Source organism: Bidens hawaiensis, unplaced genomic scaffold, assembly GCF_021521415.1.
Source record: "Bidens hawaiensis isolate Kalapana, Puna unplaced genomic scaffold, B.hawaiensis_p1.1 tig00043105_1, whole genome shotgun sequence".
NCBI classification, from domain to species: Eukaryota; Viridiplantae; Streptophyta; class Magnoliopsida; order Asterales; family Asteraceae; genus Bidens; species Bidens hawaiensis.
The window spans coordinates 76150-148238 of NW_027497662.1; the positions used below are offsets into that span (position 1 = coordinate 76150).

Below are 72089 nucleotides of genomic sequence, written 5' to 3' on the forward strand. Positions count from 1 at the left end.
GAATTTGTGTCGTTAGGATAATATCTTGTACGTTTACTGATACTGTTGTGGGCTTTTATAAAGATTTGTTTATTGAATTTAGTAACGGAGTCGTAACAAGATTAACCGATACCAACTAGATTCGCTTTAGTGCGTGACTACAACGGTACAAGTTTGTTACCTATCTAATTGTAGTTTAATGAATATGGGTGGTGACTAGTGATAAAATATGCCAAGTGTGCGTTCTTCTAACTTAAGTAACAATTTAAACCCAACTTGTCAAAATAACCCGGTGACCAGCCAATATTGTGGGCAGTTGATGGTGTACGAAAAGATTACATCTCATTAGAGAGAATTCGAATGCAACAAATATTGGGTTGTTAAAGTTCACATGCTATGGCTTTGAAGAATTTTTGTAGTACCAAAAGAATTACACTATATACCGTATTGTCTTGGAATAAAACTAGTTTTGTTACAACAACGAGTAAAAGACAAGTATGCATGTGTAAGTTTAATAATCGAAAGGTAACCACGAGTTTATGGCACGTATAATAGTTTCGGGTAAAATGTTACCATATTTTGTTAATGTGTACTAAAACTTATTTCGGAAATTGGACACAACCACACTGTATAACTTTGTTAGACGTACATCTGCACAACGTAAAATCAAGACAAAATGACAAAACTAGTCTTTTATGTTTGTACGTTTTTTAACGGTTGTCCTTTAGTAAACTTAATGAGAAAAAACATCCGTTATGCTTTAAATTCATTGCACATTTCGTCCTTCCACTAACAAACGTTAAATTTGTCAGTTAAGTCACCTCATGTGCACTGCACAGGAGGGTATTTTAGTCTTTTTACTCCTACTGATAAATAAAATATTAAACAATATTATAAAATCTAATATATATTACATACTCTCTCTCTCTCTCTCTCAATCTCTCTCTATCCACTCTGGTTCTCTGGTTTGATTCCCGTCAGCCCATAATCACCGTCGCTAGTGATTATATTCTTTGTCAACGACGAAAACAACCATCGTCCACAACACTATGGACTGTCTTCACCGAAACAACCACCACCAATTAAACCGGTGTTAGTTACCGATCGATCCCCGGACGCTACCAGATCTTATGTTTGTGATCAATTTCTCCATGGTCGTCATCCTTAATCGACGTTTAAGAATATGAATTTCATGATTAAAATTAATCGGATCTAAGGTAATAAACCCTAGACTAAGATGATGGGCTAATATTTGAATATTAAACAAGTCACATACAACTACACAATGAAGCACAGTTCAGTATAGGAAGTTGCCTTAATCGATTGGATGCTTTTTCAGATATGAGATTAGCCCCTAGTTGATTGGATTAGGCTTAAAGTGGTGGTTTGTGCCAGTGGTTCGGTGGTGGTGCGGTGCGGGTGCGGTTGTGTGTATAGAGAGAGAGAGATAGATAGATAGAAAGAGATTGACATGGATGTTTTTGTATACAGTGGTGGTGTGGTGTTCGGTGGTCGTCGGTTCCGAGCTACCGGCCGGAACTTGTTTTAGTTAATGTTAGGAATAGGGTGAGAAGTGTGTGTGTGAGAGATAGAGAGAGAAACAAGAGTTTTTGGGTTGTGAAGGTGGCGTTGGTTGTTTGGTTGGTGAAGGTATGGTGGTGGCTTTGGGGTGTAGAGAGGGACTAGTTTGACCGGGATTCGGTCCACCGACCGGTCCGGTTACCATAGACCGACTGGTCTGACCAGTGACCGGTTCAACTGGTTTTTCTACGATTTTTTTTGAAAAAAATCTTTTTCGTCCTAACCGCCATTTTTAGGAAAATTGTTCGGCCGGTCCGACCGGTTCACCCGGTTAAACTAGTTGCCCATCCTATTCGCTGTCTGATCCGGTTATTAAAACATTGGTTTGTATAGACAAGTCAAATAAAATTGATCATTATAATGGGTGAATCTCTCTCTCACTCTCTCTCACACACACATTATATATATATATATATATTATGAGTGTGTAAGCAACTTTAATGATTAGGATTAAGGGAAAATTCCTAAAATGGACCAAATGAGGAAAGAGAAAAAAGAAATAGCCCTTAAATCATCAAGTTTCCCAAAATGTCCCAAAGAATTTGTACTGGGTCGACGCAATTTCTTTAAAGAACTAAAACTAGTAACTTAACAAATTATGAATTATTACTTGATTTTTTTAATAACCATGAACATACAAGCCATAAATTAGAAATGCAAACCCTGAATTAAAAATACAAACCATATATTAAAAATACAAATAAACCTTAAAATACAAGTTGACCATGAGGAAGTACTCAATACAAATCCAACTTCTAGCCTTATTAGTAATATATTTTTCTCTTTAGAAGGACAAACCAACATCTTCATGATGCAATATGCTATGAAGAATTAGAATTTAAACACTCATAGCATTTACGAAACAAGACTTGATATTATCTTGCATTTCTTTTCCAACATTCTTTAAAGTATCATCATATTTATAAATTACTTCAATTACGCGTCCAAGGTTGATCACACGCATTTTAAGAGCCATAGAAATGTCTTTACACATAAGCAATTCGCGGTTCATATCTTTCCATGCATCTTCAACTCTTTGCTTGAACAAATCATAGACATATTCCTCTTTCACATCATGTTCCTTCATGTAGCATTCAATAGTCGATACAACATGCTTTCTTTTCCCTTCCTCCTACGGTTTATAAACTTTACTAATTACTGACGTTATCAAAACTACATTAATATAAAAATCAAATTATAGATGTTAAATACAGAGTTGATTGATTACTCAAGGTTGTCTTACAAAATGAAGAGAATACAAAAAACCTTGTAATCAAAAACCGTCCTCTAGGCTAATATTAATAAAAAGCTATATGTTTGGTCATTCACACGCTAATCCACACAAAAAATTTTAAATTAGTGTTACATTAATTAGATACATATAAATTTAGTAACTGTTAATTTATTCTATTTTATTTTAACTTTCCAGTCTAATTCCTAATTTAGTAAAATTACAACCACAATTTAACAACATACTAAAATAAAAAACAATCAGATTAGAAATAATTACTGTCTATCGTATAAATTATATTTTCCATTTTTTATAACTAAATAATCTTATATCGTGTTTTTTTTCTAGACAATTTTCAAAATATTAAAATGTTATTTTTACTATAGTTTTTATTAATTTTAATCAATCCATTATTAACACAATAAATAATTACCTAATTTTAAGAATTTTAATTTAACTTTTAATTAAAAAGTATATTGGCTTTACTTAGTTGGTCGATTAAAAATAAGAATAAAAAAATCTCAAATTAGTTTATATCACAAAATATATAATGCTTAAGGAATCTCACTGATTTGAGTTTCCTTATTTGTTCTATTAACATTATATATATAACGGTTTTTTTTGTTTATATGTTACGTTCTTAGAAAATCAGTGTCGTTTCAAAACAAAACAACAACAAATAATCTCAGTTAAAATCAACTAGTTGTTTATTTTTTATTATTGTAACTATGTTGTACAATGACTTTGTATTAATAATGTATGATAAGTATATTGCTAAATTGTATTTTAATCATTTTTAAATTAATTAGTTACACGTGCAATGCACGGGTCTCAAGCTATTAATAATATACGTTCAAATACAAATTTGTATGTACCTTGTGCCCGATAATATCATCCATAATCCTACTAATTACAGATGCGGCTACTACAAGAGGAGGAAATTTAAGAGCCCATTTGAAAGCTTCTTCTATGGCTGTCTCACCCATGCTCATAAAACACGACGTTGCAAGCATTTTGTAGCCACCGGTTTCGATTGAAACAGATTCATGCTCTTCTAGCGTTGGTACATATCCCTCATTCAACCATTTTGCTTCATTCATGTAATTTCTACTCAAGTCTTTCATCTACATAAGAGATATGATACATTTACTTCAGTTCAATCAATATTTGTATACAAAGAACATTACAAACATAAAGAAACTAAAAACCAACCGCCTCTTTCGCATAGTCTACTTGATATGCCTTTCCTTCACTTGCCATGATTTCCTCCATTTCACCATAAGTATCTAAGAGCATTTTGTATATCATCTTCATGTAATCGGGAAGTTCATCGATGCAAGTAAGTGACCACCTATAATTAATGTGTAAGGCCAAAGGGTTATGACTTGCGATATCAAATTAAGAAACCCGTTATATTTAATGGTCAAGTGATAATTTAAAGCCGACATGGTTTCCAGATCCGAGACGAGAGCTGCAACACACGTTTAACTTCAATGGGAGGAGATCTTCTAGTTTATTTGTATTAGTTAGACTATAAATAGGGACTTGTTGTCTTTGTTTATGTGTGTTTTTTTGTAAGATGTAAATCACCACCCAAGGGGAGCTCACCTTGGGTGGGTCGGTTCGTTCTTAATATATTCAATCTTTTAACCGACAATGAGATCGTTCATATTTTATCATTATGTTTATTATTATGTTCGGTCGTTTGATTTACCGCACCCGTCTCGAAAACCGTGTAAAGAGCAAATCCGTTCGAGTGGTCGTTTTGGGCCCTACATAATGTATGCATAAACAATAATTTTGATAAATTATTTTGATTTATGTCCGGATTATACATGTTTGACACTAAGGGCATATTGTTGGTGTAGGCATGTGTTTACATACCTTTGAATTGCTTCTGTGAAAATCTCAAGTTCTTCATAAGTACCATAATTATCATAAGTGTCATCTAAAACTGTTGCCATTTTTATCACTTTTGTTAAGAAGATCCTAGAACGAGAATATTGAGGTTCAAAGTAGACACCAACTACCCAAAAATAGAGTTCAACTAGTCTGTCTCTTACAAAATGTAGATTCTTTGTAGGCTCAAAATCTTTCCACCATCTACAATAATATATAACACAAACACCACAAAAAATGAGCAGCATTTCCAATCTTTAGTAATAAAATGAAAGGTGTCGTATGACGTCGTAAAGTGTAGCATGGTCATGTAAGGTTGTCTTACGATGTACGAAGGAGCAAATAAACTTACTTAGAAAGTTGGCTAAGCTCCCTTTTATGAAGAGATTGAAGCCGGTTAAAATCCAACTTTGCGAGTCTTAGTAAGGATTCATCATGTGAATCTTTTTGTTCATAGAACGGTATGTACCGTAACGCATCTAGTCTTGGCAACCTTTTCCATATAGGCCGCTCTAGTGCTTCCTTTATGTGTTTAGAAAGAGAAAGGCTACAATTCCACCGAATAGGATCATTTGTTATTTTTTCAAGTCGGCTTTTTGAAAAAAGAAGAGCGTCATCTAGAACTGCCTCGCCTCGCACCCGCATATAGGTTGCCTCATATAACTCAAGCATGCCATTGATATCACTAGTTAAAGATTCCTTAAAAGTTCCCTCATTGTCCTTATATTTATTGAAGATATCTGATTTTGTTAATATGAAAAATGTTAAAATCTTATGTATTGTGATTAACAATTGAACATCTATTCACTAACCACATGGAACATTAAACCCTTGTTGTCGAAGGAGTCGAAACCAAAGTGAAACGCTACCACCATTCCAATCATCACCATATAGAGTGTAAATATGGCCCAAGGCTAGCTCAATCTCTTGTTCAAAACAGTAGCCAATGCCGAGGCGTTGGATATCGTTAATTAATTTCAACAAGTCAGTATGTTTGCTCGGGTCATCCAAGGCTACCTGTATTTTTTCCTTCACTTCTTCTTTCAGAGTCTGGATTATTGGCTCTATTGAAACTTCATCTTCTTGCTATATTTAATGGTTGTCAAATCAAAGAGAAGAGCAATTTACAAGTAAGATCATAAGCACACTAACATGCACATTGATCATTTTCCCAAACCATACCATTAGAGGATAAAATGTTGGGTTTTTGGAGGTTTGGGATCTGTTTGGGCCTAGTTTATTTGAAGACTTACTATTGAGTTTAATAAAGATAGAAGACATGAGTGATTTTGGGCTGACCTTTTATATATTTATTTGGGGTCGTTTATGTTTTCTAGTTTCCTAAGCTAGAACCCCTAGAATAGTCTATATATATTGTAATCCTTGTACTTGTATGCTCCCATCATGAGAGTAGGACGACAATAATAAATTCTTGGTTCCAACAAATGGATGCGGGTCAGTTTAGAACTAACAACGTAAATTCTTGTGTCTCGTGTTTATTTATTTTTTGCATTTTGATTGTGTTGATGTTTAGAGCATGTCTGGGATTGAGTTTGAAACCGTGAATTGCCTTATTGGCTTTTTCAAAAAACCATTTTGAAAAGCCTGGATTTGAGGCTTTTAGAAAACTGTTTTTTAACACTTTTAAAAAGCTAAATTAAAAGGAATTTTTGTGATTGCCAGACACAATTTAACTTATTGGCTTTTTGAAAAATCCAATAAAGTGTTTTCAAACTCAATTCCACACATGTTCTTACTCTAACTGAGATCCTAACCTATATTAGTAGAGTTTATGTTTGGTCGTCTCAATCTTTTTGGAGGCCCAAAAGACATAATATAATTGGATCCCTTTTTATAATAACAATTGCTTTAGATCATGTGACTCCTATGCTTTCTATGTCTCGTATAATTGCAGACCACAAACTCTATCGACAAACAATTTCAAAACCAGAATTACACACATACAGTTTGTTACTTTATAAAATTTGGGCGCCTAGAAGAAGTGAAGTCCTATAATCCATTAATTCTATACCCCTTAACCACCCCTGAGTTTATGCACTAGTCATGTAAGAACTTGCTTCAATAATTAAATTTGAATAATTGTTAAATTTTTGGTAGCTGGCATAAGTTTAACAGAACAAATGTCAGTTCAAGTCTTAAACATCAGAATTGTAGTTTTTTAAGTCCACTGTGCGTACAAAAATTCACGAATGTTTATCTTCATTATCTTTTCATGAAATTTATACTTAATAAAAACGAACGAACCATAACACATACAGATTTATGCTTGTTCAAGCAAGTTTTATTAATTATTTGACTCTCGTTTTTCTTATTAAAACAGTTAAATATATAAATCTCCTCTTTCTATTTATAAATCAGATTAAATATTTTATAAAAAACAAAATTGTAAACTCGGTGTCTCGATCCACCAGAACATTTGTATCATTGCTGGTGGGTTCGTTGGAAAAAATTTTGGCCAGCATTTTCACCTAAGAGTACTACGTATCGAGTATTTAAGATGACCATGTGGTCGACGTAGCCACATAAATATCACATAGTTGCGAACGTTCTCGTATAGAAAGTGATAAAATTGCAACATTAAAAGAGTGGTACAAAAGATCTTAAGGGGTGATTTGGAGGATATGTAAAGTTAAGGACTAATAGTTAGTTTATTATTTTTAGATTTTACTTAATTAACTTTCCTAATTCCTAGGTTTGTTGTTCCTTAAATTATTTGTCAATATATAAAAGGCGTGTTAAGGTTATGTGTTTCTTGTATCAGTTTTTCATTTCTTGTTAGTCAATACTCAGTAGCATATAAGAAAACAAATTGGAGGGCATATGTTATATACAGTAAAGTGTTATACAATTATCATAATTACATATTATTTAATAACTTTTCTTTGTATTACACTAAAATGTTAATTAATAATATGTAACATTATAGGTTTTCATTATTCTATGAAACCATAACTTTGTTGTAGTGTCATACCTCATCATAGACAAGAAACTGATCTCCCCAGATACTTGGATGAAGGTTGGTTACGGAGCGAACAACCGCTGTCTGTTTAACTTCCATGTTTGAGAAGTTATTTGATGTTTCTCTGATGATGATCTACATTTGAATAGGTATTTATAGAGGGGTAGTGGAGAAAAAGGCTCAAGACATGAAACCTAAAGGCTGAACCACAAAAAGAAAAAATCTAAAAGTTAAATAGAGTGATAATAAGTTTTTGTTCGGGGTGAGCTTGGTATTAGTACTAATACCGTTATCGAAAATACCAACGACGAAATTGACAAAAATGGATATTGGTACCGACAATGAAAATGTTCAGCACAGGGCATTGTACGTATACCGAAGGCAAAAGATCAATACCGTGTTGTACCGATCCCAAAACCTTAAAATGTATGTATCAGAAGTACCCGTATCTTTAATTCCTCCTGCAAGTATGTGCGCCTCTTACTTTTGGAAAAAAACTAAGCAAGTTGTACCTCGTACTTTCGGAAGAAACGAAGCAAGTTGTGGAATAACAAGTTTTTTTTGTTGTATCTGGACCCTTGATTGTACATACATATGATGCAATGTTTTAAACACCTATTCAAACCGGCCGGTTAAACCGGATTTCGCACAACATTTCAGTATTTTAAGCCCGGTATTTTTGGTCGGTTTGCTAGACCATCGCATCGGTGGTTTTTTCTAAAATACCGATTTTTACCGGCAAACCGGTTTTAAGTATGAGAAATTTTTGATATTTGCGGCCCATATTTTTCCAAAATTACTTTTAACCCAATAATTATCAATCAAACGTGTAAACTTTAGGACTATTTTTTTAAAATCGAGTGTTTTTGTATATTTTTTTAATATAGATTAACTTTTAGATTATTTTTTGTTATGGAATCATTTACTTTTTGGTTAATTTTGGAGTTTAAGTTGTAACATCCTAAAATGATTCTAGTATTAAATAAAGAAAGTTGCGTTTAGTTATCGAGTGTTAATAATTAATCTATGCTAAATAAAGAAAAGATCATGGATTGGGATTAAATAAGATGGATTAAAGGGTAATGGGCTTTAGGTCCATGGGCCTTGGGGAATATAAATATCCTCCTAAACCACCATAAAACCCTAAACTTCATTTCATTCCATCTAAATCTCTACACACTCCAAAACACACACACACACCACACACCACCGTATACACGGCCGAGAGAGACGAGAGGGGCTTGAGGCCAAACGAACGTTAGTTGGTATTAGATCTTTATTACACGAGATCTAGAGTGCATAAACAAGTTAAACGAGATCCAAACGAGCACTAAAGGTATGTTCTTGGCCCTTTAAAGTTTACATTTTTATACACGTTTAATCTTGAAACTTGAACCTCGAATAGATCAAATATAAACGAAAGATAAAGTTGAAAACTTGATAGTAAATATGAGTGTAATGAACCCGGAAATGGAAACGGCTCGATTAAATGAACCCTTAAACTAGTATTGAACGTTTCGAGCTTAAAGGTCCAAACTTTACGTGTTTTCGGGTCAAACCATATCCAAAAACGACCATATGATTGATCGCGAGTTGGTTAAATATCGTATCCAAGAGTTTCGCGTTAAAATAGATATGATTGTGGGGGATTAAGATTGAACAGAGACGGCAGCTGGGCAACTTCGCCTACAAGCGAACTTCGCCTGCAAGCAAGTTCGCTTGCAAGCAAGTTCGCCTAACTGATAACTTCGCTGATTAACTAAGTTCGCTGGCCAACTTCGCTTGTTGACAAGTTCGCCTATGATTAACTTCGCTAAACCCCAAGTTCGCCCTGACAACTTCGCCTGGCATATGTTCGCCTAGGGTTAACTTCGCTGAACACTAATTTCGCTTATGCTTAAGTTCGCTAACGATAAGTTCGCTTAATGTTAAGTTCGCTTATTGTTAAGTTCGCTTAATGATAAGTTCGCTGGAGTTAGCAAATGATGAAATAAATTAAAAACCTAATGAAAAATGTGTTAAGACAGTTAGTGGAAATTAAAAACCCAGCCAGGGGCTCTGCCCCTTGGACCCTGCTAGGGGCTGCAGCCCCTAGACCCCGCTGTCAGGGCGCTGCCCCCGGACCCCGTTCGTTGTGGGTTATATAAAGATAGAAATACAACATGAGTAGTATTAGTTAATTGATACATGTAAATATTATACAGTTAGCCGTACACAGCTCAAGAAGGGAATAACGATTAACGGAGAGCGTAACAGGATTCAGGTGAGTTTCTAGCCCCACTTCCTTGTTATGTTTTCGGGGTTGTGTGCATACTCGATGTGATAGTTAATACACTTATCTTAAGTGGTAAGTGTATGCCTTGTATGATTTATGTATGATGATTGTTTGACGGTGCGTGAACGATCTTCGGATATTGCATGTACCGTCAGGTGGTAGTTAAGATATGATTGATAAGTATGATGAAAGATATGATGTATGTATGAATATATGATGTATGCATAATGTATGTATGTTATGATGATGGTACGTGAACGCTCTCCGGAGATTGCATGTATTGTCAAGGAAAGTATGTATGAACAGGCACGGTACAGTTACACGAAACAAAGGGAGCAGACCCTAATAATATTTGTGATGTTAGGGACCAGACCCTTATAATATCTGTGATGTTAGGGACCAGACCCTAATAATATCTGTGATGTCAAGGACCATACCCTTATAATATCTGTGAGGTTATAGGGCGAAAGGCTCTTTAAAACGTATGATTATGTATGTAAAGAAAGTATGAAGGTAAGAATGAAAGTATATGCACTTATGTGTGTATGAAAGAAAGTTAAGAGGTTAAGTATGAAATGTAAGAAGGTATTGTATGAGTATGTGATTAACTAGAACTCACTCAGTGTAGCTGACTTTTAGTATGCACGCAGATGAGTAGAATGAGGCAGCTAGCTTGAGGAGGACACATGGCAGAGTTGGACGAAGCTGGCATCTGAAGATTTTGCAATGATGTTTTATTTTAAAAGACTATGTTTTGTTTTTAAATGACTATGAATGCTCGATAAGACAAGAATTATGGTTATGGAATGTAATGGTTTGAATGTTTTTAATGTTCCGCGAATGTTTTAATTAACTTTGATATTTAGAACTGCGTTTATGAGTAAATCCAACACGAAAGTAGGGTTACCGGTAACGGGGCCTTACATAAGTTGATTTTATAGAAGATTATAAAGAAAACTATTCAGCCGGTTGAACCTCCCGGAATAACCCGATTCAACCGACTATACCCTTTTTAGCCTAATTCGAAACAAGTAAAAGACCGGTTTTTAAAACATTGATATGATGAACCATATTTGAACATGTGAAATACATAAATAGGGTTTTTCTATAATATTTTATTATTGAATCCAAAAATACGCCTTCTAGAACCAGACTATCACTTTTTATGAAGTATCAAATGATTTAAGGATGAGTTAGGTAAAATGAGTTCTCGTTGCTTACTTGTCATACATCTTCCTTTTACTTTTATTTTCTTAAACAATTTTATTTGACAATATACTTCCCTCCAATATTTTTTGTTTCATTTTATGGTCTTTCTTTAAATATTAAATAAAAAAAACTATAAAGCTTTTTTTTCTTTTTTCTTTTCGTGTTTATTGTCCTTGATCATAATAATAATATATTAATTATTATAAGTGTTGATGTATTGTTATATTTATAAAATTTTATGTGTGTGTATTTATATATATGTGTGTATGTATGCAACACATACTAATATCAATATTGTTAAAAGTAGAAAATTATTAATAATACGTACAATGATGATGATAATAATAATAACTACTCCCTTCGTCCCATTTTAAATGTCATGGGATCTAAAACACACAAATTAAGAAATGTTTGATCATTTTATTTTATGAGCTGTAAAATTACAATAATGTCCTTTAAGTTATTATGACTAAAAACCATTTTTCTTCCTCGGCTAAAACATCTAGTATATGTAATAGTAAGGGCACAATTGGAAATTGATTTTATATGTATAGAAATGAAATTTAAATTGGGACAATCAAAAATGGAAAATGGACATTTAAAATGGGACGGAGGGAGTAATAGTTAATAATTTGATATAATTAGTGAAGATTATTAAGTGAAAAAGTGTTTTAGGGACTTATATGTATATAAATAATGTTAAGGGGAAATGATAATTGATTTGATAAGTTAAGAGAATGATACATTTAGTAAAAATTCTTTAGAGAGGGGTACGTGTATCAACACTTAAAATAGGTTAGGCTAAATATACGTTATTCCCTTAAAACCGATTTAGACTCTAGACTGATTCTTTTAAAAAGAGTTGAAAAAGAAAATGTATTTACATGCTAAATAGATTTTTGAACATCAGTTCTTCACTGAATATATTTTCTTAACCTACAGTTATATCATCGGTTTTTATGATATTTCCTGAATTAATATTTTATAAAGATTTTTATATATACCCCCCTTAGAGCATTCCCATGAAATCTCTATCTCAATCTTTAAAATTAACTAAAAAAACATAATTTCTCTAATTTATATAACATTTTCTAATAACCTTTCCCAACCCATTCTTCATTACCATCTCTATATTCTTTTTTCTCTTTCTTTCATTTATAATCTTAACTCCTAACTATTTTGTCTTATTATCATTTTCAATATAAATTGAATTGTAATATATATTTATATGTTAGTTGGAAATGAAGTATTTTGGCAACAATCTAAATTTGGAGGCTTTCAATATCATTTTACTAAAATTTAAAGATGGAGTTTGAAAAACTCATTTAGAAATAGGAAATGAGTTGGAGTGATTAATTATTTGTTCATCCCTAAAATGGTTCTCATAGTTCTCAATGTTAAAATAGTTCTCACATGATCCTGATCATATATATATATATATGTGTGTGTGTGTGTGTGTGTGTATGGGAATGATCATTTGAGAACTTGATAAGTTGTAAAAACTTTCAAAACTCAATATGGATCACACAATCAAATAAATGGATAATGAATATGTGGCTGAAATTAAATCTGATTAAATAATGAACCGAAAGAGAGAATAAAGATTTTTAATGATTACACAAGTTTAAATGTTAGTTCACATATGTAAAAGTCGATTCGGTGTGTAAAAAAATACTGTAATTTTTTTTACGTTACTTACACTTACATATTACATATGTGTAAAAAAACTCAAAAAAACTAATAGTTACGTTGAGCTTTTTCGACTTCTTAAAATTCAAAATGGTTCTCAAAATACATCAATCATATATATATATATGTATATATATATGGGAGGGTTATTTTGAGAACCATGGTGAGTTTTAAGAACTTTAAGAACTCGATTTTGAACCACACATTTAATTAAATGATATGAAGTATGTGACTGAGATTAAATTTAATTAAAAAATGAAGCAGGGGAGAGAATAAGTATTTTTGATAATTACACAAGTTTAAACGATAGCTACACATGTGTAAGAAGTCGATTCGGTGTGTAAAAAAATACCGTAATTTTTTGTACATCACTTACACTTACGTATTACACATGTGTAAAAAAAATTCGAAAAAAAAAATTGTTACGTTGAGTTCTATCGAGTTCTTAAAACTCAAATGGTTCTCAAAAGAAATCAATCATATATGTATATATATATGGTAGGGTTAATGTAAAAAACAATATTTTTGTGAGAAGAATAAGAATAGATCTAGGCCCTTGGATCTATGATCTAGTGATTGAGATTAGTAGTTTCTAAATAATTGTATTGTTTCATATTTACATTGTATAGTGTCATATTTATGTGATTTTTTTTTTATTTTAAAGCTCTTCTCATACTTCTCACAAAACACTTGTTTTTTATTTGAACTCTTTTCTATATATATATATATATATATTAAATATATATAAACGAAAGCTCCTTAAATACGCTCGAGCCACCGGATTGCTTTATTTTTAAATGAAGGTTTCTCATGTATTTGACCGAATGAATACATGAGTATGAGTCTCACCAAACCCAGATAGCCCTTAAACGGGTTATAACATCTCATTATATTAACAATTAATCTAATCAAATATTTGATATGAAACTCCTATAAAATAGGGATATACTTAAAAATTAATACTCATTTTAAAAAATATATATATTATTTATAACTAAGAAACATTTTTATACTAAAAAAAATAAATAAGCGAGTCATTTGTCTCACTAAAACCAAATAGCTTTTAAACCGGTATAAATAGGGGTGTTCAAAACCGGATATCTAGATATCAGGTCCTTTCGGATAGTGAATTTCATTATCCGTACCTGAATCCGAAATTTCGGATATCCGAACTTCAGATATCGAAACTTCGAATATCCGATCGAATAGTGATTCGGATATCCAAAAGAAAATCTGAAAAATAGAAAAAAAATATGGGAAAACAAACAACATGTTTTAACATTAAAATTATAAGTCACCAAACATTCAATTTAACAATCCAACAACCTGTTTTAAAAACTTACAAGTCACAACATTCAATCTAACAAACTAAACACAATAGGTTTTCTACTCTAACAAATCGAATAGATAAATCTAACAATTTGTGACACAATCTAGCATACTTATCGGCTTATCAAGGAGGTACCATGGTGATTTGGTGCAGCAACGGCGCCGAAGGACGAACATGGTGACTAGTGAGGGTCAGACAGATAGTTCCGGGGGTGGCGAGTAGTGACAGTGAAGGACAGTGTAGCGGCGGATGGAGGTGGTGTGGTAGTGAGGATGATTGGATAGTGGAAGGTAATGTTAGAGTTAGAGAACGATTTTGAAAAAGTTTGGAAATTAGGGTTACATAAGGTTTATGGATGGTATAAGGTTTATATATTAAAATTACAACAATATTAAATTTAATATTTAGGATAGTTCGGATATCCAAACTATCCGAAAAATTCTTAAAATGTTATCCGAATCTGAATCCGAATTTTCGGATATCTGGATATCGGATATCCGAAATTTCGGATAGTTCGGATACGGAGTATCGAATAATTCGGATACAGATACGGATTCGGATACTTTTGAACACCCCTAGGTATAACATTTCATTTATTTATGAAACCCTTTTATCATCAAATTCTAAGTATATTATTAACTTCCTTATAATAAATAAAATTAAAATTCAAAAAACATTTATAAATATTATAAACGAATAATGTAAAAGAACATATGCGGATGTAAATAAATTACAATACATACTGCGTGCAAAAAAAATGAAAATGAAAGAAAACAAGGAAAATAAAAAGAAAAACTATAAAACTAAGAATCTTAATCTTAAATATATATATATACACACACACACACACATAAACGAAACATTTAAAAGCTCTCTGGTTGCTTCTTACATTCTCTCAAGCTACCAGATTGTTTTATTTGTAAATGAAGACTTCTCATGCATTTGACTCGAATTCACGGGTATAGGTCTTACAAACCCAGATAACCTTAAACGCGTTATAACATCTCATTAAAAATTAATCTCACCAAATATTTGAAATGAAAATACTATAAAATGGGGATATAATAAAATTAATATCCAATTTTTTTTAGGAAAATTGGTTTTTATTGGTCCCAACTATTGTTTTTTGGTAATTGCCGGTCCCAACTAAGGAATTGGTCACTAATGGTCCCAACTTTTAATGTATTTGTTCCTAACCGTCCGCGGCTAAAAGAATCTTAACGCCGTTAGTTTTAGGTCGCCGGAAAAATGTTTCTGGCCGGAAAGTCAATTTTTTGTCGGAAAACACCACCTGAACACCGCCAACACCACCAATTGACTCACCACCAACCAACCACCATCACTTAAGCACCATCAACTGATTCCGACAATGGTTCTAGGGTTCCGACGACCACAATAATTGGGGCTTTTACTATAAAAAGGTTCCTAAAGGTACGATACAAAGTTACCATGATGTTTGGGATAAAATTGTTGAGTTTTTGGAAAAACATTGTGTGTTTTCCGACCAAAAACGTTTTTCCGGCGACCTGAAACTAGAGACGTTAGATATCTTTTAGTCGCGGACCGTTAGGAACAAATACGTTAAATGTTTGGACCGTTAGCAGCCAATTCATTAGTTGGGACCGGCAGTGACCAAAAGACGATAGTTGGGGCCAATAAAAACCATTTTTTAATAAAATGATATTATTTACATTAAGAAACAATTTTGTAGTAAAAAAATATAAGCGGGGTCATAGGTCTTACTAGACCCATAGTTTTTAAACGGATTATAACATCTCGTTTATTTGTGAAACCATTTTATCATCAAACTCTAAGTAAATTACTAACTTTTTTACAATAAATAAAATTAAAATAAAAAAATATAAATATTAGACACGAAAAAGAAACATAACCCCACCAGTAAAACTATGGGTGTTCAAAACCGGATATCCAAACTTCGGATATCCGGTCCTTTGGAATAATGAAATTAATTTTCGGAATCCTAATCCTAATCCGAATCCGAATTTTCGGATATTTGAACTTTGGATATCCGATCGGATAGTGATTCATATATCCGAAATAAAATTAAAAAAAACTGGAAAAACAAACAAACAACATTTAAAATTACAAGTCACCAAACATTCAATCCAATATACAGACAAACAAACAACATTTAACATTATTATACTCGTATTACAGAAGATAAAGTTTTCGATTTCATAATATACAATCTTTAAAAAAAACTTGGTGTGTGTATATATAAGTTATAATACTAGCTTGAGTCCCGTGTATTACAAGGGTAGTTGATGATATGTTATATTGTTTAATGATAATTTATCTTTTAAAACAACCATTGATGATAATTATATTCATTCAGTAATAAGTTGTGGGAGGGAACATACAAAACCTATGTATATTTTAAAGAAGAATCTATAATAATATTTCACATACTGAACATCCTACATCAATACTTTGTAATATTTATCTAACTCTAATGCTTACAACTCTGCAAGAGTTAGCATCATACAAAATCAAAATGGGCATTAATATGGAAATAACTCAAATAACTACCTCAAATATAATAAGCAATAATACTAAAAATGAAAAATAAAATTTTTTAATAAAAAAATAGTAAATCTCGAACCCCACATATTCTCCTTCATTGCTTTCTAGACGCACAAAAAATCCGATGAGGTCGATTTGAAGATTTAGTGGATCAATTTGGAAAAAAAATTTGCCTAAACAAAACACTTCTGAAACTTGGTTACTATTCTGTGAGATATTCCCTGTAATACAATGCTGGTGGCGTTTGAAACATGGATATTATCATGAAGCTTAACGCAAAAATAAAAGGAAAAAACAGGATCAAATTCGGTATGAGTCAGTATCCATTGCTTCCTAAAGTAACTTAAATAGGACCCCAATGAGGAGGATATTTTAAACTTGTAACATCTCTATCAAAACGTAAGGTTGTTTCAAAAGTCAAAATGATCACACCAAGAAAGCAAAGGTAAAAAAGAACCAGCACCACATCCAAAGCTTTTCAGTATTACCTTCACAGCATTTAGTTAACGACTCATGAAGGAGTGTATTCAGTTTGACTATTTAAACAGTTGGTGGTAGACGTGCACAAAAAAAACCGGTTCCGGAACCTAACTGGTGGAACCGAACCGGAACCGGTTCCAGTTCCAACCCGGTTGGTACAATACCCGGTTTGGGTATTTTTGTACCCGAAAATCGTACCCGGTTCTCCTATTTGTATGTCAGTATCAGTTCCAACCCGGTTCCTACCCGGTTCTTAATTGGAACCGGTTCGGTTCGTACCTGGAAAAACCGGTTCCGACGGGTTTTTTTGAAGGGTAAAACAAAAGTCAAACTAGCCGTTGGAACCGGTTCCAACGGTAATATAGCCGTTGGAACCGGTTTTTTAGACACCAATTAGCCGTTGGAACCGGTTCCAACGGTAATATAGCCGTTGGAACCGGTTTTTGAGACAATAGATCCGTTTGAACCGGTTCTAACGGTAATATTCATGATGAGGAGGCGGAGGACGGAGTTTCTTCCGATAACGAAGACGAGGGTGAAGACGAGAATGAAGACGAAGAAGAGTTGTAATTATTTGTTTTGGTAAAATTATTTGTAACTTGTTCAACTAATATTTAGTTTTGATTTGTTTTATTATAATTACTTTTGTTACTCATGATTAATTTTTGTTACTTTTTTAATGACGAACATTTTATTTATTTAAAAAATAACTGTTACAAACATTATTAAAACCTAAACGATACTAAACATAAAAACTAAAACATAAAAAACAAAGTCCGTCGTTTTAATCCGGGAATACTTATTTTTGGGTTGTAGAGCCGGACGACTCTCCCACTTCCGTTTTTTTAGCTTCCAAACTTCTTTTCTCTCGACAATACTTATTCGTATGTTTTCGTAATGTCGAGTTGGACTCTGCTTTAAGAAACTTCGAGCAATATTTGCAACGTGCCAACTCATGTGAGTCGGTCATGAGACACAAATCGTAATGAACCCAAACATCGGGGCATCTTGTTGTTTCGATCACCATAACAACGTCATCATTAGTTGCCATTTGTTGTCAATTTAAGGTTAATTGTGGTTTGGAGTGTGTTTTATAGTTTTGAAAGTGGTTTAACAAGTACACAAACAAACCTTGCTATTTATAGTAAGAAAATAACCTATTTGTAGTTAAAAACCGGTTCCAACGGTCAAAAACGGCTATATAGCCGTTGGAACCGGTTCCTAACGGCTATAATATTTAAATTTCAAAAAAAACCGGTGGAACCGGTTTTTACGTAAAAACCGGTTCCGGTTCCAACCCTACCCGGTTCCTAAAAGTTTGCATTTTTGGGCATCGGTTCGGGTCGGGAACCGAACCGGTTCCTGACTGGAACCGGTGTCATTTTCTACCCGGTTTGAAAAAAACCGGTTCGGGTTTTCAAGGTGAACCCGATTTGTGCACGTCTAGTTGGTGGTCATTTAAAGTGATCGCTTACTTATAGTTTATGGGCCAATAACCTTAACTACTAACTAGGCTTCACAATATATGATATATATCACATGGGTTCCATATTAAACGAAATAATGGGCCGTCACAAACCCACATCAAGAATAAAGGAAACAGGTCACACAATGGTTCCAGGTTTTCTTTTAATATTTCCTAATTTTGGCTATAAAGACAAATTGAGAACTCTAGTTTGTTAAATTTTTATGAAGAATTTGATGGATATATATTTTTGAATGGTGAATTTCTTTTAATTCTTGTTGTCTATGTAGGACTTGAACCTAAAATCTCCCCTTTCAAACCCAGCTGTTTAAAATTTTTGTCTTCGTCAATGTGACAATGTACCACCATCTATTTTCGTTATGAACATAACTGATATCACACGTAAACACACACTAAATGAGTGAAGAATCCCAAATACAAACAAAGGAGAATTCTTGTAGTGCTCATCTTATCTTGTAATATATATATATAGGTATTGGATCATTTCAGAAGTTTTTTACAGCGAGAAGTGAAGGTGTAACTCCATTAATCCCTAATTTCACTCCCGTTCTTATGTGTAGGTGCATTGTGTAGGTGCATATGTATGTGTGTAGGTACTTAGGTTTGAATGTGGCTCGGTACATTTATATGTTTGTAGGCATGTTTGAATGTGTAATTAAGACATAAATACAACCAACCTACATATATGTATGTAACATCATATGAAAGGGAGTGAAATTAAGGATTAATGAAGTTTTACCTTCACTTCTCGCACTTCTCGCTGTAATATTACTTCTTGCAAGATCCATCCCATATATATATATATATATATAGGAGAGTTATCCTAAAAATAAGTAGTTTCCTAGGAAGACTAGGAATAAATCATAACCATTGGATCATGTTTATCAATGGTTGAGATTTAAAATTACCAATAACCGACATAGTTTCATAGAATTACTCTTTCATCTTTATAACCGTCATAGTTTCCTAGAATTGTTCTTTCACCATCATTTGTAATGCCAAATGTCAAAAACTTGTTGGTTCTTACCATTCTTAGAAAACTTCTTATTTTTATTTGAACCATTTTCTATATATATATATATATAGGGTAAGGATCATAAGAGAACCCTTTACAAATTGAGAACTTTGAGAACCATTTTGGACCACTAAAAACACTTTTAAAAAAATATTTAAAAAAAATCATAAAACAAAAAATAATAAAAAATTTAAAAAAGTAAAAAAACAAAAATTCTTATATTTCATTCCAGTTTCATTAAAAAAATTTAAAAAAATACAAAAAAAAACGTCGTGTTATACACATATGTATAATTTTATATAATCTTTAGTTACGTAATATACACATATGTACAGTATCATTTATCTTAAATTATACACATATGTACAAAAAAAACATGTAAATATACATATATGTATATATTATACATATGTGTATATAATTTAGCTAAACCGTATTTTTTTATGAAATCGGGATGATAAAATAAGAATTTTGGTTTTTATACTTTTTTGATTTTTGTGTTTTTTTTATTTTATAATTTTTTCTATTTTTGGTTTTTTTGTTGTCCAAAATGGTTCTCATAGTTCTCAATTTCAAAAAGGTTATCTCATGATCCTGATCCTATATATATATATATATATATATATATATATATATAGATTACTCAAGTATACCTAGATACTATTTCGCAACTTGCACATTTTATCCTAACATTATCTTATCATCCAACTTGTTCTACCGGATATGTGATCATAACCAGGTGTAGTGTTTGTATTAGGAATTTGTATTCACCTAGTTATTTCTTTTTTGTTTGATGTTTTAGGGTTTGGAAAACATGTATTATCCGGGTTTATATTAACGAGATGTCAATAATTGGTGTTTCATATTAATTAGCATGAGGTTAAATGAATTATTGAGTCTATGTTGGTAACTAACTTACTTAGGGTTGTCATAGCATGTTAGACACGACACGATAAGACACGATGACCTGTTTTACTAAACACGAACACGAGACGGTAACAAATCGTGTCATTTTTTCCAAACACGAACCTATTTGGTAACAGGTTAACCTGTTAAGGAACCAATATGACTTTAGGTTTAAGACTTTAGGATTGTGTGTGTGTGTGTGTGTGTATAGGTGACGGTTCAGGAGAGAAGTCAAGTTATGGTGAGAAATGCGAGAAGTTATTTATAGCCCTAGATTAAGAGTTTATTCAGATTTTTCGGACTTTAGTAAGTCCTGACTAAATAAAAATGATTTGGTGACACTAAAATCACCAATATTTATGAGTTCATTGTCTCTATTGTTCATGGCGGATGTGAAATTACGTTAATGTGTGAGTTGTTTCTAAAAGAAGTAGCTATAAAAAAAATTTAACACAGTTGATTGTAACTTTCATTAGTGTAAAAGATTATTTGCCCAGGTACCGACTGAGTCAACCACTTCTATTCCAAGAATTGAACGAGTCAAGCCTTTTAATAATATTTATCGAAGATCAAGTCCGATTGTGCAGGTCATGCAATTATTTGAGCAGCATTGACGTGTGGTTCCACTTGTTTAAAAATCAATATAGGACAATTAATTTATAATCTAAAATAAGGTTATTAAATATTTATAGTTACAAAATAATCAAAAAACGTATATATGAAATAAACATATCGTAATATTATTTATAGATATGAAAGCTTTTATACGTACTAATATACGTCCTGAGTTGTACGTTTACGAAACATACATCTAAAATGAAGCACTCTGTGGATTTGCCGCTACAACATTAAGAGAGATTCACATGCGAAAGTTTTCAAAAAGGGGTTGCGGCGCAACTGATTGCTCATTTACCTACACTTCATTGTAATCGTTTTGGATAGCTTTATGATTTCCAAGAGTAACTTTTTGATGACAATTCTTAATCAAGTTGCATCAGCCATGTATATTACGTACCACGAGGCCTATTCAGATTGAAGTTATAACTAGTTATATTTTGTGTTGTGTTGTAATTACGTTATTCGCATAATTACCAAATTGTCACCGTGTCTTCTCTTCCATTTCGATCATTTCGTACGTTACGACCAAATTTCACTATAAAATTGGTTGTTTTTGCTACAAACGTTTTCAACAATTTCCCCACCATTGGCAAGAAGTTTTGCACAAATCTTTGACAATAAATAAAAACAAAAATAACTTAAACACAGCCTTCCGAGAAAATAGTCACATAAAAGGGTGTTGCCGCAATTTCGTCACAAGTGTAAAACCTTCCCCCGACAAATTACCGACTACTATTTTATGCATCTATTAATTATATACCCGAAATATAAAAAATCAAATTATAAACAAACAAACAAGTAAACACAAATTTATGACAAAATAGTCGCAATGCTTGCAGATTTTGCTACAACTTTGCGACAGTTCTGTATATTTAATTGAGTCTAAAAACTAATAACTGAAAAAAAAACATAAAACAAGAAAAACTGTCGCAAAGCTTGCCAGTAACTAAATTAACGACAGCTTTTTTACTGGAACCTATTTCGTCGGAATATTGTGGCTATAGACTATTTGTCGCATAACCAGTTGTCGCAAAACAATTGTTTTGTAGTAGTGTTTGTATTTGAACCAAATTCTTACTCTCTTTGCCACAGTTTAACATAATCAACTTTCCATTTATAAAGATTTTCGAGAAATATAATCCGGTAAAAAAACACTTTTTATTCATAACTAGCACTATTAATTTCCAATATGATTTATTTACGTAATTACATGCTAATTGCAACGAAGGAAATTGTTTATGATCTTGCTTGCATTTTAAATATTATTATAGTTTAATTAAAACTGTTTATATATACATATTACTTATAATTTATAAGTTGTTTATATTTTATTAGGTAACGCGCAACCGTTTTTTTTTTAAGAGTTTCACAATAAAATTGCATCAAATTCCGTAAAAACCAGCGTATCATAAAAATAGTTCATTTAACGGAAAGTGGAGGGAGATGAGTTCATGAATAGAAATTATCGTGGTTTAACGGTTTTTTTTATGTCAACTCCCTCAACAATCGAAAGAGTATGCGGGAGTAACGACGATGATGTTTACAAGTTGGCTAATGAGTGATATCTTGCAAAACATAAGCAAGTATTTCCCTAACCGGTAGCTTGGGTAATTGATCGAGTGTGTCCAAAGTCGTTTTTGGTGCCGAATGATGTGGCCCAAGTTATACATATTTTTATATAAATATTTTCCACACTTTTGATTACTTTTGACCTTTGAAATTGTTATACTCATTCATGGAATGATTGTTTATATTTAAAGTTTAAGGGTTTTAAAAGTATACGAGAAAACATGAATAAATGGATTGAACAATAATAACTGTTTTAAAATATAATGATGATTAGAATGGATTATTCTTTTCTGTTTAAGTCAACAAATTTTGAGGGTTAATTGTGTTAATTTGTTGACTAATTGATTTAAATGTTTAACAGGATGATCAAAAAGAAAAGGGTTAAACAGATAAAAGGATCCAATTACAATAAAGAGGCAGGTAAGAGGGCAACAAGCTGCACCTCCACCCCTTTTGAATGACAATTAATCATGTGGGCTGTGATACACTATACATTATTCTTGTTCAATATAAAGGAAAAGAATAAAAAGCAGGGCAGAAGCTGATTGAGAGTTTTGGTGTTGACGAAAGGAATTAAAAAAGAAAAATTGGAGAAGACCAAGCACGCAAAGAATCTGGTCAACAAAAGTCTGTACGGGAAGAAAAAGATAAGCAAGCTAGTAGGTCTGTAAACGAACTGAACGTTACTTCTGGTTATAGCGAACGAATAATCATTGAGTCCAACTGTTCCCTTGATACATATGCCGTGTTCATATAATATGATATGAATATACCACATCAATTCATTATGTATGGATGATGAGATTTCATTGTAAATTTTGCTTATTGATTACTTTTCTTTATTAGAAAGAATCTAGTTTTTATATTAATTTAAAAATATAGTAATATTATAATACATAAACAAATATTTTTTAACGACGAGATCTATTAAAATTACAGAATCCATCAAAATTATTCAACATGACCTAGAAGGAATTCCGGGAGGTGGGGTCTAGGAGTAGTATTACTTGCCAATCTCCTTTCGGGGCCTTGGTTTATTTGAATTTCGTATTTACGTGTATGAAAAGATGTATTAATCCGAATTACCACGAATCTCAATGACCAAGAATTGCTAATCGACGATTCGGCCCAATCAATTTATCCATTGATCCAATATCGTTTACTATCTAGTGGAATCAAGGCTTTCGTGCTTTGGTAGATCTCTGAGATCTCCGATGTCTCCGGGTTCGTTTGTGTTCATTTATTTAATAAATGAAAGAACACGAACAAAAATGTTGTGTTCGTTTAATTAACAAACGAACATGAACACATGTTTGTTTCATTAATTTATGCTCATGGACGTTTTTTTTATGATCGTTTATGTCCGTTTATTTAAGTTCGTTAATGTTCATTTACATATTAAAAGAATATAATTAAATATTTTTTGGATGAGTTATCTACTCAATGGTTTATGTTTCTTTGTGGGTTTTTTTTTGTGTTTTCATTTATATTTATTCATATATGTTCATTTATCTTTGTTAAGATATGTTCATTTATGATATATTATGTTTGTGAACTGTACGTTTAGATTTTAAATAAACGAATATAGACGAACACAAACATGTTCATTTTTTAAATAGATGAGCATGAACACTAAAGTGTCCGTGTTCGTTTAAAGTTTAATGAACGAACACAAGTGTGCCATTTTTCACGTACGTTCGGTTTCTTCACAGGCTTACAAGCTAGTAAACACGAGAACTGATTTAAGATGTTAGACACAAAGGTTAATTAAGTTAAGCTAACATGCTATTATATAGTTGAATCCTTTTTCCCTTTTTAATGAATCGAAATATACATTTTATATGTTTATCGTTTTTGAATATGAATAGCTAAATTTGTTGAACTAAGTAGGCAAGAATGAATAGCAATCAACCATTTTTCTGAAACCGATCTCGAAGTGGCGTTGTTGACAAAGAGAAAATTTATCAAAAAATATTGCCCAACTATCTAGGTTTTTTATTGTTTAATGTAGTCGTTTAAATAATTTATGCATTTATTTTTTTTAGTTTTCTTACTTAATTTTTTTAGTTTATTATTTATATTATTTGTAACTAATGCAATTGTTTCCAATTTTTTTAATGTATGTATTTTATTTTATTTTATTATAGAAAGATTATAAGTTTTAATTTATTTATAAACTAGCTTTAAAACTCGTGTAACACACATGATGATCTAAATAATTAAGTTACAAATAAAACAATACATAATGTATACAGAAACATGTATTACATATTTGCTTGTATCATTATACATAAATTGATTTTATTTATATCATAAAATGTTTTTTTCCAAAAAAAAAATAATGCATGTTCCAAAACATACGCAATAACACTCTATCTATTAAAAATTTATTCTTAGCATCATATGTGTATAATTAAAAAAAATTGGTTATGAACCAATTTCAGAGATTACTTCTCATATAATAATAGTTTTGAGATACACCATAAAAAAAAATTTTGATAAGTTTGAAAGGATTCTCGACTTTGCCAACTGACAATAAAAAAGAGGTTAACCCGTTCAAATTTGTGAATGTTTTGCTTTACTTGAGCATAATTTGTACGACATGCTTCACATACAATATTCTGATAATTATTCAACGAAAAGTCAATGCTGACACAAATGTTTATAACTTGATAAAAGTTAGAAGTATTGATAGGCCTAGAGGTGGCATGTCGGAAGTGTTTGTCATTTTTTCTTAAATTTTAATAGTTTTGGGAAAAATACTCAATGTGCAAATCCCGAATCTTTTGACTATTTCCAAAATGTCCTTAAAAATAAATTTGAAATCCGATCACATTTAAAATTTTAACTTCTATAACTTCCACAAAAAAAACGTACCCAAAGCAATCATTGATAAAAAACACAAGAAACTAAATATGATAAACTTTATTATATTTGAAAATGATTGGTATAATTTAACACATATATGTATAGTTTACTAAATTAACCAAAAAATAAATAGGTAGATTTTAAATCATATATTTATAATTTATAAATATATATGACAATGTGCAAAAAAACCCAATAGATAAATGGATTTATTTTTAAAAATGGATCAACTATTAAGCATATATTTATAATTTAATGATATAAAATTTGTTCGTAAATTGAAAACATATTAGAGTTTTTTTTATTATTTACAATCTAACAATATACAATATAATATGTTAATGATAACATTTAAAATTATATTCTTTTCAATATTTAACAAACACGGTTTGTTGTTGATTTTTAGATTTCACCAATTATGTTGTGAAATATATTCTAACAATGTATAGTATTATAATATGTAAATATTTATTATTATAAAAGTGTATAGATATAAGATAAATAAAGTTTAAAGAAAAGTAAATAATTTAATCATGTTATAAATATAATATAAATAGAGTGTAAAAGAATAGTGAATAATTATTAATCTATGACATATATTAGTTTTAGAGGGAAAAAAATTGTAATGATTAACTATAAATCGACACGTGTTTACAATTATTTTACTTTATTGAAATAGATAAATATATATTAAATAAAATTATATTCATAAAAAGAAAGACGGAAAATGTAGTATACCATAAGTTAAATGATGGGTTAAATGGTGAAGAAAAAGATGAGGTGACGTTAAGAATAATAAATGAAACTCTAGAGCGCTCAACTGGGAACACAAATAAAACTCCATGAGAGATAAGAATCATATTACTTGATCAAAAAGCAAAGGATAAAGGTAATGGATGACAAGATTACTTGATCAAAAATAATGTTGGCTTAGAATCAAATGAAGATTAATATCCACGTTAAAGAAAAAGGTTGAACTTGTGGTGTTTGGGCTAAGAATTAATTGGAATTCAGACCCACAATAAAGGGTTGTTTTGGCTGTCGGTTGGACAAAAAGAATAATAGCCAACTTTTTGGGAGTAGTTTATGCAACGAGACACCGACACGTAGGGCTGTTTACTAACCGAGCCGAATTGAATACAAGCTTGCTCATATTTAATTTGGTTTGAAACCGAGCTGAGCCAATTGGTTTGAATTTCATGAAACGAGCGATGTGTTTATACTTGGACTTAGTTTGGTTTAAAACCCATCTGCTTGGTTCGGATTGGGTTCGTATAAAATTTTGAACTTTAGATTTCTAAAACTCAAAAATGTCATTAATTCAAGACTTCCAACTCTAAAATGTGTAAACTCAAAGTAAACAAGAAAACATACATAATAAGTTTAAAAAAGATGCATGTTCGATATTTCCTGCTAGCAACTGAACAAACAGTTCGTGTTATCGTGTATCAAGCGTGACGAGAACCGGGTAATTAATTTTGGCACCAATTCGGTACCCACTTTTTGAGGCTTCAGGATCAGTACGGTATGGATACTAGTAACCATTTTTGATACCAAGCTTTGTGTTATGTTATTTAAGCAACCAATGTGGATCATAGATAACACATTGATCTATCATCAAGAACTCGTCTATCACCTAGTTTCTTAATAACAATCCACTAGAATAAATGTTTACCTCAAGCAAGAATGAAGGTAAAAAAACAAAAAACCAATATTAATTTATTCTTTTGATCAATAACCTTCATAATATTGTTGGTCTAATGCGTGTTTGTTTGTATAATAATCCATCCTCAGAGTACCTTTCCCACGTGAATGCGGCTAGCTTTGTGTCAATAAAGCTCTCCAGTATCTCTAATTTTGTGCCGTGGGAGAAACAGATGCGGACTCTTTTATTCAACCATGATATGCTCGGTTTTATCAATGATGACTCAAAACCGGAATATAGTTCCCGTACCAAGTATCAGAAATGGGAAAGGCTGGATGCCCTAGTGCAAGGGTGGATCTTTGGTTCGTTGAGTGAAGATGCGATGAAAACTGTTGTCGATGAACCCACGGCTTATGCGGTTTGGTTGAAGCTACTTATTAAATATAACCCTGTAGGTAAAAGCACAACCATCCCCAACACCAACATAGACAGACACAAAAATAAAGGTAGACATATTACACTACTACGCGCCTACTGTATGTATTAATCCCTCATATATTAATTTCCATGATTCTTCATATGGGGATGTACAGAATTCGATAAGTACATCCCACTACGCAGAGCTATTCAACTGGGAGACTGGAAGCAAGCTCAAGAATTTTTCGACCGGGACAAAGATGCATTGACCGCTGATCTCGATTATAAAGGACACACAGCCCTTCATCTTGCAATCAGAAATCATGAAAATATTCGGTTTCTAGAGAATCTCCTCAATCAGATCAACTCCGAGTTACTTCCAACTCTGGTTGACAATACAAGGTGTAACGTGTTGTATTATGCTGTAACTCTTAACAACAACCTGGTGGTACAAAAGTTGGTCGAGAAAAACCCACGATTATTATTCCGAACCAATGCTTCGCCTCTTGCATTAGCTGCTACATATACCGAACCCAATACTAGTCAGTATTTACTTCGAAAGTGCAAACAATACCTTAGCCTCATCGAGGAGGGAGACCTGAACCCCTTTGAGGGGTTTGCAGGTTATGACATTATCCATAATTCAATCATGGCCGGGTATATTGGTGAGCTTTTACTGTATTCGTCAGCTATCTTGTTGCGTTGATATATATACAAGATAGCTGAGGAATACAGTAAAAATTTATTTTGGTATTCTAAATTCTACTTGCAGGTGTTGCATATGAGATGCTAAAGGACTACCCTAAACTGGCTGGAAGAAAACACAAACATTTTGGACTTGTCTTAAGATCTCTTGCAGAAAAGTCGGACGCATATCCGAATGCCAAAAGATACAACTTCTACCAAAAATTTGTTTATTCTCGTATGTTTCTTTAGTCGCTCAATATATATTCAATTTTCTAATATCGGATATACATTTTCAAACCAAAAATTTGTGCAACGTCATATGTATCCGTCTTCTCCTCCCCCCCCCCCCCCCAATTTTTTATGACAAAAATCGGCCACATCAAATCTGAACAACATTATTCCTCCGTACTTACAACAATGACGTCCAGAGCTAATTCACCGTCATTTGAGATGGCGGAACTTACTTTTCGTCTTGTTACCACCTACTTTCCAGTAATCTTCATATCAGACCGCCCAAAAACACTCATTTTTGTTGAGACCATCCATCCAAAAAAGAATAAAACTTATGGATCCAATGCTGGTTGGCTTTTTTTGCTCGATCTTTGTTCAAAAATAAAATAAAAATGTCTCAAACCCCTAAAACATAACTTAAAGGAACTATTATAATTTATATTTGCTTCACCATCTTAATAAACATTTTTTTATTTTCCTATTGAAGATATTCCTGTAAAGAATTGCAGCTTAGGCGATACATGTAAGATCCCAGTTTGGGTTCGAGTCAAAATGGGGTTTAGAACAAATTCCACTACTAGAAAAATAGATGTTTTTCTACAATCGAATTGTAGGAAATTTGCTGAAAATCCAGTTTCTAACAGTTTTTCAATAAAAAAGTTATTGAAAAAGCACATGCTTGAAAATAGTTTTCAACCGTTTTTCAACTTTTCTTACAAAATTGCTAAAAAATATGTGGTTGTCAACTTCCTACAACTTTCCTACAAAAACTATTTTGACTTAACATAATGTTTATTAGATAATATTGTAGCAAAGTTGGAGTTTATTTTTTTGTTGGAACTACTTGTCGTAGAAAATTTGTAGGAAATTTTTGTGGGAAAATGACTTGTTTTCTAGTAGTGTTCAATCATAAATTCCTTGTGTAATTTGTTTTGCGGGTATACTGATGAAATAACTCATAAGTCGTCGCTATATAGCCCATATGTTGTCATCTCACGATTTTTTTAACGACAAGTCAGCACCATAAAGGTTCATAGCCATTGGTGCAAAAGTTGGCGCACCAACCCACTAAATTACCCTAATTAAACTTGAATCTTAGCACCTATCCGCTAAATTACCGAGAACCCCATAGATGAGTTAAAAGAATAATCACTTAATTTATATGATGTTTTAAGTTTTCTAATTTCATTACTCACTTACATGAGTCATACCTTACCAAAATAATCAACGGAAGATCAAAATTTCAAACATTGTAACAAATTAAGAGCCCATCATTATTGAGTTCTAGATCAAAGTTTGACTTATCAAAGATCCGTTCTAGATTGGGGTGAGATGGACACTTTGATTGATTATGAGAGTGAGATGGGGAATAATGAACACGTAAACTGCGTTCTGTTATTCATGTTATCATCTACCTATAGCGAATTAGCGATGACATGTCATCCGTATAGGGTCAAAGAAAACAACATCGTTGTTTCTTTTTATTTATTCCAGGATATAAGGAAAGTAAAAAAAATGAAAATAGTTAAATCTATGGTGACGACATGTCATTTGCATATGACCAAAGAACACGGCATTGTTCTATCTTTTATTTATTCCTGAAATATTGGAAAAAGGAAAAAAGAAAATAGCTAACTCTGTATCGATGGCATGTCTTCACCATAGGCTATAGGTTAACCTGATAACGTTGTTCCGCTTATTGTTTAATGCTATTTAAAAAGTACAAAAGTAAATAATTAGCATATGGCGGCAACATGTGGTCGAGGCAACTCACAAAAACTCAAAATTCTGGAGAAGCATATGCGGATGACCTGCCGTCGTTGTAAGCTGAACTAGACCGCTGACACCATGTGTTCGTTATAACCCTCTTCGTCTTAGCTTCAATATTAACATAAAAAATAGCATTCATGTTAACTTTTAACAAACTGAAATCCACTACAAAAAGATGATTAAAATTCACTTAACCTGTTATTTTAAGTTGTCTACACACAACTCATGGTCGAAGTTGAACCCTTGGAAGAATATTCAAGCTACGTACCTCTTAACCATTTGAGCAGCTATAACCATGTGTAGCCATTGATGTTGTTGGGTTTTTATTTAAGATTATTGTAATTTCATTCTTTATGTTCATATAACATAATTTTGTTTCTTGTGTAGTCACCAAGAAGATTTTTGTCAAATTTTGGGATGTTCTTCAACATGGTAATTAGGACTCTAATTTCTCCTTCCATTGCAATAGTTTCTAAACATAATACAAGATTAAGCTTAGTCATTGTTTTAATACAAAACATAACATCATGTAACTTTCGATCGTTGAAGGGCAACGACTTGATTCTTGTATGTAACTTCACAACTAAAATTTTGGTTGCCATTAATTGTCTACAGTGCCACATATCAAGCAGCTCCACGAGGAAAAAGTGGAACACAATTCAAGTCTTGCCATGCTAAAGTTTATATGTGAGGAAGCTGGCAAATTAGAATATGATGGTTATAAAAAGTACGAAAAAGCGCTTATGTTGGCCATGGAAAATAATATTCCTGAGGTAATAGAGCATATCATCCGATTGTTTCCAGAATTACTTCAGATCTCGAACGATGAAGGGAATTCACTTTTGCAACTCTCGGTGATCAACCGCTGTGAAAATGTCTACAAATTTTTGGAGCCCGAAATAATGTATAACAGTGATTTGAGATAAAAACTCATTTTCTGTCACTATGATAACAACATTTTGCACTTGGCCGGAAAATTAGCACCTCTAGACAAACTTAATATGGTTACCGGTTCAGAATTACAAATGCAAAGGGAGTTACAGTGGTTTAAGGTGAAAATGTTATTTCCTATACTTGAAAAAATGAAATTACTTTGAATTTATATATATATATATATATATATATATATATGTTGTAACATCTATCAACTTACAGGAAGTGAGTAAACTATTGCGGCCAAGTGAGAGGACAACGAAGAACGCGGAAAGCGAAACACCAACGATGGTGTTTAGTAAAGAACATGAGAACTTGAGACAAAAAGGTGAAGAGTGGGTGAAAAAAACAGCCGATTCATACACGATTACAGCTGCACTTATTATTACAATTGTTTTTGCTTCGGCCATTACCGTACCAGGTGGAAACGATGAGAATACTGGAAAAGCAATCTATAAAACAAAGCCGAGCTTCATCATATTTATTGTCGCAGATGCAATCTCATTGTTCACATCCACCACCTCCTTGCTACTGTTTCTATCGATCCTCACAGCACATTATTCGTATGACGATTTCCTCTACAAGTTACCTAAGCAATTGATACTTGGTCTTGCCATGTTATTCTTATCGGTGACAACCATGTTGATAGCCTTTGTTCAACATTATATATTATGTCTGGGCAAGAGAAGTTGTGGATATTGGTCCCAATTGGTGCATTAACATGTCTTCCAATTGCTTCATTTGTGACATTGCAATTACCGTTGCTTGCTGATCTTATCTCTTCAACATATGGTCATGGATACTTTCGTGAACGAAGTGAGCTTGGTTGCTTAAAGACCCATGTAGACTAATAAATGAGGCTATTTTAAATTATTGGAGTTATTTGACTTTTCAAGTTTAATTATGTGTGTGTGTGCTGGAATAAAGGAAGATACGATTTAGATTTCTTTGTCTTTTCTTGTGAATTATACTGAACTCTGAAGTGTGGCAATTGTTGCTAAAAGAAATAGTTATAATTTATAAAAATATAAAAGGTTGTATTATAAGTTATCAGTTTAAAAGATGTGATACTGATTCCAGGTACCAACTGAGTCAAACCCATTTAATCCATGAATTAAAAGAGTCAACTCAAGCCTTTTGATTTATGAATCGAAGATCAAGACAATTATTTGACGTGTGGTTTTCACACACCAACGTAGTTTGTCGGAATATTGAGGCTATATGTCTATTTAGTGCTGACAATTGGGTACCTATATAAGACACGATAAGACCTGTTGGTCATAAAAAAAGTTACCATTACCGAACATATGAATATGTAAGAACTAAAAAGTGTTTTTTAAATTATATATGACGCTTAAAACTATTTATCTAATTAATAAAAGATCATTGATTCTAATATCCTATAAGATAAATAATAATTATTTGATGGACGTAATTACATTTACTATCTTAATTTGGTTTCTCCTTGGGTATATATTAATAGAGAGATAATTAGATAGAATAAGGTTATCAATAACCACGAATTCATTCCTCCCTCTATCTGTATTCGCCATCATAATTAGTACAACCTAAATGAAACCGATCAACAACTGAATCATGTCATCTTCCGTCCCTGCGCTTACATGATTAACAAATGCACAATTACGTCATCATCACGTTAAAGAATTGATCAACATGACACACTTAGTTTAGTTCGCTATGTGTGTATAAATATATACATATATACACTCTTCTCTCTCTCTCTCCATCTCTCTCTCTACTCTCTCTCTCTCTCTCTATATATATATAGTACTACCAATAGAATTAATACAAATAGCAAAGTTGGAGACTTAGGTGGACCAAACAAATGAACGATTCCACCACCGAGTCAAACTCCACAATATTATTACCGAGTCTCAACAAGGTGGAGACGATCATCGGATACACCTTCAAAAACAAAGAGTTACTAAACGAAGCTTTTACTCATAACTCATATAAAGATCACGGCGATCCTCAAACATCTAACGAGCGGCTCGAGTACCTCGGAGACTCGGTTTTGAATCTCATGTTTGCCAAACAACAGTATTTCTCATACCCAAAAATGAAGTCTGGAGAGTTGACTCAGTTACGCGCAGCTAATGTCGACACTGAAGCCTTGGCTCGTGTCGGGTTCAAACACGGGTTACATAGGTTCCTCAAACATGATGATCCATCACTTAATGAAAGGGTATGAACTATTATTATTATTATTGTGAAAAGATCCAATACACTAATTCTTAACAGGGCCGTCTTTGAGGCATGGCAGGGTAGTCGACGGCCACATGTCTGACACCCCGCTAGGCCTGAAAAAAAATTTTCAAAAAAAAATATATGTATTTTTATCAAAAACATGTGTATAATCAATGTTTCAAAACAATTACATAACCATTAGCTTGGTCTAATGGTAAAGGGGCATGACCTAACCAAAAGGTTGTGGGTTCTAGTCTTATTTAAGACAATTTTAAACTTATTTTTATATAAAAGTATTTTACACAACTTAAATCATAATCAAATAAGCCCATTTATAATTAAATTGTTTAAACCCAACAAAATGTTTCTTTTACTTAAGGCCCAAAAAAAAGTTCGCCTTTGGTCCAAAAAATTTTTCGTCTTTTCGGAGCCGACCCTGACTCTTAACGTACATTAACGTACGCGAATCTCATTTTTCACGAATCAATCCATGAAATCACATCCCAACATCTCGGAATCGTCAATACATATCCAATTAATCATTGGTTAAGCGAAAAAACAGTTTTGGATTAGGGACCGCTCGCATCAACGAATTCAAAGTTAGAAGTTCCATTTGTCACATTGAATGGGACATAGTTTGAACTATTAAAAACTATGTAACTTTTAATTAAAAAATTAAAAAATTGGTCGTCGCAAAGTCAAGTCATGAATATTACAAAAAGTAGACGAAGTTGGTTGCAAAACAGTCATAAATGTTTGTTTTTTGGCAATAGCTTATTAAACGGTGACTTGTTTGTGTGTTCAAAGGTTGTGAAGAATTTGTTGGAACCTTTGACAACACCGGAAAACCTTAGTCTGAATCCAGTGAAGAAGTTGAACGAAACGTGCCAAAAGATTGGGATAAAACTAGAATACAAAAGTTTGTGGATTGAAACCGGAGATATCGAAGTATATAAAGACAACAAACTAATTGGCAAAGGAAACAAACTAATTGGCAAAGGAAACTACAAGAAAAAGAAAACGACTGCTAAGAACAAAGCAGCAGCCGATGCTTACGAGAATCTTATCAAGTTGTTTGACATATGACAAACAAATGTGTGTGTTTGTGTTTTCATTGAAAAGACAGAAACATTGTACATTGCATCATTGAGGAAGAGAAAGAGAGAGTCCCACTTTTGATGGTGGTGTGTATTCATACAATCTAGCAAAAAGCAAGATTGGATTGTTTGTTATGTATTATTGAACTATTTATAATTTAATATAACTTTCATAAGCTCATATCTTGGTTATTAATGTTAGTTTGTTTTTTTTTACAACTTCCTATAGCATATATATAGCAAAACTCGTATATTTCTCGTTGTGTACTGTCCACAAAAGAGAGAACATTCATATGAAATGTCGCACTTCAAATATCACCAATGTATTTTGAACATAATTGCGGATAAACGCTAACTGGGTGGGGTGATCCTTGGATGGTAATCTTCTGAGAAAGCTCCACCTCCACGTACCCGTTTAAACAAAATCACATATGTGAGCATTTAATTGACAAAACGGTCAATATTGGTTGGTTTGAAGGCCAGATGTTAGATAAACTACTTAACTAGTGATGGTTTCAAGTGACATGTCAAGTTACTAAAGTTCTAAGGATTAACGTTATTGGATATCACAATTAATAAAAGTAACATTAATAATAAATGATTGGAGACTCAACGGGCATCCCCTCTATATCCGTTCATATATAGCTCAATGTTATGAATTGAAACCATTGTAAGGTATAGAATTTGTTTCATATCAGTTGTATAGGCGCACTTGATGTATGGTTTATAAGTCAAATGAGTCTCATCATCCGTCAAACTAATTTTTTTGATTGAGTACTTCCAACTGGTTTCTAAGCCTCTAATATATAATGTTGTACTGCAAAACCTTCACTACTCACCCTTAGTTTTATCATTATCAAAGTTTCTGTAATAGGAAACAAATTTAAATTAAAATGATATAATTTAATTCACGTACTCGTGTTAACAACTAAATATATTATCAACTACATAATTATAGAGTACACAATCAAGCAAACATAAATCCTAAGCCAAGCTGCGTCACTGCCTTGTCTAAAAATACCTATCTTATTCTTTATTATAGTATATATCAATATGATTGCATTGACTTAAAAAAAATTGCTTGTAAACCTTTATAATCCTTTATTTTATTATTTTGGTATGTATATAATTTTCTACAAAAGAAAAGGTCCAATGTGTACTATACTACTATTTAAAGAAAAAATCCATATTGGAGTTAAAAATAAGTTAGTTAGGTGCCCTATCATAGTCATGCAAACGTGACAGTTTATAGTACTACGCAGAGAACCACGTAAAACTTAAAAGAAGAATTATAAAAATTAATTTATTTTTAAAGATATTCATTTTATAAAACAATAATTATGCCAATGAGCTAGCAATGAACTGGTAAAGGGTAGACTTAGTGTTTCATATGACTCAGGTTCAGTTTGTGCCCCCGTGATCACTTACTTTATGTTCCACCGGGTGATATGGGAGACTAAGCGAGTATGTGACGTTCACTAATTAGATCCTTAAACTAAACGGGTTTTTATCTCACCGCACTTTGTTCTGCCTTCGGGCGAGTGTTTAGGGCCGATGGCCTTGAAAGTTTTCCCTGGATTGAAAGGCGAATGTATCACGATGTGGTTAATTTAGTCAGTAGCTCATTTGGAGAATTCGTTGGCCGTTAAAAAAATAAACAAGCAATTATAATCCAAACTTGTAATAGGACCATCTTTATAGGTGTTTGTGTGTTGTATCCAGGGGCGAACCTATGTAGAGGTTGGGGGGGGGGGGAGGCGCCCACCTTAAATTTTTTTTTTGGTGTTATTTGTATGTGAAATCCCGATCGCCCCCCTTAAGATTAGTGTTAAGTTCCAATGTCGCCCCCCCAATAAAATAATTCCTGGGTCCACCACTGGTTGTATCGCGTTCCTTGTACGCTCTTTGGTTCTAGCGTCTTGATAGTTCTGATTTGTTAGTATTCGTCGTTAAATCATAACCCTTGTTAGCAATTATAATCCAAACTTGTAATAGGACCATCTTTACTGTTTTAGATTTAATACGTAACTAGTGGCGATGAGCCTGCCTGTTGCGATTAACACGACAAGAATTGGTCGGTATTAGTTCAGATTTCTAATATCTAAATAAAAGGAAGTTTAGTGTTGTTAGTGTAACTTCATGATGGTTATTAACTTATTTGTACGTGTAACCTTTGAGACTTTGAGTAAGAGGTGGTTGTTTGTATAACTTTATAAAAATATAGTAGTGCTATATGAAAATCTTATCGAACTTTAAGGGTACCATGTAAAAACCAATAGTGGTTTGTCTCACTCACGTTCCTTTTTAATATAGAATTAGGGAGCGAGCCCGGCTAATACATGCGAAGAATTAGGGAGTGGGCCTTGGTAATATTGCGAAGAACTGGAGAGTGGCCCTTATAATATCGCCCTAGTAATATAAGTGTTATAATATCCCCGGAGAATGTAGAATGGTTGGATGTATGAAAGTAAGAAAGAATGTAAGTGCGGGTTTGTGGAGTATGGTATCTTCGGATACGAATGTGTATGTTGTAAACGTATAAATGTGACTTGTTAAACTAGAACTCACTCAGCGTAACTAACTTTTAGTAAACACGCAGACAAATAAATTGAAGCAACTAGCTTGAGGAGCACACATGGCAGAAAAATAAAGAAGCTGACACCTGAATAATAAGTTATTATGATGCTTTGTGATATTTGAACTTAAAAGACGTGTTTGAATGTTTGTTTAAATTTAGAATATGTAATGAATGGTTGAAATTTTTATTATTCTGTGAAAGTTTTATTTAACTCTGATATTTAGAATTATATTTATGAATAAATTCAACGTACGATAGGGTGCCTGGATGAATCCAACGTACGGTAGGGTGCATGGGCGAGTGACCTTACACAACTTCGTATCGTTACTTCGCCACAACACCACGAGTTTTGTTACCTAATTATCTTTTTATTAGTGATGTTTTAATTGAAATGCTTAATTATTAATGGTGCTTAAAATATATTTATTTATTAAATATATACTCATATAGAGTTTTGTTTATTAAAAACAATTTATAAGCTAACTTAGTATATCCTTAAGATATATAGTGTGGTGGTAAGATATCTCCTAGACAAACATATAATTTTTGTCCTTTAACCATTGTTGATTTATGAATCAGGTTCTTTGAAATATTTATTTTTAGACGGTATCCTTTAAATAATAAAGTGTCTCGTTTTTGTCCTTTAACTTAACTCCCGTCCATTTCATCAGTGGATGATAATAATGATGAGTATAAAGATACAAAAAAATAAAATATAATAATAAATAAACTAAAAAACAAATATACTAATGATTGAATGTTTATAAAAGTTGTGTGACATTGAACAATTGATATAAGTACAACTGATTGGTTTGTTTATGAAATGTTTAATTAAGCTTGTCGCTTTTCGAGAGGATTCTTTCTAATCTTTTGTGCGTCTTGTAATGATGCAATCTATTATTTATTCTTTATTTGAGAATTTGATGTTTGAGATATTCGTATGAAACGATAATTATTTTCCAAGTATTTTGGCGATGATAGTCGATGGGGTTCTTGCGAGTCATCAATACTTTCTTGTTGTGTATTCTTGAAATGGTTAGTACATACCTTGTGTACATATAGACCTCAAGAATTTCTATAATTCTTATTTCTAGGTCATGTTTCATTTAATCATTGCTAGTTATCTCGTGAAATGTTGACTTGAGATTAATCATCTTTTTAAACTTTGTCCACCTGGACCTTTCCTTTATTTTCTAGCTATTACTCTCTTACTTTCAGGGGTACTTGGAAGAATTATCTTGAGAGTTTGTGCAATCTTTTCTTAACATGATTCTTTAAAAGATACATTACACTTTAAAAGATACATTACAAATTTCGAGGAAATTTAAATACATCTCTTTATTTATGGTGTTACAAGATTGCACGACATTTATTATACTTGCATTGTTTATAACTAATAAGACTCTTATTTCTTCCATCGAATAATCAGCTTCTTGATCTTGTCGTCCTTCTTAACATTTTCTCCTTCTTTTTTTTTTGTCTTTCTTCAGCATCCATTCCTTTAGTATGAGTAAAGTAAGGATTTTGCATTGTTGAATAATATTCCTGTCCTTGAGGATTTTCTTCTGGATAAGTCATTACTTCCTTTCCTTTCGACACAATTGGTTTCTTGGATCTACTTGATACATCTCCATACGTGTTTTGATTTGGAATAATCTGGGCTAGCGGGATGTTTGAATCAAACGAATATGAATCTTCCTCCATTGTTATTTGGTATGAACTTTCGTTACTAGATATAGGAATTGGGAGAAAAGGTGTTCTCATATAGCCTTTCCCTTTACCGGATCGAAGCTGAACGGATTCTTCGCAAGATTGACGATCGCACATCTGTACGAGGTTATATTAGGGATAAGAGCGCGTTTTTCTATCTTATCTGTACTTGTTATATTTTATTGGTATTAAATTTTTAATCATTCAATTATTTCTTTGATATCCATACTTGGATACTAATGATTATTATAAACTTATTTCTGATCGAAGCCTAGGTATGATTAAATACCTAATTCTCTAAGATCGATGGCTCTGATACCAACCTGTCACACCCGCACTTAGGGCCTAAGCGTGTGACCAATAGTTGGTACCTGTTTTGTAAATATATCAAAGTTTTAGCGGAAGTCTTTAGTTTATAATAAAATATTAATTTATATTTTGTAACATTAGTTTATTTGTAAAATCTTTATTTATAATAATATTTGATTTATTATAAAGCTTTTCGAATAATAAATATTCGAGAGTTTGATTTGTAAACCTCGTTTGATTTATAAAACTTGTTTAAGTATTGTTTGCAATATTTTTAATAATTTTAAAACTGAGTTATCTCTACCTTGCGAGCGTCTATCTCCTTGAATGGCTCTAATTCCTTGCTACCTGTACTAACTTTTATATCCTGTAATCATGGGGGGGAAATACGTCAGCGATATGCTGGTAAATCGTTGACTCTAAAAACATTTTATAAATCTTTCTTTGACTGACAAGATAGTTTTCATGAAACAATCTCAGCAGATACGTCTATTATTTCTGGGATTGTGCCACTGCCATACACACACAATTACGGTTCTCCGGGAATTAACACCCCTTGGAGAACTTTTATTATGACCTCTAGTCTGCGGCCACGTAGCCTTGACTGATAGACTAGATTGATTATGTTTGGATCCAGACACATGTGTACTCGGTCTGAGTTGTTTTTATTTTCTATCTTGTATTTTAATAGGGAACACGTAATCCCATAAATCTTTATTTGACTGTCTTTGTTTAAGATAAACAACCCGTTTATCTTGACTGAAAAAGGCTTAACGTATTCACCTGTGACTCTCTGTTCTGAATGATGTGGTGATCTCGTTTGAAAACCTTTGTGAATGAATGAATGATTGATTGAATGATTGAAAGATTGACCTATAATAAAATAGGTTTATGTAAATACCCGGATCGTCTCTTAATCCGGCTACAGACCTTTAGTCTGGTTTTGATAGCTTAAATCTTGATTGATTTTATGTTTGAATGAAATATTTTTGATACGAAATCTTTCTCTATATTTGCTAACCATGTGCTACGTTTCTTCTTAAAGAAGAAATGTCTATGATATGTTTCTTCTTCAAGAAGAAACGCCATTATCTATAACCCTTATATGTTAAATCTTATGTTTCTTAATCATAAAGAAACACTATTTTAATTATAACCTTTGTATATAAACATTTACTTTCCTTAAACATTTCAACTATACACTTTGTATGTAAAATTTAGGTTTCTTAATCATAAAGAAACTATATTTTTTGCTATGGCCTTTATTTATAGCATTTTATATAAAGAAATCTTTATTTAATTGTTATATTTAATTTTTAATCAAGGTCTAGGCTATACCCCCGACTAGGGTCTAATCCTTTGGAATAATAATATTTTATTTGGGCAGAACCCATACCTTGCTTAGGTTATTATTTTTCTAGATTCTCGGGCAACACTTCGACGCTTGCACGTACTTTGAGAATCTTTATCAACAACTCTTTAGCACGCAAATCGAGGCAACGTTCGGGAGTCGCCGGGTCGTGCACGTACTTCGAGGCAGAATGTCGGGTCGTCTCGGGTCGACACGGTTTACGAGGTCGTCCTGCGTTTCGAGGTCGGCACGCAAAACGAGGTGCGCCGATTGTCGAGATTGTCAGTACGAAATTCGAGGTGTCGTCGGTATATGGTACGGATTATGAGGTTACGATTGTCAGGTCGGTGGCACGAAAATCGAGGTAGAGAGAAAAAGTATTCTAAAGAGAGAAAGTATTTCTAGAGTGAGAGTGGAGTTGTGTGAATGAAATGGGCCATGAGACGTCCTATTTATAGCTGAAATTTGGTCCCATCGCGGTACGCGATAGAACCTTTCCTTTTGGTCATCGCGTATCGCGATGACACGCGTTACTCAAAGAGTGCCAAGTGTCGCCACGTGGCGGACACGTGTCACTGTCTTAACCACCCTCCGCCACGTGTTGCCACATGGCAGACACGTGTCGTTTTCTAAGAAACGTTCTGTCACGTGTTGACACGTGGCCTGCCACGTGTCGCGACGTCTGCCACGTGTCACCTCCGGGTGACACGTGTTGATGTGTCATCAAGGATCATCGCGTATCGCGATGACCTCTTTGGTTATGCCCATCGTGAGCCCATCGCGTATCGCGATGGGTCAATAAATCAGGATTTTTATTTTTAAACCCCTTTAGTTTTAATAACATGTCATTTTTGGATTGAAATTTTGGGGATGTCACATGATATTCTCCGCAGTTAAAGAAAATCATAAATAAAAGATATTTGTTTTTTTTTTCATTTAAATGAGACACGTCACACAAAGAGTCACATTAAAAAATAGCCGTTACACGATCCAACGCTCAAAAAAAGCCTTTACAACTTTCAAAACACAAACTAAAAACATTCAGTTCATTTTATTCATTCATTCAATTCATTTCTTCATACTCTCTATTATTATTATACAACACCACACTCTTCATCTACTACTTCAAATCGAACTACAATCCTCTGCTTTTGTACCGATCGGAGTGCAATTTCATCAAATTCCGTACCCTAATTGTACGTATCCGCACTTTTCCCCAATTTTTGTACTCATCGATTTCAGTTTGAATCATTTGGACTCGTTTATCGGTTAATTGAACTAGATTTTGTAGAGATGTTAGTTAACTGACTGTAATTGATACGTTTTGTAACGAATTTAGCTGCTGATGTTAAGTTAGGTTTTGATATAATGTGTTGTAATGAAATATAGGTTTTGACGGTTTTAATAGAAGCTAATATGTTTATCGTGAACTGATCGGAGTGCGATTTTAGTAGATTCGGAAGCGAATTAGTAAGTATATATGATTTTCCCCAATTTCTGTTCATCATTACTCGTTGATATGAATTTGTTTGATTTGGATTCGTTTGATCGATTATCTGCAACAAATTTAGCTAGTGTTTATCTATGCAGGTGATATCGCCGTTATATCACCAATATATCGGTTATCGGTTCATTGGTAAAATATCGGTCATAATATCAGTCCCGGTGTTATTGAGCGATATTGGACCGATATTTGATATTTGACCGATATATCACTGATTGTAATTAATTAGCTGAATGAAAAATACGATACGTTTTGTAATTAATTTGGCTGCTGATGTTAAGTTAGGTTTTGATGTAATGTGTTATATAATGAAATTGAAGCTAATATGTTTTTATGGAGTACTGATCGGAGTGCTATTTTAGTATATTCGGAAGCGGATTAGCACGTATCCACGATTTTCCCCAATTTTTGTTTTGGTATCATTAGTAGTTGATTTGAATTTGTGTGATTTAGATTCGTGTGATCGGTTGACGGTATTAGGTTTAGTAGATTTTTTTAGTTTTACTGATTGTAATTTATACGTGGAACGAAGAATACGAAGCGGTTTGCAACGAATTTATCTGATGCTTATGTATTTTTAGTTGATGTTAAATTAGGTTTTGATGTAATGTGTTATAATGAAATATAGCTTTTGTGCAGGCGTTGAAGGTTTAATAGAAGTTTACCTGTATCGAGCACTGATTGGAGTGCGATTTTCGCAGATTCCGAAGCCAATTAGTAAGTACTTAAGTTTTTTTTTGTTCCAGTTTATTTGTTTAATTATTGTTACTGACGTTACTCATCAATGTGAATTTGTTTGAATGTTTTATTGAGTTTCAGTGATTGTAATTGATTGGTAGTAGAACTAGAAATATGATAAATTCTGCAACGGATTAAGCTAGTGTTTATGTATGTATCATTAGAATGTGTTAAATTAGGTTTCGATGTAATGCACTCGTTTGGAATTTAATATGTAATTCTTCATAGTTATATACATATATCTACAAAATGTTTTTAAATTTTATATATAATTTTTCAAACTTATTAGTCAGATTGGAATATTAAGTATGATTTTTCAAATACTTCAAAGATTTTTTGAGCAATTTTTGACATAGTTATACATATATCTACAAAATGTTTTTAAATTTTATATATAATTTTTCAAACTTATTAGTCAGATTGGATTATTAAGTATGATTTTTAAATACTTCAAAGATTTTTTTGAGCAATTTTTGACATAGTTATATACTTCAAAGATATTTTGACCAATTTTGACCGATATTAACCGAAATTTGAACAATTTGGGCCGATTTGGACCAGCTTTGACCGACTACCAGTTTTTGTGTCTGATTAGCTGAAATCGAATGGGCATGCGTTTTAAGCTAGTGTTTATGTATGTATCATTAGAATGTGTTAAATTAGGTTTCGATGTAATGCACTCGTTTGGAATTTAATATGTAATTCTTCATAGTTATATACATATATCTACAAAATGTTTTTAAATTTTATATATAATTTTTCAAACTTATTAGTCAGATTGGAATATTAAGTATGATTTTTCAAATACTTCAAAGATTTTTTGAGCAATTTTTGACATAGTTATACATATATCTACAAAATGTTTTTAAATTTTATATATAATTTTTCAAACTTATTAGTCAGATTGGATTATTAAGTATGATTTTTCAAATACTTCAAAGATTTTTTTGAGCAATTTTTGACATAGTTATATACTTCAAAGATATTTTGACCAATTTTGACCGATATTAACCGAAATTTGAACAATTTGGGCCGATTTGGACCAGCTTTGACCGACTACCAGTTTTTGTGTCTGATTAGCTGAAATCGAATGGGCATGCGTTTTAATGAAATCTATCTTTTGTGCAGGTGTTGACGGTTTACTAGAAGCAAGTCTATGGCTTCGAGTTCTGAGATAGGGCTTGCAGCAGCCTTAAATATCCTCACTGCATTTGCGTTTTTAGTAGCATTTGCTATACTTCGAATTCAACCTCTAAACGATAGGGTTTATTTTCCGAAGTGGTATTTGAAGGGATTAAGGAACAATCCACTTCAGTCTGGTGCATTTGTCCAGAAGTTTGTAAACTTGGATTTTAGGTCGTACTTAAGGTTTCTGAACTGGATGCCTGCTGCTCTGCACATGCCCGAGCCTGAGCTTATTGATCATGCTGGATTGGACTCTGTTGTTTACTTGAGAATTTACTTGACAGGGTTCGTTATGATCTACATATTCTTTCTGTTGTATTTAATGATATTATGTATATTTTACTATTTCATCATATGCAATATCAGATTCACTGACTTTAAGGGTTGTTTGGAGAAACTGATCATGGTTTCATTAATTAGGGCCAAAAGGATTATTGTGATCAACGTAAATTTACTTGATGTTTGACTTTGATATCTAGTTATCTCTTTAAATTCACCAATTTAGTCTTTGTTCTAGAAATTGTATAGCTCTATAGGAAACTTTGAGGAATTCATTGTATTGAAAGTTTGTATTCAGTCATAATGATGTTTTATTTTCCTAACATGTTCTTGATTCTTCTTGTGTGACAGACTCAAAATATTTGTTCCAATTGCATGCCTTGCTTTCACAGTCATGGTGCCAGTGAATGTGACCAACCGGACTTTGGAGCAGTCTAAATTAACATACACAGGGATAGACAAGCTTTCGATATCCAACATTCCCATGGGATCAAACAGGTATTTACTTTAAAGTTATTTAGGATGTGTCTGGGATTCCTTATTAAAACAGCTTATATAGCTTTTTTTAAGAAAAATAATAATAATAATAATTTAATAATAAAATCACATTTCAGTGTGTTGATGAAGCAAAAGCGCACTTATTTTAGGGTGAAAATAAGTTGTTTTTAATAACAAGTTAAGATTGTTTATTTCAACCGATTAATCTTGGTATATTTAATTTACAAGTTCACTATCAAAATGAAAGAAACTGTTTATAAGAAGCTGATATGATCAATCCCAAACATCAGTTAATTTATGATTTCATAATAAAAATTTTATCTTCTTTTTGATTGAACATATCTCAATTGTATACATTGTTTGCAGGTTTTGGACTCATTTAGTTATGGCTTACGCTTTCACCTTTTGGACATGCTATATATTAAAAAGAGAGTATGAAATAATTGCATCCATGAGGTTGCATTTTATTACTTCAGAACAACGGCGGCCTGATCAGTTTACTGTAAGATAATGCTTTTTTTGCTTCTAAATTAGTGTTGTAACTAATTTTTATTTATTTTATAAGTTTGTAATTAATTTTGTAGGTACTTGTGAGAAATGTGCCACCAGACCCTGATGAGACAGTCAATGAACTTGTGGAGCACTTCTTTCTTGTTAACCATCCAGAGCATTATTTATCTCATCAGGTTCGATCAATAGCAATGATGTTAATATTACATTAATGTGTTATCATATCCATATCTTATAGATAAATCTCAATTACAGGTTGTTTACAATGCAAATTCGCTATCCAAGATGGTAAATGAGAAGAAAACAAAGCAGAATTGGCTTGACTATTATCAACTAAAATATAATAGAAATAACCAGTCTAAAAGACCGTCAGTGAAGGTATTAATATTAATCTGAGATTGATAATATATCGAAATATGTTTTAGACTTTTAGTATTAAAAGTTTAATGTTTTTTTCTGTTTTTGTTTTATCAACGGAGCAGACTGGATATCTTGGCCTGTTCGGAAAGAGAGTGGATGCTATCGATTATTATCAATCTGAAATTGATAAACTATCGGAAGAAGTAAATAGCAATAATTAATTTTTCTTCGAGCTCGGACCATTCACTATATATTAATTGTTCTTTATATATTTATAGTTATTGACTATTGTTACATATTTTTTCAGTTATAGTTATATAACATAATATATATTATTTAGTTATTTTCCATAACAACATATATGTTATAAAAATGATAGGGCGATCCGGCTCGAGCTCGACAAGCGAAGCCTGGGCTCAGGCTCGTTTATTAAACGAGCTTAATTTTAGGATTGAGCTCGGGCTCGTTTAGGCTTGGCTCGATCGAGCTTTTTCACTAGTCGATCTCGAGTAGCTCGCGAGCAGCTCGACCACCCCTCGTCTTCTCTGCTGCTACAATATTTGAATTATTTTACTATATTTTTAACATATTCACATACTTCACATGCAAGTTCGTAAAACGAGGTTTTGCTTAAATCTTCAAAGACACAAATTAAAATGAAGAATCATGCTCATATAATTCAATTCTTTTTACTTTTTAATTGCTAGATATGTAAAGAGAGAGAGAAGATAACAACAAGCTCCAAATATGTGATGCCAGCTGCATTTGTTTCGTTTAAAACGCGTTGGGGTGCTGCTGTTTGTGCACAAACAGAACAATCAAGAAACCCAACTATTTGGTTAACCGAGTGGGCCCCAGAACCCCGTGATGTTTATTGGGACAATCTTGCAATTCCGTTTGTTTCACTCACAGTTAGAAGACTTATAATTGCAGTTGCTTTTTTCTTCCTTACATTCTTCTTCATGATCCCAATAGCATTTGTACAATCACTTGCTAATATTGATGGGATTGTGAAAGTAGCTCCTTTCATGCGGGGAATTATGGAAGTGTAAGTTGTTTTCTTCATTTAAATGTTAGATTTAAAATACAAATACAAATAAAATAGTTAGTTGTTAAGTGTAGTCCTAAGAGCTATTGCTAGCAAATCCCCTACAAACGATTGAATATGAACAATTAAACGAGTGGGGTTATATTGTTCGTGTTTTTTTATGTTCGTTTGTTAATAGTATTAACGAAGGGTTCACGAACATAAATGGAATGGCATGATTGAACATAATTGAATGAAAATAACCGAGTGAACACCAATTAAAATTAATCGTGAACATCAACCTGCTGGCCCTAAAAACTAGACTCTAATTGTAGTGAATCCAAAAACTGAGTGTTTAAATGAACGAACTTGAACACACATAAGATAACAGACGTAAATGGACAAACATAAATGAACACAGGAACATAAACGAACAAACAAAAAAATTTGTTCATTTTCATTTGTTTAATTAACTAAACTAACATAATCAAACTTCCTGCTGAATATGTCACTGAACATTCCGTTTGTTTACCGGCATAGATAAGTAAATTTGTTTACCTTTAGATTATTAATTTTGTTTGTAGTCAGAAGCATAACTTGCTATGCTAATATTAATAACTAATTGTTTTATTGATTACTCTATGTTTTCCTGCAGGAAATTTATAACATCTTTTGTACAAGGAGTTCTTCCGGGAATTGCTTTGAAGATTTTTCTGATCATTCTACCTTCAATATTGATGATGATGTCTAAATTTGAAGGATTTACTTCAATATCTGCTTTAGAGAGGAGATCTGCTACAAGATATTATATTTTCCAGTTTATAAATGTTTTTCTTGGAAGCATAATCACTGGGACTGCATTTCAACAGCTAAATAACTTCATCCACCAGTCTGCAAACGAGTAAGATTTGCATCCGACCACACTAATTGTATCAAAATGCTCTGCTTTTTGAAACATGTTTTCTGTTATATAGAAATTACTCATGTAAAAGTTGAATATTTGGCCACTAAGTAGAACTGATATTTTTATCTGAATCTACAAGAATCATATTTCTTTAAGATATTTGTCACAAATGATATTATTAATCTTGTTTTTAAGACAAAAGTTATTTTCATGGAACGGTGCTGATTTGAATCAAGGTCTGTAAACAAACCAAATGCTTAGTGAACTGTTTGACGGAAAGTTCGTTTATGTTTGTTTATTTAATAATTGAAGGAACACGAACCATTTTTTTGTTCATTTACTTAAATGAACGAACATGCATACATGCTAGTCTCATTCGTTCATTTATGTTCATGAACTTTCGTATATATTTTTTATAAGCCTGTTAATAGTTAAGTCTAGTTTATGCAATAAAGATATCATTCATTACAGTTTAGTGAAGTTTTGTTAATTATTAAAGGTCAATAAATTGATTTTCAGTTTACTTCTAACTGGTGATTGATCAGTTATGTTTGTTCATCTATGTTCGGTCATGTTTGTTCGTTTATACTATTAATGAACGAACATAGGCACACATGTTCATTTCTTAATGAACGAACACAAATAAGCTTTGTTTGTGTTTGTTCGGTTACCATCAACATAATTGAGTGACTGTTGATATATTTAGCATTTATCTCCTTTAAATTTAAATCATGTTTACGGATGATTAATTTTTGAATTTCTTTATGCATCTACAGGATCCCAGTGACAATTGGAGCATCTATACCTATGAAAGCAACTTTCTTTATTACCTATATTATGGTAGATGGATGGGCTGGCGTTGCAGGGGAGATATTAAGAATAAAACCGTTAATATTTTATCACTTAAAGAACTTCCTTTTAGTAAAAACAGAAAAAGACAGAGAAGAAGCAATGGATCCTGGGAGTTTGTCTTTTAACACGGGTGAACCGCAAATCCAGCTTTACTTCTTACTTGGCCTTGTTTATGCGGTTGTCACCCCGATTCTGCTTCCTTTTATAGTTGTGTTCTTTGGACTGGCTTATGTCGTTTATCGTCATCAGGTAATAATCTTTTCATAAATTTGGTTCTGAATACACGTGGCAAAAAACAGTTGGTTGGAGGGTAATTTGGTCGAAAAGTGGTTGGGTTGAACAGAAAAGCTTTTTATCTAATTATATTCTTTATGCAAAATCTTTATGTTGAGTATGACACTAATACACTATCACTACAAAAGCTATATATATAGGTTTGTAAGTGAACCGAACTAACACGAACAAGGGAAGTTTGTGTTCGTTCAATTAACATTGACCGAACAAACGATCTAACACGAACAACCTTTCTTGTTCGTTTATGTTCGTTCCTAATAAGATAAACAGACTGTTTGTGAATATAAGCAAACATAAACGAGCACACACAGCTGAACGTAGATATAAGAAAATAACTTAACAAACACCAATTAAAAGTAAACGCTAATATCAATCTGTTGGGCCTAAAAGATATATAAAACTAGATTTATATGTAATGCTCTGAAAATTTTTAATGGATATATAAATGAACAAACTTAAAACAAACGTAAAAGAACAAACAACAAAAACGACAGTTTGTGAATATAAGCAAACATAAACGAGCACACACAGCTGAATGTATAAGAAAATAACTTAACAAACACCAATTAAAAGTAAACGCTAATATCAATCTGTTGGGCCTAAAAGATATATAAAACTAGATTTATATGTAATGCTCTGAAAATTTTTAATGGATATATAAATGAACAAACTTAAAACAAACGTAAAAGAACAAACAACATAAACGAATTTCGATGAACAAAAGGACAAGTGTTCATTTCCGTTCTTTTAACTAATCGAACATAAACAAACTTTCCACCAGACATTTCATGTACGGTTCATTGAGGAACAATCAACCCCATTGAGGAACAATCAACCCCATTACAAACCTAACACTCTTATTTTTTTAATATCTAAATCTGATATTTTGTTCCGATGTTTAAATACTGACTGTTAAAACTTCTTTTTTGATGCATGTAGATTATAAACGTGTATAATCAGCAATACGAGAGCGCAGGAGCGTTTTGGCCTGATGTTCATGGACGTATCATAACCGCACTAATCGTTTCACAGTTACTTTTAATGGGTTTACTTAGCACAAAAGAAGCGGCTCAATCAACCCCATTGCTCATTGTACTCCCAGTTTTAACCATTTGGTTTCATCTATTCTGTAAGGGCCGGTTTGAACCCGCTTTTGTTAGGTACCCTTTACAGGTGAGAAACGAGTTTCTTCGTCATTTACTTACAAACATCAATTAGTTGTGTTTAAATGTTTAATATTAAACAGACTATATTCTTTATATTTACAGGAGGCTATGATGAAAGACACGCTAGAACGTGCACGCGAGCCATGCTTAAACGTCAAGGATTATTTAGAAAACGCGTATGTTCACCCGGTGTTTAATAATGAGAACAAGTGGGATGTGAGTGATGATGGAGTTAGTGATGAGGAGTGGCCTAAAGAACCTACTTTGGTCGCTACAAAACGTTCGTCAAGAACAACCACACCGGCCAGAAGTCAACGGAGCGAGTCAACCCGAACGTTGTTGTGTGTTACCGACGAAAGATCTTGTCCGTAAGATGGATTTTCGGTTATAAGGGATCCAAATAAGGGATTTTATGTATATATAAATGTTGAAAGTGTTTTTGGCTTATTTAGAAGATGGAGTTTGTTTTGGCTTGCTTGTTCTTTGATGGAAACACCTTTGATTCCATTTCTAATATAATGAAGACTATTAATCAATATTAATCAATAATTGCATATTGATAAATATACATTTAGGCAAGTTGCTCTCATTTGGATTTAGTGGCACAAACAATTTGCTCTAGGAATGAGCTCGGTACCAGTACCGAAAGCAAATATTTGGTTAAATATCGGTACCGTACTGAACCATATAGTACCGGTGCATCACCAATTTTGAAACTTCAAAATTTTGGCAGTAGTAATACCCGGTACTATTTTCTTTTCCCGAGTTTGCAGAAACATAAAATATAGATATGCTCCAATATGTACATGTAAAACTTTCTCATAAAAATTCAACATCGAACGTTGTATGATGCAATTTGCAATTCTTGAGTTCTCAGTAACAATAGAATTGATGTTTAAGACTAATGAAATAGCGGCCAGACAACACATGATTAACAATTTAAAGAATCACGAGTGGTTTTTGATGATTGCTAAAAACACACACTAACACGCAATTAAAAGGAGAGGACAGAGAAACCGAAACAAGTAGTTTACTATCAGTCTATACGAGCTTATTTGTTCATTACCCCATCTACTTATTATTAAACATCAACTACGTAACTGAGTTAACTAACTAACTAACTGATTTACTAACTAAAATATCAAATTTAGAGGTGCACAAACCGATTTAAAATTCAAAACCGGTTTGGTTGAAACCAGTTCGGTTTAGTCAACAAAACTAAATAACCGGTTTATGATCGGTTTCGGTTAAACCAGTTTCTTCACCAGATTATGATCAGTTTCGGTTTGGGTTTTGACCAGTTTGGAGCATGTGCCGGTTGAGAAAATTAGGAACCGGGTTCCAAAAGTTTCAAACAGTTCCAAATCGGTTTCGGTTCGATTAACCTGTTCTTTTCTCCACCTCTAACTGAATCCAAGTCTCTACAATGCGTTTTGCTACATTTTTTTAGAACGACGAACTTCCTTGTGTGTCAGGCCATTGCACTCTCCAAATTTGGAAAGCTCATATGTCTCACTCTGGCCAGGCTATGTCTTAACCGGACTCACGCTGACTTTAGAGTTTGGCCTGGACGTTCCCCTGGAAAACCATACCACCGGTTGTCACTTAACAGTCGTTGTGCAACCACAAGAGCATAACTTTTTGGTGTAACACATGGTGGGACGAAAACCCGGACAGACTCAGAATCGTAACCGAAAACCTTGAAGGTTTTGCTACATAGTTATTTTTACAGGTTGGAACAGTTCAACACACATACACACATGACACAAAAGTGACACAACCTTCTATATAGCTATCAAACAAAACACCATTCCCACCAATCAAACTCCTTCCACATTTTTAACTCTTAACTCTGCGCTGTCACCACTTGTACACACCGCATTAAAACCAGTACTCTCTCATCCAAGTAATAATAATAATAATAATAATAATAATAATAATAATAATAATAAACAGCCGTCTTATTAGACACAATATCCGTCGCCGTCCGTTCACCTTTAACTGAATTCAAACTCTTTATTCAATTCAAATCAACCGTTAATTCTTCAAATTAAAATCTCAAATTGAATCGATTTGTAATAATAATAATGGACGAGGTGATTACAATGGCTGACGTGGCGTACCACGCTACCAGCAAGGCGGCGACGGCGGCGGCACCGTCGTCTTCTTCCGGTCAGATGCTTATCCCGTACAGCGTGCCGTTGTTATCGGCGTTCCTTGCGTTTGCAATTGCTCAGTTCCTCAAAGTTATCACCACCTGGTTAGTCAGATGCTTATTATTATTATTATTATTTAGGTTATTGTTAGCATTCAATCTGTGACTTGGAACTTTAGGTCAATTTTCATTTGATGTTGCTCAATTCAGTTTACAGTTCCTAATTTGCAATTGTCATCTAATTTCAGAACACCAGATCAACGTTTAGATCATAGCTATCAAATGCGCTAGGCGCACTCAAGGTGTGCATAGCTCAAGGCGCGAAAAAAGCACACTTAAATAAATAAATATAACATTCTATGAAAATAATACTATTCTTCACATAAAATAAACAAAAACTGTTATATAACATTTAATATCATCTAATTAGTACCAAAAGTTATAATAGTCGAGATTCAAATGTAATTCCAAAATTTGAATAACAAAATGTATCAATATAATTAGCTGATATTAATTGGCCTCTCCTATATCTAAGTTTCAATAGCACTCCTTGCGTTTCTTTTGCTTGGCTTTTATCTTCTCATGTTCTTGGCATAGACAACGTTGAAGCGCTCGCCTAGGAACTAGAAGCGCATTTATCGAGCCTCGCCTGAAAATTGGGCCTAGGCACAAGAAGCGAGAGATTTTAATAACTATTGTTTAGATCGATAATTTGCTTACACGATTGGTTCTTCAGTTTAATGTTTTTGGACAGGGGTGTAAGCGAGCTGAGCTCGAGTTCTTCTTCTAAAGCTTGAGCTTGGCTCTTGAGTAGTTTTTCCAAGCCTGGGCTCAGCTCGTTTATGTTTTACTAATTAAATTATATGCGTTTTTAATTGTTTTTATCATTTTTGAGGAAAACATTAAACACGCCTAAGTTCGACTCGAGCTCGTATAGTGCCTTAAACGAGCCAGAGCTCGGCTGTGCAGTGTAAACTTAATACATAGAAGTCTAAAAAAAGGTAAAAACATAAAAATGCACAAGGCTCGAGCTCGGGCTCGATAACCAAACGACCTTTATATGAGGCTCGGGCTCAGCTTGAACTTGAAAAAGCTCAGCTCATTTCGAGCTTTTTGTCGACCTGATCTCGAGTAGCTTGTGAGCGGCTTGGCTCGCTTGCACCCCTATATTTGGATCATTGTTAATGTCAGCATTCGATTTGTGATTTTGAGTTCTAGGTCAAATTTTGATCTGATGTCGCAGTTCCTAATTTGAAATTGATTACACACATATGACAAATATTCTCGAAATGCCACTATTTCTAGAACTGCAAAACCCAATTTTGGCATCTAATCCATCTGAAGTTCTGAACTGCAGTTCTGGACCTCTACATCTCATATCATCTTTAGCTTTGATGATATTGATTTTTTTATAATAGTTAACAAGCTTTTCGAATTGTTAAAAGAAACTTATAATAACTGTGAGTATTACCACTAACCTCTGCATATGTTAAACTTTGAATCTCAGGTATAAAGAAAAAAGATGGGATCCTAAAAAGATTGTGGGCTCAGGTGGAATGCCATCATCACATTCTTCAACCGTTGTGGCACTTGCAGTATCCATTGGTCTACATGATGGAGTTGAATCATCATCAATTGCAATTGCTGTTGTAATGGCTTTTATTGTATGTGATCTCAAACATAATTCCTTGCTAACATAAATAATCTTATTTAATTTATATGATTATAACTTTGTATACTTGTTAATGTTTTGAAATAATGCAGGTTATGTATGATGCATCTGGAGTTAGACTCCATGCTGGTCGCCAGGCTGAAGTAAGAAACTTTCACACAATGTTTACATTTTTAGTTGTATCTAACTAAGATTTGACTATATTTTTGGATGATCATAAACTTTTGTCATTTCAGTAGCTAATGATTAGTTGGTTGCGTTCAGTGAACCGTTCGGCTTAAAGTTCATTTATGTTCGTTTATTTAATAAACGCAAATGAACATCTGTTTCGTTCGTTAGTTTATGTTTGTGAATGTTCATTCATTTACGCTCGTTCATTACGTTCATTTATGTTCGTTAGTTTACGTTTATTTAACTTCATTTATTAATGTATACATTTATATAAACTTTTTAGACTCGTGTTAATTTACTCTAGTTTAAATAACTTCTTAGGCCAAGCACATTGTTATTCAAATTTACTTTTAAATTGGTTTTTTCTTAATTATGTTCGTTCTTTTACATTCATGATCCGGTAGTTTATACTATTAAAGAATGAAAGATAAATGAACGCGAACACATTGATTTTCTACGAATGTTCGGATAAAGTTAAACGAATGTTCAGTTAAAGTTAAACGAATGAACGGACACAACCATGCTCTGTTCGTGTTTGTTTGTTTATTTTACAGGCCTAAAATCATGGTAGTTTAACTGAACATTGATGTGGTAGTTACATAACTGAGAGGTTTAATGTATAAATCTTTCAAGATTATCAGCTGTTTGTTACCAGCTGTATGTTCTATGATGTAAGTGCAAAATGGTCAAAATCATATAATTTGATGGTGCAAGTAAAAATTGACTGTTTTACCCATGCATTGATTTTAACTCTTGTTTACCTTCTCATTGTGCGAATCATCATGTATACTTTGTCTTACACTTGTGCAGGTGTTGAACCAAATTGTTTGTGAATTTCCTCCCGAGCACCCGTTATCTACATCCAGACCTCTACGCGATTCTCTTGGCCATACTCCGTTACAGGTATCTCTTTCATTTAAAAACTATAATTTTTTAGCATGTCAAATATCATTACAAAAGTCATATTATATCAATAATATTTTAACTTTTGAATGAATTGTTATAGGAGGTTCTTTTTTTTTTCTTTTTAATGTTACTCCATAGGTATAAAACAGACATTGAACTCGACCCAACTAAGGATTATTCTAAGAATATATATATATATATATATATATATAGGGTAAGGATCCTAAGAGAACCCTTTGCAAATTGAGAACTTTGAGAACCATTTTGGACCACTAAAACACCTTTGAAAAAAATATTTAAAAAAATCATAAAACAAAAAATAACAAAAATTTTAAAAAAGTAAAAAAACCAAAATTCTTATATTTCATTCCGTTTTCATTAAAAAAAAATAAAAAAAATAAAAAAAACGTCGTATTATACACACATGTATAATTTTATTTAATCTTTAGTTACGTAATATACACATATGTACAGTGTCATTTATCTTAAATTATACACATGTGTATAAAAAAATCATGTAAATGTACATATATGTATATATTATACATATGTGTATATAATTTGGCTAAACCGAGTTTTTTTTTTTTTTTTTTTTTTTTTTATGAAACTTGGATGTTAAAATAAGAATTTTGGTTTTTTTATTTTTTTCATTTTTGTGTTTTTTTTTATTTTATGATTTTTTTTATTTTTGAGTATTTTGTGGTCCAAAATGGTTCTCATGGTTCTCAATTTCAAAAAAGTTCTCTCATGATCCTGATCCTATATATATATAACATGTGTAAAAAGTTCTTGAAAAATCATAAATACACGACGTAGAAGGATTTATCTTTTTGGTTTAGTTTAAAATAAAGTTACTGATAACGGGATTTTGTGGGAGTATCACCAACATAATCATGGTCGTAAACAAATTACTACTTTAGCCAGAGTCGCGTATCAGACTTCTTCCCATCAATAAGGGCATAAACCAATGTGATACACAACACCATATTGTATATGTGTTATTATTCTCGTATAGTTCATGTATGTATTATTATTCACGTATCTCATAGCTATACGCTCTTTTTATGGATATAATGAGTTACTTTGATTTGGAACAGGTGATTGCAGGTGCCATGCTAGGATTCATAGTGGCACTTATGATGAAAGCATCCGAGTAGCACGATTTATGTCGGCCAAAGTATATATGATGCAAGGCATTCAAGTACTTTCGGCTTTAGAGGTGTGTTTCATGACCTCCAACAAGCTTATTGTATAAAAATCGTTATTTTGTCAATCGTCATTTCTACTCTTTGTAAAGTAACAAACCATCGCTCGTATAGCATTCATTTATAACGATGTAATTACGAAAACGAACTAAAATGGGTTTACTATTGTGATTTATTTAAAAGCAAGGATTAGTAAGAAGTGTTCTCGAGTTTGCGTGGTGTGTTCGCAGTATAGTGAAGTGAGTTTTTAATCAATTTAATTGCGCTTGTGTGTATGTGTTTGCATGTTCCTGTAAATAAGTTTTTGTGGACATTTTTTAACACATTTTTTTTGGTTTTGTATTAAAGTCAGCTAGAAAAATAAGGGTGCATTAGTTTTTATTAATCCCAACTATCATTTTTTGGTCGATGTTGGTCTCAACTAACGAATTGGCTAATAACGATCCCACATTTTATCATATTTGTTCCCCTAACAGTCTGCGACTAACAGAATTCTAACGCCGTTAGTTTTATTGTATATCGCCGAAAAAACATGTTTGCCCAGAAAACAAATATTTTTTTTCGGAAAACTTCACATTTTCGTCCCAAACATCTTTGTAACCATAGATTGGACCTTTAGGAACCTTTTTCTAGTAAACACCCCCAATTATTGAGGTTGCTGGAACCCTAAAGTTGTCGTCTGAATCGGTTGCTGGTGCTCAACTGATGGACGATGGTGAGTCGGTTGGTGGTGGTGGTGGTGGTGGTGATGTTCAGGCGGGGGTTCATGTTGAGTTTTCTGGCAAAAAATGTGACTTTTCCTGGCAAAAGCGTTGTTTCTGGCAACATGCAATTAACAGCGTTAGGATTTCGTTAGTTGCGGAATGTTGGGTACAAATATGTTAAAAGATTGGACCGCCAGCAACCAACTGGTTAGTTAGACCGATATCGACCAAAAGATAATAGTTGAGATTAATAAAACCCAGTACATCCAAATTATGTGTTAATACTTCATAGTAATTAAGTATTTAAAGTCTACATGTTGTTTTAATGGTCAAACTGATATAAGTTGGTAGTTGGTACCTATTTATGTTACTTAGGCTTTATTCTAGATACGCCCTGCTTGCGGTGCGCGCATATAATGTATATATGCGTGAACCCTCAGGTGGGCAAAAGTAAAATTGCACTAATTTTGACGTTATTTTACTAATCTCATGAAAATAACGTTAAAAGTGGCGGAAGGTTAATCAGGCATCATGTGGTGGCGTTGATAGCCGAAAGACAAGGGCACATGCACCAATCAGCCGGTGTCCCGATGATTGAGTGCTATGTGCCTTATGTCCAAGGCTTGATGCAAAACTACTATCGAGCCGGGGGTCTCACCGGAAGCAGTCTCTATATCCCTATGGGATAGAGGTAAGGCTGTCTACATCTTACTCTCCTCAGACCCTACCATAGCATTGCTATTGGTGGGATATGCTGAGTACGATGATGATGATGATGATGAGGCTTTATTCTAGATTTGATATGAAGGATTGTGGTTGACTGGTTGGTAAGTTTGATGCCCTGTTTTGTCTTTGTAGTTAACAAGTTTACATCATATCCTCCATCAAAACCAAACATATTACATATCTTATTGACTATGAACTACAGATAATGACAGGAAATCGTGCAAAGAGTGGATGTATTAATCGTTTTAAGGATTTGAACCTGTCACCTAACATTTGTGAAAAAAGTACCATACTGCTAGACCATTAGGTCATGGGTGACTAATAAGTATCTATAAACTTTGTTGGTTTTGTATTTTAAAAAATAGTTTTCATTATATAGTAATTTACTAATATATAAAACTTGGGTTTTTAAACATTGAGGGCTCCCGATACCGACGATACGTTCTTTACTCGTCTTAAATTTTAGCAGCTGACGCCTGACAATACAAAATGAAATAAAATTAACTTTACCCAAATCATATGATGCAAAACTTGTATTCCTTAACCACAAACTCACACACAAAACGTTACAACTAAGTCAACTATCAAATTGATGTATATCATAATTGGTATTTTGGTCCAATGACATGGAGCCTATAGAGGTGATAGTTAACGTTTGAGATCTTATGGTCTCAGGTGAAACCTGACTCAAGGGGGTTTTCCCACAGTGGTTTCTTCGTTGATGGTGTCCCTGGTTAAGTTAGGGTTAGAACGTCAAAATTAGTATAGACGACTGACATCCGTCTCAGGAAAACTCATTCGGGTATTAGGGGTAGTTTCAAACATGTTAAAAAAATTGATGTATATCTACGATTATTTAGCAAAATCTAAACTCTTATATCTCTCCATTCTCTTATTGTGTGATTCCTCTCTTGTTTCTTATCATCTTGTATGCTAATTTCTACTTTGGATCATAGTTTATTTTGGGCATATGATGTTACTATATTTGAAGTTTGCTATGGAATTAATCAATGCGTTTCATATGTATCAACATATACATGTGAGGGTGTGGTAGAGGTAGTTGGTTAGTGAGTAGCTAGGATTAGTGTTGTAAAAATCGTGACCAAACGAATCATTGGTCGCAACTCCACTGACTTGTTGCAGATTAATCCCTATTTGTTTAAAATCGGTAAAAGTTGAAAATTTTATACATAAAATTTGTAATATATATGTACATTAGAAAATTTGCATACATATTTCAATTCGACTATACCCTTTTAATCCTGATTAATCGTAGTCTCAACCATACCGCCGACTAGCACCTAACGATTTTTTACAACACTGACTATGAGGTAATGTGGTCGCTACTCACGGGTTATAAAGTTCTCATTATTTTTTTTCCTAAGAATCATATACATAAAGTTATTATTAAAGAAAAACATTAACACAAATATTTGTATATGATTAGAGGTGAAAACTAGCCGAGCCTCTCAAGATCGGGTTGATAAAAGCCTGAAACAAGACGAGCCTCATTAAGCCCGAATCGAGCCTGAGCCTCAAATAAAGTTTGTTTAGTTATTGAGCCAAAGCTCAAGCCTTTATAAGAAAATCGATTAAGCTCTTCAAGCTTTAACGAGCCTGGTATTTTTTTTTTCGTTTGAATTGTTTTGGACTTCTATATATTACTTTCACACCGCACATTTGATCTCAGGCTGAGCATTGGCTTGTTTAAGCTACTGTACACTAGCTCGAGCAGAGCATATACTCATTTTAAGTTTTTTTTCCAACATGTAAATTAACTAATAAATAATAACGAGTTGATATGAGCTCGAGCTTTTGAAAAACATCTCTAAACTAACCAAAAGTCGATCTCCAGCTTTTGAAAAAGGAAAGGCTAAAAATGAACCAAAGCCGAGCTTGAGCTCTTATAAGCCAAAACAAGTCGATCTCAAGCTTTAGAAAAAAGCTCGACACAAGTCAAAGTCAAGCTCGATCTCTCCTAAGTCAAAATGAGTTGAATTCGAGTTTGAGGAAAAAAACTCAAATTGAGCCAAAGTCATGCTCGAGCTTTATTCAAAAAAGCTCGAAACGAGCCAAAATCTAGCTTTGAGCCGAGTGCCCGAGCTCAACCTCAAAATGAGCCATAGTCGACCTCACGCTTTAGAGCAAAAAGCTCGAAACGTGCCAAAATCAAGCTCAAGCTCTCGTAAGTATAAACAAGCACCCTCGGTTCGACTCGCTTGTATTGTGGATCCGGTCATCCCGTTTCTTTGCTAAGTAGTGTAAATTTATACGTTTTATTTCGTAAAATTTTTATACGCGTTTGTAAATTTACTCGTTTTTATCCGTCCCTCCTACATTCTTCCGTCCGATGCCGTCTTCAAACAAACAAACAAACTCTCACACCACCGTAACGCCGTCGTAACAAACTCCATCTCCACCGTTAATAATTCACTCTTCAGTCTTCACCTATACATTCATTCAACTTATTATTATTATTATTATGACTCCGAAGAAGCGATTTCCAAATGCTGCATCCAGACGCAATATCTCGCCGTTCGTGTTAAAGTTTCTGATATTATTATCATTATTATTCTGTATCGTAGTGTTTTCCGGACTGTTCACTCAACTTAGGTTTAAATCGGCGTCTAGTCTCACTGATTTCGGATATGATGAGTTGCGTTTCGAAAGCTTTCGGATGAAGATCGCGTTCATGTTCCTTGTTCGTGATAATATTCCGCTTGATTTCCTCTGGCATAACTTCTTCAAGGTTCGTATTGATTATTAGTTGCAAATTACTGTTTATAAGCCTCTATGTGTATTATTAAGCTCTAGTTCGTTTCAATTTGTGCTTATTAGGTTTAGTATATTGTTCATGTTGATTATTAGGTAGTTCATGTTGATTATTAGGTTCATATATATTATTAGGTTTACTATATAGTTCTTGTTACTTATTAGGTTTAGTGTATAGTTTATATTGCGTTTTGAAAGCTTTCGGATGAAGATCGCGTTTCTGTTCCTTGTGCGTGATAATATTCCGCTTGATTTCCTCTGGCACAACTTCTTCAAGGTTTGTTTTGGTTAATTTGTGTTGATGTTTTAATTGAAGTTAAGTTAGATGATATGTTGGATGCAAATTAGTGTTTATAATCCTGTAATTGTGTAATTAAGCTGTAGTTAGTTTCAATTTGTACTTATTAGGTTTAGTGTACAGTTCATATTGATGATTATTAGGTTTAGTATATAGTTCATTTTGATTATTAGGTAGTTCATGTTGATTATTAGGTTTAGTGTTCATATTGCGTATTGAAAGCTTTTGGATGAAGATAGAGTTCGTGTTCCTTGTTCGTGATAATATTCCGCTTGATTTCCTCTGGCATAATTTCTTCAAGGTGAGCTTGGTTATGGATTTGTTATGAAAATTTTGTTAGTTGATGATTTAATTCAAGTTATGTTAGATGATGCTGGTTATAGTACGCTGCTTGTAATTCTGTATGTGTGTTATTAAGCTATAGTTAGTTACAGTTTATGCTTATATATGGTTTGATTATTAAGTTTAGTATGTAGTTCATGTTGATTATTAGGTTTAGTATATAGTCAATTTGTATAGTTGATGTTTCAATTCAAGTTTAGCATGTACAATTTATACTTCAAGGTTCGTTTTGGTAAATTTGTGTTGTTGATGTTTTAATTGAAGTTAATTACAATTTGTGCATCATTATGATGTAGTTAATTACAATTTGTGCTTATTAGGTTTAGCATATAGTTCATACTGATTATTAGGTTTACTATATATGTAGTTCATACTGATTATTAGGTTCGTTTGGTTCTGTATTTGTATTATTAAGCTGTAGTTAGTTTCAGTATGTGATTATTAGGTTTACTGTAGAGTTTGTATTGATTATTGGTTACAAATTACTGTTTAGAATCCTGTATGTGCATCATTAAGCTATAGTTAAATTACAGTTTGTGCTTCATATTGAATATTAGGTTTAGTATATAGTTCATGTTGATTGTTAGGTTTAGTATATATAATTCTTAGTGATTATTAGGTTTAGTATATAGTTCATATTGATGATTATTAGGTTCATATTGATTATTAGGTTTTGTATATAGCTCATGTTGATTATTAGGTAGCTCATGTTGATTATTAGGTAGTTCATATTGATTATTAGGTTTACTATATAGTTCATGTTGATTATTAGGTTTAGTGTATAGTTCATATTGATTATTAGGTTTAGTGTATAGTTCATATTGAGTTTTGAAATCTTTTGGATGAAGATCACGTTCCTGTTTCTTGTTCGGGATAATATTCCAGTTGATTTCCTTTGGCATAATTTCTTCAAGGTGAGCTTGGTTATAGATTTGTTATGTTAGTTTTGTTAGCTGATGTTTTAATTCAAGTTATGTTAGATGATGCTGGATGCAACATACTGTTTATAATCCTATATATGCATCGTTAGGCTATAGTTTGTAGTGATTATTAGGTTTAGTATATAGTTCATAGTGATTTATTATACTGATAATTAGGTTTAGTACTTTAGTAGATAGTTCATACTGATTGTTAGGCTTAGTATATAGTTCATATGGATTATTAGGTTTGCTATATGGTTCATACGGATTATTAGGTTTAGTATATAGATCATTTTGATTATTAGGCTTAGTATATAGTTCATATTAATTATTAGGTTTACAATATAGTTCATACTGATGATTAGGTTTGCTGTATAGGCCATTTTGATTATTAGGCTTAGCATATAGTTCATATTGATTATTTGGTTTACTATATGGCTTGTATTGATTATTAGGTTAAGTATATAGTTCGTACTGATTTCCTCTGCAACACTTCTTTAGGTTTGTTTGTTTGTTTGTGGATTTCATGTGTTCATTATTATAGTTGATGTTTGAAGTCTAGTTATATTATATAATAATTGGTTACAAAATACTGCATCTAATCCTTATCAAGCTATATAGTTCATATTGATTATTAGGTTTACTATATAGCTCATGGTGGTTTTAAGTGCTAATCAATTTGGGAGTTAGAGCTTACAGGATCACAAACATGCAGGTGATATGAAGTAATGAACTCAAAGTTTTACTATTGTCTTCTTGAAGACAATGCCTGGAGATTTTAGAGAGTGTTTGGATAGTTATTTAGTTTTCATGTGTAGTAGATTTGATAGATTAAGCTATAGTTCAGTATTGCTGATCTTTAAGGGCATATTGTGATACAGTTTTTACCTAATTTAACCCCAAAGTTTTGGTGTCTGCAGCCTGTAATATAGGGGAGAAATCTTATTTAATGCAAAGTGCAAACTATATCCCCATATGAACTTTAAATTCATGTTATTTTGGGCCAGAATTTAGTAAAATGTTTTGAGACACATTATCGAACATTTGAAGTTGATGAGCTTACAGAATGCAGATCCTGAGAAATTCTCAATTTACATACACTCGAAGCCTGGTTTTGTGTTTGATGCATCATCTACCAGATCAGCATTTTTCTACAATCGGCAGTTAGAAAACAGTGTTGAGGTATACTGATCAAACTAATCAATGATTTCTTTTCTTTATAAATGATGTGATTTATTTAGAATCAAATAATCGGATGTAATCAGATGTTTTGAGTATTGAAAATATGTAATTTTATCTTACCATTAGATAATCAATTTTGTTAGAGCTGGTATGAAACTGATGTTTTGACTTTAAATAGTCAGAATTCAGAAGCAAAGTCGGTTTATTACGACTGATAATCAGATAAACAGTTTTAAATTCTGTATCCAAGCACTCCCTGATATAGTTAACATTATGAATATCTTTAACATGTTTATGCTAATTGTAGTTGGTATTGTACAGGTGGGTTGGGGTAAGCCGACTATGATTCAAGCAGAAAAGCTGCTGTTCAAAGCAGCCCTTGATGATCCACACAATCATATATTTGTTCTTCTCTCTGACAGGTTTCTATCACTGAGTTCTTATATATTTACATATGTGTGTGATATTATTACGCATACAAAATGTAAGTAATGCTAAACTTGATTATCTATTGTCATTTGTATATTGTTATAAGTTTATTTGTTTTCTTTTCCAGTTGTGTCCCGCTATATAATTTCAGTTACATATACACATATTTAATGTCATCTCCAAGAAGTTTTGTGGACAGGTAATTTTCAATGTCACAGGGAAATATTAATTTATGTGATGTATAGTTTACATCTTGTGTTGTTTTATTTTTCAGCTTTATTGATGCCACAGACACACGTTATAATCCAGAGATGTCTCCTGACATACCTAAAGAAAAATGGCGTAAAGGATCCCAGGTAATTTTGTATGAATATACCCTCCTATTTCAAAATAAGATAAAGTAAAAAAGAGGATACAGTTGTTAACTATAGGTTTAGATGGGGTACAAATAACCTCCCATAACAAGAATGCCTGTGAATCTGCTCATATGTATTTCTTGGTAATCCATCTAGAGTTGGTTGTCTATCGATTCATGCCCATTTTTGTCATTTTACAAATTTTCAGACTCTAGCAAAATTTATGCTTGAGTGATCGGTAACAATATTTTAGTATTTGGGTGGCTTATGCATACATTATTTCTCTAATTTTTTTAATTTCTTTTACTATAATTAACTTTAAACAGTTGCATGATTACTGATTACAGTGGATCACATTGGTCAGAAAGCATGCAGAGGTGGTTGCATATGATAATGTTGTTTTCCCAGTATTCAACAATCACTGCAAGGTATCTTCATTACCATTTATTTGTTCTTATCTTAATTTCTTATTACCATGTCTATTTATACTTTTTTTTTGTTATTTTATTAATAAATCAGCGGCGACCGCTTCTAGACTTGAGCAAGGGAAATGAGTCTCTTGTAAGTAAATAAAAGTATTATGTTGTTTTTACATGTGCTCAAGTTTAAATTACATTTTATCATGATTCCTATAAAGTTGACTAATATAAATCCACTCTTTTTTTTACATTATTATTATTATTATTACTATTATTATTATTATTAATATAAATATTTTTATCTTTGCAGAAAGAGCAGCAGCAACACAATTGCATCCCAGATGAACATTATGTCCCCACTTTACTTGCAGTAAGCGAAATATTATTATATGTCCTTTAGCAATATTTTATATCCATTTGCTTCAGATTTTTTTAATGAGAAAACATATTTTTTGGTCATTTTACATAACATGAATTACGCGGTTGGTCCCTACGGTTTACCCAAATTACAGATGTGATACATAGATTTCAAAATTACACCTTTAGACTGCAAAATGTAAAACAGTTGGTCCCAGCCATTAGACGGGGTTAACCTTCTGTTAAATATTTGAAAATGACTAAAATTCCTTTATCTTTTTAAGTGTTAATTTAAAAAAAATTGTTGGAGGTGGGGCCAGTGATTTATTATTTTAATTTTATTATATAAATGGTAAGGGTATTTTGGTCATTGCTGATAGGAATCGTATCTAGTTTCTAGTCTAAATGTCGTTTGTCTATTTTATGAGGGGGTCAAGTGCAACTTATATTTCTATAAATAGATATCAATAGCTAATAGGGAGAGGGAGAGTATGTTTATGTTTAAGATGGCATTGCCATGGCTCCTGCTTATGCGGTGAGATAGGGCTAGGCCCGGGAATCTATTGTAATCTTTCTTTACGTTTTCAATAATATAATCGTTATTCCTTTTTATCCCTATTATCTTCTCTAAATTCAATCTATAACATATCAAATCTTAACAATTGCACACCTATTTAACAGGAAAATTAACCCCATGTGTGAGCTGAGACTAAATGTGTTACTTTTTTTAATAATGTCGGGTCTAAAGGTGTAATTTTAAAAGCATGTATCAATTCCATAATTTGGTAAACCATAGGGACCATCCGTGTAGTTCGTTTTTTAATATAATAAAAAGAACACTTAAAACATTTAAATATTATAACTTCAAAAACAACAGAAACACATCCAAACACTATCTTATACAACCCGTTTTACTATAACCAATAATATCCAAATGTTACTTCTAATTTCTAAACGGCCGATAACAAAAACCCTAACAATTATGCTTTTTATTTTGTTTTTTTTTATAATAAGATGCGGGGATTCAAAGATGAATTGGCAAGAAGAACATTGACTTATTCTTTATGGAACCAGACAACTGCAGCTGAAACGATGAATACACAAGCCTGGCACCCTGTAACATATAATTATGCAAGTGCTAGCCAGAAAACCATTCAGGATATTAAGGTAATTAACCGCTTCAACTTATTAGTTTGCTTCACATTTTTAAATTTCAATTAAAATCATGTAGTTGGGTCGTGCACGAAACCGAAAAAAGAAAAAAAGAATAGAACACAAAAAACAAAACCATATTAAAACTGTTGAAGGTCTGTTTTGAACTTGAGGAAAAAAAATGATTTTTGGTTTTGGTTTAGTTTTTTTAGTTTAAATCAGAAAAGAAAGATACTGAAATATTTTGAAAAACCGTCGATTTAGTTTTTGAATGGTAGTATTTGATTATTTGTTCAATATTTAAAGTAAATTTATAGTGTTGATTTACATATTTACTTATTTAGATAATATTACTCCGGTTAATGAGGTATTAAAATTTAAGCTCATGCTGTGGTATAATAGATTATTGTGCTCAATTCTCCCAAACCCGAAAAAACAAAAAGAAAAACGAAAACTGAAAACCAAACTGTTTATTAATCGACAATTAATATATTTTAACAATTTATTTTTAGCCCTTACATCTTATACTCGGTGTTCTTTTCTTATGGTGCAAGACTGCAAGGGTAACACCGACAATTTACATGCATTTTTTTAAGCATGAATCACTTTTTGTTGTGTAATCTGTAACCGCACTAAACATGTGCAGGATATTGACCATGTTTATTTCAAGTCTGAGAACCGGACCGAATGGTGCGGTCATGGTTCTGAATCCAGCCGAGGACCATGTTACCTATTTGCAAGGAAGTTCACTCGTGGTGCAGCCATGCGCCTTTTAAACAACGGTGTGGTGGGCCATATGATCCCGACATGTTGTTTTTAGACCGAATATAGGCTAGTCTTGTAGGCGGCAAATATGGAAAAGAGTTATAGCGGATGTATACCGAGTTGAGAGCATGTGTACATATGGAGGGTATTTCAGATATGCCATTTTGTTGAGAGTATTGCAGACCATCTAATTCCTTTAAATGTCAAAGAACATTATTCATTTGTTTATTTATTTTTTTAATAATAAGATACTCACTAAAAAGTTGTGCCGCTAACCCTTTTTAAGCAGGCAACCAACAAGTTGTGTCGCTAACCGTTTTCAAAATAGCAAAACTAAGTCAAATATAGATTACCACTTTTTTGCTATTTTTACACGTTAGTATTCCTGATTCAATGTTATTATTTTATATTTTCTGTGTTATTAGTAAAGACTTTTAAATGATAATAAAATTAGTATTTAGAGTTAATTTCTGTGAAGCACCACATGGCCGCCATAACCCTCCATCCCCCCCCCCCCCCCCCCCCCCCCCTTATGGAGATCAAAATGGTTTCCGGCGTTATCATTATAGCGCCCATATGTGTGTTAGAGTTTGTTCCAGCCAGTGAGAGGATGGGGGCGCCATTGGGCATGAATGTGTGACCTCTACATATGGCTTTGTAAACTTATAGCTAACCGTTAGCTCCTTATTTTTCAAATGAAGGTGAACGAATTAAAGATGAAAATTTTAAAATATAACCGTGTGAAAGATAGATTAAAATAATAATAAAAAGGACTTGTGGTGTGGGACTCTATTTTTGTACTCCTTTTGGTTTTATTTTAGATTTTTTTCGTTATCTTTATATGATTTTTTTGAAATTTTGTTTTCTGTCTACTTATTGTTTTCTTTATTTTCTTTTTTTACTTTTTTATTTATCATGCATAAATCTTGGTTAGTATAGTAAGCTTGTTTGATTATACTTTATTTAATTATAAATGTAGAGGAAAAAGACCTCACAATTAAGATAGGATGCTTTCGGATTATTAAATTGTATGTTTTTCTTTTTATTATTTTACATTTTGGGAGTATTTATGAACTAACAAATAAAATTTCCCATGTATATTTAATTTATGGGTATAGTGTATGGTGTTTGTCATTCAAAATAAAGGTGGTAAGTTTAAGTTTGTACAAAAGCTCTAATTTTAAATATTTCAAAGCGTTTTATATCAGTCAATAAATAAGCATATTAAAATTGTTGACACCTCTATCTCTGGTCTCCACCTTACTTGTTTCAAACAAATGGTATCAAAACTTAAATGAAACTTGAAATCTCAAAGGAATATATATATATATATATAGTAATCTAGTTGATGAAGACTAGATTTATGAGGACATTTATGAGGACATTTATGACAACCAAACAAATGTGACTAATGAGGACACCTATAATATAGAGGATGAGTTGACATAAAACTTTGAGATGCTTGGTTGTTCTTTCTAATTGTGGTGAAATAGGTGACGTGGACGGGTTACGCAATGGGTTATACTAAATTTATACTGATCTAAACTCAACTCATAACTCTAAATAAATCTAATCAGACTTCATACAAGCATCTTATCCTTTCAGCACATCATACACTGTTGTTGAACACTCTGACTCGCTACTAACACGTACGTCATATGTAGTCACGTAAATGAACCCGAACATATCATGCTTCTATCCCGTTTTGACAATTGGCATTGATACGACTAAATTCATAAATCTAATCAAGAATGAGTTTAGATATTTTTTTTCAAATATTTGACAAAATAACTTAAAATGAGTAGATATTTTACTTCAAATTTTAAAAAGTCACATGCTACTAGTACTACTACAGTCAAGTGTAGGCCCAAGAGAGGACAACTTAAAGCACATCATATGACTCGTTAGCCTTTTAGGCTATGCGTAGTTGAGGGGCTACAAATTGAGGCGTTTTGCGTCGTGTGGCGCCTAGTCAACAAAGAGTGAAAATTTTCTTTTTGGGTGTAATGATGTAGGGGTTACAATAGTAATATAATAATAATATATACATATATGTATATATAACACACACATATTAATATAATAATAATATTTTTTTCTTCTTCTTGGGCGACATCTTCTCCTCGCCCCCGCCCTATTTCGCCCAAATCTCCCAGGGGGGCGGTGTGCTCTCCCTTGTCGCCCTTTCTCGCCCAAACTCACGTCCCATTACACATAGTCTTATTGTTTTTCTTCTTCACAAATAATAATACTAGTAACTCCATTGATTTAGTACAAATTATTATGTTATGAGATTGTTGTCTCTACTTACATTGTTTAGTCTCATCCCCACTATGGACCACACGATCGATCGAATTACTCTAGGTGTGAGATCGCCCATGTATTGTACTGGTACTGTACCGAAAAATACTGATACCGAAAACAAGTAAAACCATATACCAAATACCATATCGAGTTATCGGCTCGGTATACGTACCATTGAAAAAACCCGAAGGCAAGAACATGAAAAAACGAATACCAATACTGGTACAAAAAACGAATATTAGTTTGAAACGGTATCGATATATTAGAAAACTCCTCCTCTTATTAGTCGTCCTTAAATCCATTTGAATTGGAACAATATTCACATCTTTAGAGTACCATTTTATTTACCGAAAACATGAAAAAACGAATACATGTAACTGTACAACATTGAAATATAACAATACTGGCGACGAATAAAACAATATACCGAAGTAAAAAAATCTGGTACCGCAAAACATCGATACCGAAAATGAGAAACAACATACCGAAAACGTGAAAAAACGAATATCAATACCAATACCACTTTGAAAAATACCGATACCGAAAACAAATAAAACCATATACCAAATACCCAACCAAAATTACAATATGGTGCCTATACGTACCACTGAAAATACCAAAATTGAAAACATGAAAATAAGAATACCGGTACCAATACCTATTGTGTTTGGTTAGTACCAGTATTCAAAGGAGAGAAAAAATCTCTAAACTACTAGACCTTTAAATCCATTTAAATGAGTAAAATAATATACCGCAAACATAAAAAAACGAATACTTGTATCAATACCACACCGGAAAAATACCGATACCGAAAACGAATAAAACCATATACCAAATACCCAACCAATTTTTCAATCCAGTACAAGTACCACTGAAAATACCAAAACCAAAACATAAAAAAACGAATACCGACACTAATACCTATTTTATTTGGTCAGTACAAGAGGTGGGCAAATAAACCGATTAACTGAACCGAACCGAACTGAACCGGTTTGAAAACGATTATGTAGAAACCAGTTTGGGACCGATTGAAACCGTCGGTTTGTAATTTTCTTCATCAAAACCGGTTAACCGAACCAAAACCAGCCAAAACTGGGAAAAAACCGGTCAAAACCCAAATCGAAACCGCTCAAACCCGAACCAAAACCGATCATAACATGATAAGAAACCGATTTCAACCCGAATAAAAAACGATCATAAACCAGTTTTACCTTTTATTAACCAAACCAGTTTTGAGTTTTTAACCAGTTCGTGCCCCTCTAGTCAGTACCGGTATGCAAAACAGAAAAGAAAAATCTCTAAACCACTAGTCCTTTAGATCCATTTATAAACTCCTAACAATACTCACATCTCTACACTCTTCAACCCCATGGATCTCACCACTCCATTCTGCTCTCCAATTTCATTCAAACATTTAAACCCACCTTCAAAACTAAAATCCAACAACAGAATAATATTCTGTTACTCCTCCCAACCACCACTAACATCACCAACCACCACAACTTCCCAACCACCAACTTCCTCCCTACCCGTCCGTCCAATCCCGGGCGGCTACGGACTCCCACTCCTCGGTCCGCTAGCCGACCGGTTGGACTACGCGTGGTTCCAAGGAACCGAAACCTTCTTTAAAAAAAGAAGTGAGAGGCACAGCAGTACGGTGTTCCGTACCAATGTGCCTCCCAGTTTTCCATTCTTTTTGGTCAATCCAAACGTCATAGCGGTTTTGGATGTTAAGTCTTTTGCTCATATGTTTGATATGGACTTGGTGGACAAGAGGAATGTGCTTGTTGGTGATTGGATGCCTAGTACGAAGTTTACCGGTGATCGGAGAGTTTGCGCGTACTTGGATCCGTCCGAGCCGCAGCATGAGCAAGTGCGGTTCGGGTTTTTCGGTTTTTCTTTAACCTAATTTTATGTTCGGTAGCCTCTTAATGATTATGATTATTAATAATCATTAAGAGGCTACTTTTGTAATGGCTAAGAGGTAAAATGTTTAAAACAAACTACCTCTTGACTATTAAGACTTAGGGGTTGTTTGATAGCCTCTTGACAATCATTAAGAGCTATTTCTTAATAGTTCATTAAGAGGCTACATGTTACCTCTTAATAGTTCATAACATTTTAATGTTTAAGAGGTAGTCTTAAATAGCCTCTTAATTACCATTAAGAGGCTTAACTCGATTATGCTCGATTTGGGGATAATTGATCATTCAGAGATAAAATTATACTTGTTAGATCCATTCACCATCTACGTTCATAGGAAATTATAGTTGTCGTTTAACAATCGCCTTCCACGTTTCATATCATTGCAATGAAAGAACTAAGCGTGCACACGAGCCGAGCCTAAGGTTAATTAGGTTGAGCTCAGCTGGATTTGACTTACCAGAGCTCGAGCTCGGCTAGTTTGTCATTTCCTAATTAATTTATCTACAATAATTATATATTTTTTATTTTGTGATAAACCTTAACGAGCAAAAGCTCAGCTCGAGCTTGGTAGTATGCGGTGTAAAAGAAGTCTAAAAGAGTTGAAACTTAAAAATACATTAGGCTCGTTAAGACTCAGTAAGCCCAAAACGACATTCACATTCAAGGCTTGAGCTGTACTCAATAATCAAATGAGCTTGTTCAAGGCTTGGATTTGATAAGCGCATAAGGGTCGGCTCGGGTCAAGCTTTTTATTGATCTGATCTCAAGTAGCTTACTAGTCGCTCGGCTCGTTTACATCCAAAATAACTAGAAAATAGTTGGGTATTTAGCTAATTATTATTTTACAAGTTAGTCGGTTAGTTTGTTACATTAATTAGGTTTTAGGCACTTCAATCATTTTGAGAAATTCCAGTTTAGATATATATTTTTTTTAGTTGGATAATATTTGACCTTATCTTTATACTATACCCATGTGTATGTTTAGGCAAAAACTAACAGAAATCATTTATTTTTTTTAAAAAAACATATAGAATGGCAGTTTTTATAAAGATATTTTATTTAAAGACACGAATATTCCTCAATTATTATGATTATTATGAAATAATTGTTATGCATAATCAATTTTAAGTAATGACCCTTGAGATAAATTAAAGAACAGATGCATATTTTTATAAAATAGTTAAATATTTTTATTAAAAGGCTGAAAATGACTGTATCATGTCTATCTAATTATATTCGCCAATTGTTAACATTATTATGAAATAATTAATGATGTATACATCATAACAACTCGAGTTTTTTTTTCCTTCAAAATTTGATATTTATAAATTATAACCAATTTTAACTAATAATGTGAGAATAATTAAAGAACAGGTGTATATTTTTATAAAAAAATAAATATTTTTATTAAAAGGT

At 32.8% G+C, this 72089-nt stretch overlaps 5 protein-coding genes and 1 pseudogene across 8 annotated transcripts in view; 5 read left to right on the forward strand and 1 right to left on the reverse strand.

The window, feature by feature from the left end:
* Positions 1-2312: 2312 nt before the first annotated feature.
* Positions 2313-7777, reverse strand: LOC143594130 (sesquiterpene synthase TPS1-like). Its single transcript, XM_077073518.1, has 7 exons — positions 7683-7777; positions 5503-5776; positions 5043-5430; positions 4676-4894; positions 4004-4142; positions 3667-3915; positions 2313-2692 (listed from the first exon to the last, which is right to left on the reverse strand). Exons 1-7 carry the CDS (start codon positions 7767-7769, stop codon positions 2399-2401), a joined length of 1650 nt encoding a protein of 549 aa, XP_076929633.1. The 5' UTR covers positions 7770-7777; the 3' UTR covers positions 2313-2398.
* Positions 7778-33188: 25411 nt separating this feature from the next.
* On the forward strand, positions 33189-34636 carry LOC143594125 (ribonuclease 3-like protein 3). The gene is made up of 2 exons (XM_077073514.1): positions 33189-33548; positions 34358-34636. The coding sequence occupies exons 1-2, from the start codon at positions 33189-33191 to the stop codon at positions 34634-34636; spliced, it is 639 nt and encodes a 212-aa protein (XP_076929629.1).
* Positions 34637-41625: 6989 nt separating this feature from the next.
* LOC143594131 (hyperosmolality-gated Ca2+ permeable channel 1.5-like) lies at positions 41626-50435 on the forward strand. 3 transcript variants are annotated; one of them, XM_077073519.1, is made up of 13 exons: positions 41626-41791; positions 42739-42816; positions 43966-44307; positions 44653-44799; positions 45166-45301; positions 45384-45485; positions 45565-45687; positions 45792-45872; positions 46377-46717; positions 47352-47597; positions 48377-48701; positions 49686-49919; positions 50015-50435. In XM_077073519.1, the coding sequence occupies exons 3-13, from the start codon at positions 43994-43996 to the stop codon at positions 50282-50284; spliced, it is 2319 nt and encodes a 772-aa protein (XP_076929634.1). In that variant the 5' UTR covers positions 41626-41791; positions 42739-42816; positions 43966-43993; the 3' UTR covers positions 50285-50435. The 3 variants fall into 3 exon arrangements, with proteins under 3 accessions (XP_076929634.1, XP_076929636.1, XP_076929635.1); XM_077073521.1 differs by lacking the exon at positions 42739-42816; XM_077073520.1 differs by lacking the exon at positions 41626-41791 and having other exon boundaries at positions 42297-42816.
* A 1526-nt stretch (positions 50436-51961) lies between these two features.
* On the forward strand, positions 51962-56220 carry LOC143594127 (uncharacterized). The gene is made up of 5 exons (XM_077073515.1): positions 51962-52172; positions 53575-53731; positions 53832-53882; positions 54721-54813; positions 55914-56220. Exons 1-5 carry the CDS (start codon positions 52000-52002, stop codon positions 55971-55973), a joined length of 534 nt encoding a protein of 177 aa, XP_076929630.1. The 5' UTR covers positions 51962-51999; the 3' UTR covers positions 55974-56220.
* Positions 56221-59811: 3591 nt separating this feature from the next.
* On the forward strand, positions 59812-66673 carry LOC143594132 (glycosyltransferase BC10-like; annotated as a pseudogene). The gene is made up of 10 exons (XR_013146268.1): positions 59812-60200; positions 62849-62965; positions 63287-63387; positions 63522-63593; positions 63669-63750; positions 64098-64178; positions 64270-64311; positions 64480-64539; positions 65541-65693; positions 66325-66673. The product of XR_013146268.1 is annotated as a glycosyltransferase BC10-like (transcript).
* Positions 66674-70107: 3434 nt separating this feature from the next.
* Positions 70108-72089, forward strand: part of LOC143594134 (fatty acid hydroperoxide lyase, chloroplastic-like) — a 4655-nt gene continuing 2673 nt past the window's right edge. The window contains exon 1 of the mRNA XM_077073522.1: positions 70108-70620. Within this exon, the coding sequence (XP_076929637.1) occupies positions 70117-70620 (504 nt within the window). The 5' untranslated portion in view covers positions 70108-70116. The remainder of the gene's footprint in view (positions 70621-72089) is intronic.

Bases quoted from the DNA above. Each gene is read 5' to 3' on its own strand.
- LOC143594131 (XM_077073519.1), top strand. From the start codon at position 43,994: ATGGCTTCGAGTTCTGAGATAGGGCTTGCAGCAGCCTTAAATATCCTC. The intron at 45,302-45,383 runs GTAAGATAATGC...TTAATTTTGTAG, and splicing joins GGCGGCCTGATCAGTTTACT to GTACTTGTGAGAAATGTGCC. The intron at 47,598-48,376 runs GTAAGATTTGCA...ATGCATCTACAG, and splicing joins ATCCACCAGTCTGCAAACGA to GATCCCAGTGACAATTGGAG.
- LOC143594130 (XM_077073518.1), bottom strand. From the start codon at position 7,769: ATGGAAGTTAAACAGACAGCGGTTGTTCGCTCCGTAACCAACCTTCAT. The intron at 5,777-7,682 runs GTATGACACTAC...CATTAAATATAG, and splicing joins AGTTTCTTGTCTATGATGAG to CAAGAAGATGAAGTTTCAAT. The intron at 3,916-4,003 runs GTTGGTTTTTAG...TCTCTTATGTAG, and splicing joins TAGACTATGCGAAAGAGGCG to ATGAAAGACTTGAGTAGAAA.
- LOC143594125 (XM_077073514.1), top strand. From the start codon at position 33,189: ATGAACGATTCCACCACCGAGTCAAACTCCACAATATTATTACCGAGT. The intron at 33,549-34,357 runs GTATGAACTATT...GTGTGTTCAAAG, and splicing joins ATCCATCACTTAATGAAAGG to GTTGTGAAGAATTTGTTGGA.
- LOC143594127 (XM_077073515.1), top strand. From the start codon at position 52,000: ATGGACGAGGTGATTACAATGGCTGACGTGGCGTACCACGCTACCAGC. The intron at 52,173-53,574 runs GTTAGTCAGATG...TTTGAATCTCAG, and splicing joins CTCAAAGTTATCACCACCTG to GTATAAAGAAAAAAGATGGG. The intron at 53,732-53,831 runs GTATGTGATCTC...GAAATAATGCAG, and splicing joins CTGTTGTAATGGCTTTTATT to GTTATGTATGATGCATCTGG.